This window comes from Gopherus flavomarginatus, chromosome 1, assembly GCF_025201925.1.
Source record: "Gopherus flavomarginatus isolate rGopFla2 chromosome 1, rGopFla2.mat.asm, whole genome shotgun sequence".
NCBI classification, from domain to species: domain Eukaryota; kingdom Metazoa; phylum Chordata; order Testudines; family Testudinidae; genus Gopherus; species Gopherus flavomarginatus.
In genome coordinates this window covers 269,612,338-269,684,426 of record NC_066617.1, presented here as the reverse complement: position 1 = coordinate 269,684,426, position 72,089 = coordinate 269,612,338, and the positions used below count along the sequence as shown (strand labels likewise).

At 43.6% G+C, this 72,089-nt stretch overlaps 1 long non-coding RNA gene across 1 annotated transcript; it reads left to right on the top strand.

Moving 5' to 3' along the window:
* The first annotated feature begins 13,845 nt into the window (after positions 1-13,845).
* Positions 13,846-41,709, top strand: LOC127050777 (uncharacterized). Its single transcript, XR_007774278.1, has 4 exons — positions 13,846-14,277; positions 16,626-18,327; positions 34,845-34,988; positions 41,573-41,709. It is a non-coding gene; the product is annotated as an uncharacterized LOC127050777 (long non-coding RNA).
* Positions 41,710-72,089: the final 30,380 nt, after the last annotated feature.

Sequence of the window (72,089 nt, the reverse complement as noted above, 5' to 3'; positions counted from 1 at the left end):
TCCCTTCACAAGGCTGACCCCAGGTAGGTTAGATGGAGGACAAATGAGTCTCTACCATATCCTGCAGCATTATCCCTGGCACGGGCATGACAGAACTGGCTCTGGACCTAATCCAGATGGTAAGGCAGGTGGAAGGCAGGACTTCAGGTACAGACTGATGGAAGTTCTGTCTTGTTCTTCCCTGAGTCGTCGGGGATGGATGTCTGAGGCAGGATCAAAACTGCAGATGATGGCTTGTTCTCACATGCAGGTAAGAAACCCTCCCTTCAGCCCTATGCATGATGCTAATGTCTACCCTCCAAGGCAAGCAGTAGCACGCTGCAGCACTCTGCCTCTCAGATGGGCTGCAGCAGCACACACTACCTCCAAGATGTGCAGCCCCATCTGATAGACGTGCTGCTGACCTTTTTATAATGTACAGTTGCTAGGCAGATTACAGGTCAGGTGACTTATCCATTTTTCCACCTTAGAGCAAAAAGGGCACCAAAAGTATAACAGAAGCTGAGGAAGAAGAGCAACCAATATGGATTCCCTCTTGTTGCTAAAGGGATGCAAGATGGTGTAAGGGAGATAACAGTAAAATAAAAATTTTCTCCCTAAGCTGTGCAGGTGGTGAGTCCCCAGCCACAGAGCTGCCCTGTGCTGCTGTCTTGGCGTGGCCAGGAGGGGAGGCTGAAACTGCTAGGTCCCTGCTCAAAGCTGGACAAGGGAAAGGTTTAGGTCCCTCTCTTTGCTGCACCTCTGTCCCTGCCTCTCCCATGGTCAGTGCCACAGGCAGGGAGAGCTCTTTACTGCTTCAGAAGTTGAGGGGTCCTGGCAGGAGTATAGTGACACCCCTACTCGTTTTGGTTGTCTGTGAGCAAGTTGACCCAGACAGGTGGCAGCAGGGGTCCAATGGAGAAGTGAATTCTGGCACTTCTACTTTTTAGGACTCAGGCACTATTCATCAGTGTCACTAAAGCTATTTTCATTCCTTGTCCTGGCCTGAATCTAGAGTGTGCTGGGTCTAGACTTTTAGCTTCAATCAGATGCACATGTAGTCAGCCTTTGGCTGACTTCTCTGAGCTCACTCAGGAACAGTTTGATATTGGAGCTATAGTGGGATAGAATCAATGTATCCAGGGTGGGTTCATTCAGTGTTGGTCAGACTATTGCATGTTTGAAGTAAGAAGGAAAGATTCCTTGCCTGAATGAGGCATGAACTATTTCAGTCATGAGTGGCACCAGTTGCTCATGAATCTTTCACCAGCCAGGAAGGGCACAGGTAGGATTCACAGTTCTTGGGTTGAAATTCCTTTAGGGTGTCCAGATCTACTCCATCAGTGAATGTATTGAACTCTGGGAATGCAGGCAGGCTGTTCGTTGGTGGATGTAGGCAGTGCAGATTCTCTTCTAGGGAAAAGTGATATGAGGAAAATATTTAAAGTATGATTACTTTCTTTTAATGTGATTTAGCACATTAACGAAAGGAAAGGGAGCCAGTTGGTAAATCACAGTAAAAGAAACTAAAAATAACCCCATTACATACTTTCCTCTGTATAACTTTTTTTGCTGTACTTGTCTAATGATGTAGGGTAACCAGATGTCCCGATGTTATAGGGACAATCCTGATATTTGGGGCTTAGTGTTATATAGGCACCTACTAACCCCCACACCCTGTCCCAATTTTTCATACTTGCTATCTGGTCACCCTAGATGGATGCTATTTGATCACCAGTGGAAAGAGAGGAAGGTGGTGTGTGCAAATATGAATGGGAGGGAAGGGCCCCATGGAATGTCTTTAGTAAGATGTGGACCACACTAAGGAAAAGATTGAAAACACCTGGCCTAGATTGTTCAAGCTCTTTCATGATCACAGAGGCCCTCGACAGTCCTTCTAGGACACTGTTTTGGGAGGGAGGCCAAAGCCTCTTCTCTACTCAAGACCTGTACCTATTCATTTCTCAGTCTCCCTTGATAGACCTGAGCAGTTTATTCCCTCTTCTGGGATGTCTGCTATTTCCCCAGTTAAGTTATGAGATGCAATTTAAATCCTCTTAAACAAAATAATATTTTTATTGGCAACTGCACAGAAATAGATAATCATTAAGTAAAAGAAAGGTAAAAATAATTATGGCAAGTCTTAGAAAGTATATCTAAGATGGTACTCAGTGGAGTCACCCAGTACTGAAATGTTATTTAAAAGCCCTTTCTTACTTCACAGTCTAAAAGCAGTCTGTCTGCCAGCTCTCTCTCACTGGTACCTATTCCAGTGAGGGGCATGTGTATCTCAGTGTAATAACTGGGTATGCGTCCCATTAGCTTTGGGAGTTCAAGTGTGAAGTCCCAGCAATTGGGATTAAATGATCTTCCAGTCCAGGCCTTGTGTGATGACCACTCATTAGAAGTAAAAAAGCATATTCCTTTTCAAGTACTAGATTCTGCTAAATAAGGGTTCCTACTGTCACCATATGTGCGCGCACACACACACACAGTCACCAGACATAAGTACTGGTTATTGTAATGATGGAATTGTCTCAACCAATCACAGCAGAAAAATGCTATACACTTACTGATCTATAACTCTACCCTTTTTTTCCTTGGTGTACATTTCTCTGAATTCTAGTTCAGAGTGTCTGATCTGCACAAACACGGTGCGGTTATTTCTCAATATGTAGGTATTCCCTGTATGTAAATCTCTGTACTGACTTGTGAATAATGGATTTGCAGAATAAAGGGATTTGGATTTGTATACTGAATAGTTACTGCATAATCACTGTACCATTATATCCCAACAAATGCTATGTGTGTCTATGCTTTCTCTGCTCTGCACTGGCCACTCTAATTCCTATGCTCTGAATGGCTCCTCTGCTTAGTTACTTTCAAGCTAGGTTGTAGTAAGAAAGAGGCCACCTCAGCTTCTCACTTCCTTCAGCTGAACCAGAAAAGTGCAAAATGCACAAAGACCCTATCCAATCCACTGCAATGGAAAAAGCTCTTAAAAATTAACCCTCTGTGTCCCATTCCTCTACTTTCAAACCAGCAAGACTCTTGTCCCAGAATAAATGTGATATATAGTTGTGGGGGAGGGAGAATCTGATCTCACTGAATTAAATGGCAAACCTTTGTAAACGTGGTAATTAGTTTGTTCATCCCAGAATAAGAATCCAGCTCCTGGTAAATACTAATGCTTATTGCACCTCACTTCAATCATGCACTTTTTAAGATAAATATACTGTACATACATATAGATTAAAATGATTAGAGAAAATTAAAGCTGGTCATATTGGTCTTATTTGTGACAGTGACAAGATTTTTAAAAACTATATTATTAATTATTAATTATTATTATTATTATTTATTAACAGTAAATGATGCAATAAGCAATGTGCTATTGAAAACCAGAGAAGAATTTCAAATTAGCAATTAGTGATCCCAAGCTTCCCTTTAAAAGAAGTAATATTTACAGTTCTGATTATCTTCCTTCCCTCTGTAAAATCCGCAGCTGAAGTTAACAAGATTTTTTAAACAAATAGTTTACAAAACAAATACCACTCAGATCCTTATATGATGCCATTAAAATCAATAGAAAGATTTCTACTGCCTTCAATGGGCTATCGAGCAGGTCCATAGGGACTGATCTTGCAAATCCCTGCTTATTGGTTTCATTTAGATTACTTGCACATGTAAAAGACCAATTGAGTAAAGATGGGCAGAACTGGGCCCATATCTATAGACATAAAGTTACGACAACTTTAGGTGCAACAAATAGAAAACATTCTTTTATCATGAATGATGTTAAACTGCTCCAAAAGGGAATAATATCAGTTCTTGAAGGTTGTATGCTGCTTGCAACGCTCACAATAAAAAAGTAATAGGTTTCAAACACTAACAACCAGATTTTTAAATATATTTAGGCACCTAGAGGGATTTTCAAAAAGCACATAGGGGCCAAGCACCCACTGAAATAAATGGGAGTTAGGTGGTGATGCTTACCAGACATGCCAAACTCGCAAAAAAGTCCACAGAAATTGGGCTTATTTTTGGCTTAATTGGCTTGTGAGTTGCCTGTTGGCTAGTTTTTGGTTTGTAGCTTGTTGCTTGTTTGGCTTGTGGCTTGTTGCTTCCTTTTTTTATTGGCTCCTGGCAAGCAGGGGTGTGGGGGAAAGGATCCCAGCAGGGGCAAGGGGGAGAGAGTCAGGGGTGCACAGCAGGCTCACCACAGTCCCAGACTGCACGCCGGGGGATCTAGTCATATAGAGTGTTGGGGTTCTTAGGGACTGGCTTGTTTTGGCCTTGTTTTGAAATGGGATTAGCTGGATTTTTGGCTCATTGTGAAAGTTGGGGTGCTTCTTTACTGCGTGAAAGTTGGCAACTGTGATGCTTTTGAAAACTCTGCTATGTGTCTGAATATCTTTAAAAATTTGGCTCTAAACCTTTTGTAAATCAATTAAACAGGTGTAACATAACAAAAATATAATTCTCATTATGACTAGGTTGTTTTTTAAAATCTACCACAACAGTTAAACTTCAGTGTCCCTAGTATGACAATATCAAAATTATTTGGCATTATAACTGTCAGACTGAATATTTTGAATGATTAAAACCAGCCTTCATTTTGTAGAGAAATACATTATGTCTGTCCCCATTTAAATACTGGTTTCAAAGCCACAGTATCTAAACAATAGCAGGGAAAACAACAACTCATTTCTTAACAAAGAAAGATTTTCAGGGTTCTGGCAGCAGCCATCTGTCATGGTTGACTGTTGATGATGATAATAATGAGAAAGTTACAATCACATTGTCCAGATGTTACATTTTTTATAGATACAGACTCCTGAGTGCTTGGTAGGAATGGAAATTTATCTGGCTTTCAAAGCAGTATATTTTTAAGAAACTAAATGTTCACATTTTCTGATATTTTACTGGGTAATGACGTTACATTATCTGTAGCACCAGCCTCTCCGACCATCTCGTTTATCTGAATTTTCTTAAAACGAGTGTTTTATCTCATTCCCCAGAGTATCTTTGTATGAGAGGAAATCCTGCTCCTACTGAAGCTAAATTCCTTAATAGGATCAGAATTTGACCCTTATAAAGTTTCTTTAACAAACAGCCCACCTGGAGATCTTAAGTGTTATAAACAATAGATCAGATCACACTTCCTGGTGTACAAGAATGCATACCTCTAATTATGGGCAAGATCCCGTCAAAAAGTGCCTCTTTGAGGCTGCTTGCAGAAGAATCCCCTATTCTAGACATTAGCCCTCTCAAAAGCATACTGAATCAGCAGGATCGTTAAATATAAGCAACCAATCTTCTGAGAAACAGGCTTCTAGCTTCTGCACCAGTCTCACTCTCCGGTCTTGTGTTTTGTCATCCTTTGACAAATTCGTAAAAGCTGAGCATGTTTTGTTTGCTACAAAACATAGCTCTGCAGTTGTTGCAGCTCTGAAGCAGGTATCAGGCACATATTTGCTTTAAGTAATTAGATTTTGAAAGTTCTTAAGACCCCAAACCTGCAAGCAGATCTGTATGAGCATTCTCTTCTGCCCATGCAGAGTCCCATTAAAGTTAATGGGACCCCACAGGTGCACAACAAAGGTCCACTCATGTGGATTCAATTGCAAGACCAGAGCAAGTTGAATACAGAATAGGGCTATTTGAATCCTGTGAGGTTCAGTGTGTAAAGGGGGTTCATGAATTGATCCCTGCAGCTTAATTTGCAAGGACAAGAAGTAAACCAAACTCTGTAGGTTCACTTGGAGATGTGACCACTCCCTATTTTTCAGACATCCTTCTTCCTCCACTCTAGAGCCCTCTCTATTATCCAGGACAGGGCTGGCTCCAGGCACCAGTGAAGGAAGCAGGTGGCTGCGGCAGCCAATAGAAATGCGCGGCACTCCATCCATTATTGGAGCAGCACGCCCAGGTCTTCGGCACTTCGGCGGCAGCTCAAGCACTCCGCATTAGTGTTCAGCTGCAATTCAATGGCTGGTCCTTCACTCCATTTCTTCCTCTTCGGCAGGGGCTCAATTGTGGTATTTTTGTTTTGTTTTGTTTTGTTTTGTTTTTTGGTTTTTTTCCTCTTCGCCGCGTGGGGCGGCAAAAAAGCTGGAGCCGGCCCTGGTCCAGGAAGCCCTGAGAGGGTTCCAGAGCTAGCTGATGGTGAGTGATGGAGCAGGCAAGATTGGTTGGGCCATATTACTGTCCAGGGTGCCTGTGTATGGCTTCATAAGCCAGGACATTAAAGAGTAGGCTGGGTTCCCAAAGATAACTATAGGCATTTCAACATCCCCAATAGTTATTATCTGTTCTGGGAAGTAAATCTCTTCCTGCAGCTGTTTAAACAAACCAGAGTTCCTGAAGATGTGAGCATCATGAACCCTTCCCGGCCATCCCACGTTGGTGTTGATGAAACGTCCCTTGCGATCCACCAGTGCTTGCAGCACCACTGAAAAGTACCCCTTGTCGTTTATGTACTGGCTGCCTTGGTGATCTGGTCCCAAGATAGGGATATGGGTTCCGTCTATCACCCCACCACAGTTAAGGAATCCCATTGCAGCAAAGCCATCTACTATGACCTGCACTACCGTTGATAGCAGCAGCTCAGTGATTGTGTTGGCTACTAGCATGACAGTAACCCTCACAGTAGATTTGCCCACTCCAAATTGATTCCTGACTGACCAGTAGCTGTCTGGCGATGCAAGCTTCCAGAGGGCTATCACCACTTGTTTGTGAACTGTGAGGGCTGCTCTCATCTTGGTATTCTTGTGCTTCAGGGCAGGGGAAAGCAAGTCACATGGTTCCATGAAAGTGCCCTTACGCGTGCAAAAGTTTCACAGCCACTGGGAATCCTCTCAGACCTCCAACACTATGTGATCCCACCAGTCTGTGCTTGTTTCCTGGGCCCAGAATCGGTGTTCCATGGCACGAACCTCCCCCATTAACACCATGATGTCCACATTGCCAGGGCCTGCACTTTGAGGGAGTTCTGTGTTCATGTTCTCATCACTCTTGTCACCGCACTACCGTCACCTCCTAGCCTGGTTTTTCAGCTTCTGGTTCTGCATAAACTGCACAGTAATGGATGAGGTGTTTACAATGCTCATAACTGCTGCGGTGAGCAGAAAACCTAGAGCCAGCCCTGGTTCTGGAAGCTATTTGTACCACAAAGTTGTCTCTCAACTTTAGCTTTCCTTGATGGACATAGCCTGACGTAGTAAAGCTTCTGGGGAGCTCAGCCTGTAACCATCAGTTTGCTTGCCATACAGATTATAGAAATAATAACTCTCAAATACAGAATTTAACTAGACACCTGCAGTCATTCAAATATTAAACATTCACCTAACCAGGATTTATTTGTATATGTTTACTGCGCAACTTTCTTAACTAAAGCTGTTAGTTGCCGCTAGCAGGGTTGGGGTTTTTGTTTGTTTGGTTTGTTTTAATGATTCAAGGTCACGTGAGTAATTAACAAAAAGAACAATTTCTGCACATGGTAATAATATACAAGCAAAGACCGAACCATTTGCTTAGCCGACATGTATAACAGGTAGATCAGAATTGTTAAACAGTGACCATTAACATGAACATGTGCTTTGCTGCTAACAAAGGGCTTGGGAAATTTACATTCAAAACTTCCCACATCTTGTTTTTCCTAATCATTTCCCTTGATTGGCACTTGTCTTTTCTGGCCAAAAACCTAGTCTTACAAGCCAGTCAGTCTGAACTCGTTTCTATTCTATACTGTGCTCATCACGGTAGAAGCTGAGCACCTTCCAGAAGTGCATTGAACAGCATAAGCTCCTATAGTGGTGTTTATTTTAATCAATTCGAGGGCACATAACCATTCAGAGTGCACACATGCACACAAGGATTTACTTTTTGTTGGTTGGAAACATGCAATGGCAACAGCTCCATTGAATGATCCTGCCTCATGCTGTGCCAGTCCTAAGTGCTTAGTACAATATCACTCTCTCAGGCTTGAATCCTGTTCTAGTGAGCCATTTCTTTGTTTTCTTTCTTGTACAGATGTTATTTTATGGGGCTTCCTTTGAAAGTTCAACATTGCTGTTTATTATAACTAGACTGTAATAGTTGCAATGTCTGCAAATTAGAGTTTATTTTGTACTGTGACTAGGAGTAGGACTTCAGAAAGTTCTAACATAGCTGAGGCAGATAATGATCACATTCTGTATGGAAGGCAGAGTTTCTTTTATGTATATTTAATAGCCTCATCAAATGAGGCATCGCATTTAAACAGTATTTTCTAGGACTAGGATTAATCCATTTTTTCTGTCCTTCTGCATACCAAATACTGGGTATTCTGCTCACAGGACACTAGCTATGTATACCAGATAATAACATGAGCAGTGGCTGTTGTATAAAACCAATTAAAAACTGATTAAAGCAATATTTATACAAATTACATCAAAAGAAAATCTATGTTAAAAGAGCATTATTAAGGTGGAAAAGTCAAGCACTCAGAAGTTAGTAAAGGCCAGAATTAAGGTTGCCCATCCAGCCTTAATTGGATCCCCTTGTGCATATGCATTGTGATAGCATGCAATTATGTAATTAAAGACTATTTTTTTCACAAGACCCTCTGCCTCATTCACCAGAAATATTCAATACTTCTTTCAATTCTCCTCACTCAATATGCAGCTCCACCCCTCATTAAATGCACTCCATTCAAATCCAGCACTGAATACAGAATTATTAATTTCCTCTAGGACATTTCTATAGTGCTCTCACCACAGTATCCGAGTGCTTCACAACTACAAATTAATTTACCTTCACAACACTTCTGTGAGATTAGGTAGGATTATCCCCATTTTACAGCTGAGGAAATAAGGAATAGCAAATAAGGCGAAACCTGGGAACTGATCTCGGGTGCCCAATGTGAGACACGTATGGTGGGATTTTTTCAGAGTACTTTATATTTTAATTGCACATATGTTTAAAGCACTGCTCCAATCGATGTTAGTTACAGTTGTGAGCGCTCAGCACTTCTGCTAATCTGGCTGCAGGTGTCTCATGAGGAAAATCCAATTAGTGGCCACAAATACGTATGAAAATTTTGGTTTAAGTGACTTGCCCAGCATTACAGAGGAACTCCATGGCTGAGGCAGAAAGAGAATCAACTTCCTTAATCAAGAGGTCATCCTTTTTCTTCCTACAGTCCCCTGCCTCATTCACTGCACACCTTTCAACTTCTGCAACAAATGAGGCATGGGTCTTACAGATAGGCTGCTTCACTATGCAGCCTGATTTATTCCCAGAACACTGTCCATTCTGCACACTAGAAACACCTTTTGGTAGTGGGTTTCACAACTATTTGCCAAATGCAAAGGAATGTAGGGTACATCTACATTGTACCTAGACACTCATGGCTGGCCTGTGCTGGCTGACTCAGGCTTGCAGGGCTCATGCTTGCTGTGTAAACATTTGGGTTCAGGCTGGAGCCCGGGCCGACTCTAGGTTTTTTGCCACTCCAAGCAAAAACATTTTTGGCTGCCCCCCACTCCAGCCCTGGGCTCCACACCAGCACTCCCCTGCTGCTCCAGCCCTGGGCTCCCCACACACCCTCACCCCCTGCCACTCCAGCGCTGAGCTCCCTCCTTTCCCTCCCACCAGTGCCCTCTCCCCACCCACACTCCCCTGCTGCCCCAGCCCTGGGCTTTCCCCCGCAACCTGCACCCTCCTGCTGTCCCAGCCCTGGGTCACTGGTAACTCACTCCCAGGGTGAGTCATTCAGCAGGAATTTTGCATGTGCACAGAACACAGACAGGATTGGTTTCCATATGGTTACAGAACTGAGGTAAAGTGGAACAATTTTCAGCTTGTGTGATTGGAGGATATCTGGATGCATATTATAAGACTGTCCTATGTAAATGAGGAAAATTTGAGATGCCTTTATTATTCTTTTGTTCCACTCTTGGTTTCTATGGGGAATTTGCCAATGCAATATCACTGTCTTCCTTTTAAACAACTAAAACTTTAAAAAAAAGGCAATAGCTGTTGAAAATAGCAATTCCAGTCCTAAAAACCACTGGGAAGCATTTCTTGCTCAATTTTATCCTACTTTTTCTACAGCAAGTTACAGTGGATCAGTATATTTGATTTGGGAAAAATGAAGTAACAGCTGCCCAAATTGAGCTTGAGCTCTCCTGAATTCTGAGGGTGTTCAAATCTGGAAGGCAGGTGCTAGATTCCCTTCCTGAATGTTAGCTAAATCTGGAAAGGAAAAGTCAATTTCTGCTTCCATGGCTCAGAAGTACAAATCATCCTACATGCCTGGTACTGTATCTAAAGCTGCCAAAGTCCCCTAGCACAGCCTCCCCTCCCTTACTTTTCATTTTAAATTCTAGTGGGATCCACGTACCTCCCTTGCTAGGCTTCAGATAGAGGGATACACTGTCCATGTAGTCTACCCAATTCCAGGGCCGCCCAGAGGATTCAGGGGGCCTGGGGCAAAGCAATTTCGGGGGCCCCTTCCATAAAAAAATTGCAATACTATACAATACTATATTCTCATGGGGGCCCCTGCAGGGCCCAGCGCAAATTGTCTGACTTACTCCCCTCCCACGGACAGCCCTGGGAAAAAGAAACCTTCTGCATCTCGGCACAAACCCAGTTTTGAGAAAACTTCTTTACAAGATATCACTGGTTCTCAGCATCAGCTAGTGCAAAAAGGCACTAAAGCTCATTAAAAGGCTTGGACAAATATTTTCTGTCAAAACGTTTTCTGGATCGAAAACTAGGGGGTTTTAAAAAGCAGAAAAAAATCACGGACAATGTCTGCTTTCCTTCAAAATTTGTTATGTGTTTTTTTAATTGGAAAGCTGAAATTAGTCTGCCAAAACCTGAATATGATTTGGGGTTTCAGAAGTGTGTGGCCAAATATTTGCTGCTTGCTGTGTTTGATTGTTTAAAGAAACAATAAAAAAATTCTGCTTAAAAAAAATCCAAAACTTTTGAACCACCTCAGCTTGTGACCAAACGCCTGAGCTCATCCAGTCAGAGATTTTTCCAGGTTTCTCATACTCTGCTGGCTTCCTTGACTCGTATCTGTCTCCATAACTTTGGGTTCATTCAGGTTAGAACATAAGAACAGCCATACTGGGTCAAACCAAAGGTCCATCCAGCCCAATTACCAGGTCTACCGACAATGGCCAATGCCAAGTGCTCCAGAGGGAGTAAACCTAACAGGTAATGATCAAGTGATCTCTCTTCTGCCATCCATCTCCACCCTTTGACAAACAGAAGTTAGGGACACCATTCTATACCCATCCTGGCTAATAGCCATTAATGGACTGAACCTCCATGAATTTATCTGTTTCCTAAAGACTGGCTCCACGAGGTCCCTCACAAACTGGAGACAGTTACTGTGAGTTTGTCTTTAGTATAGCTTATGTACATACTCCACGAACTGAGCATTTGAGCTTGTTCCAGAATCTGGGATGAGCCTCTGTTGTGAAAACTGAAATGCTCAAAATAGCACATGCACGTGAATGGACACAGGGTGCTAAAACTAAATTAACCCAGATGTTCTCAAACTGGTCACTGGTAAAACTGCCCAGGATCTTGAAAGAGAGGTCAGGGACATGCTGGCTTTGGGGGTGATCCAGCCGTCTTCCAGCCCTTGGGCCTCGCCAGTGGTGCTGGTCCCCAAGAAGGATGGGTCAATCCGGTTCTGTGTGGACTATCGAAAGCTCAATGCCATCACCGTATCTGATGCCTACCCCATGCCCAGGCCTGCCGAGCTCCTAGACAAGCTGGGAGGTGCTCGGTACCTCACCACTATGGATCTTACAAAGGGCTACTGGCAAGTGCCGCTGGACGCAGATGCCAGGCTGAAATCAGCCTTTATCACCCCTCTGGGGCTCTACGAGTTTCTGACCCTGCCCTTCGGCCTCAAGGGAGTGCCGGCCACCTTCCAGCGCCTGGTGGATCAGCTACTGAGGGGGATGGAGAGTTTTGCCGTGGCGTATATTGACGATATCTGTGTCTTCAGCCAGACCTGGGAGGACCACATGTTCCAGGTTAAGCAAGTCCTGGACCGACTCCGAAAGGCTGGGTTAACAGTAAAGGCTGAGAAGTGCAAGGTGGGGATGGCTGAAGTATCTTACCTGGTCCATCGGGTGGGGAGCGGCTGCCTGAAGCCGGAACCAGCCAAGGTGGAGGTGATCAGAAACTGGCCTGCTCCCCAAACCAAAAAGCAGGTCCAGGCCTTTATTGGGATGGCGGGGTACTATCGAAGGTTCGTGCCTCACTTTAGTGCCATAGCCGGACCCATCACTGAACTGTGCAAAAAGGAGAAGCCAGACCAGGTGATCTGGACTGAGCAGTGCCTGGAGGCTTTCCGGGCGCTGAAGGAGGCTCTGGTTAGTGGCCCAGTTCTGGCAAACCCAGATTTTGACAAACCCTTTATGGTGTTCACCGACGCCTCAGACATGGGACTGGGGGCGGTGTTAATGCAGGAGGATGAAAAAGGGGGAGAGACACCCCATCATGTACCTGAGTAAGAAGCTGCTACCCCGGGAACAAAGCTACGCGGCCATCGAGAAGGAATGCCTGGCTATGGTGTGGGCCCTTAAGAAGCTAGAGTCATATCTCTTTGGGTGACACTTCACCGTGTACACTGACCACTCTCCCCTGACCTGGCTGCACCAGATGAAAGGAGCCAACGCCAAGCTCCTGAGGTAGAGCCTGGTCCTGCAGGACTATGACATGGACGTGGTCCATGTGAAGGGAAGTGCCAACCTGATAGCGGACGCGTTGTCCCGGAGAGGGGGCCCTGAACTTCCCCAGGTCACAGAGTGACCCCGCTCAGTTCAGTCTCGGAGGGGGGAGAGATGTGATGGAGTAGGGGCTATCTGTGTGGGGAATGGGAGAGCAGGGGAGGACTTTAGGGGATGGACGATACCAGAGCCTGTAATCTGAGCTAGGTAAGGGAGGGGAAAGGTCAACACCTTTGCCCGGGAAGGGGAACAAAGGAAGGGAGTGGCAGGAGGGAAGCAGTTTGAGTTTGGGCTTGGGGCTGGATGGGCGGAATTCAGGGTATCCTACCTAGGATCCAAGCACCCTGAAAGCCCAGAAGGACTTGATGGAGGGGTCCTAACTGTGCCTGCAAGCTCTGCTGTAACCTGTGTTCCTGTTGTCCAATAAACCTTCTGTTTTACTGGCTGGCTAAGAGTCACTGTGGGTCCCAGGAAGAGGGGTGCAGGGCCGGACTCCCCCACACTCCGTGACAGGGGCTGCGAGCTCTAGGAGCTCAGCTCCCTCCTCTCAACCTAGAGTTCACAGCCCCACCCCCTTACCACGTGGCTCTGAGTCGGGCAGAGCTCAGGCCCCGTTGGAGCCACGTGGCTGCAGCACTGTCCAGGAAGTGCTGCGGCCCCATGGGGATGGAGGGGGCAAGCCTCAGCCATTCTCAGGGGGGCCCCTGTGGAGTCCAGGGCAAATTGCCCCACTTGCCCCACCCTTTGGGCAGCCCTGCCCAATTCCTTCTTTGTGGGCTGCAAGGTGAGGTCACACCAGTATCCCTAATCCAGTCTGGGGAAGTCTTCTGAAGGGGATACTTGGGGCAAAGCCTTCTACTCCTTGGGCACACTTGTTCGCCATTCACAGTGCTACCTCTTTCGACTCACAGCAAGCTGCAGTCCTGGCACAGCTACCTCACTCCTTACTCCTCCCTTTTCTGTTGATAGCGGCCAAGAGATTGCTGGGAAATGTAGTTCTTTCCCTATTCCAGGGCTGGCTCTGTAGGCAGGGAGCTAGGCAAGGAACTAAAGCTCCCAGGGTCCCATGGGTTCTCAGCTCCCATGCTGGGTTTCCAGCTGCTCCGTAGCTCCACTTCTTCAGGGTTGTGAGAGGGGAGGATGTGAGTTTAAAAAAAAAAAAAGGATGGCCAGAATGCCGCCCCCTGGAAATGTGCTGCCCCAAGCATCTGCTTGTTTTGCTGGTGCCTAGAGCAGGCCCTGCCCACAGGGGAGGAGGGGATTAGAGAGGGTCCCGGAGCTCAGGCTCCAGCCAAAGCCTGAATGTCTACACCGTAATTAAACAGCCCCTTAGCCTGAGCCCCATGAGCCTGAGTCAGCTGGCATGGGCCAACTGTGGGTGAGACATAGGCACAGAGACTTAGGACCAGAGCTGAGTGATTTTTTTTTTGACAAATAGTTTATTTGCAGCCCCGCCCCCTTACTATGCGGCTCTGAGTGGGGAGGATCTCAGGCCCCGCTGAAACCACGGTGCAGCTGTTCACAGACGGTCCTGGATGGGCTGAAGTTCCAGGTGAGGGGGGAGCCGGGGGTAAGGGTCCGGGGCCAGGGTCAGGGGGGTTGGCTAAGGGGCAGGAAGTCTCAGTTTTGGGTTGACTGAAACTGTTTGTGTATTCAGGTGAAATTCAGCAAATAGTTTCAGAAAAAGGAAGTGGGGGCATTCCAAACAAGTCAAATTATTTAACTGCAACATTTTCAAAACAAAATACTTTCTCTTTTTGATTCAAAATGGCATTTTGTTTAGAAATTTTAGCTAGATTTAACCGAAAAAAGGGGTAAGAAACACCCAAAAATATTTGGACGACCCCCCCACCCCAAGAGAAAACAACAACCCACAGAGCTGGTAAAAATATCGAAAAAAGAATCTAGACACTACTGGAATTATTTTGTCACAGCTTATTTAATAATAATGTCTGTAAATGGAAGATTCAGAATATAGCCAACAAGACCCTCATTGTCAGAAGGGGACTGGACTCGATGACCTCTTGAGGTCCCTTCCAGTCCTAGAATCTATGAATCTATGAATCTTAAGCGATGGAGGTAAGATATCACCTATCTTTTCTTTTGGGAGATACTGACAGTCAAATGAGCAGTGATCTCAGTGCTGCCCCACTGGTTTTCATCAGACAGAAGAGATATATACCTATCTCACAGGTTGTGGTTTCCACTGTCCCCAGCACCTCAAGACCCTCTGAGCATCAAGCCATAAAGAGTATGCTTGTCCCAAACGACCAATTCTGTGCTCAGAGAAACTGAACTAGCATGTGGTCCTCCCATCAAAATCAGTGGGATCCCCAAGTGTTCATCTTATGGCAGAATTTATCCATCACATTTATCATATCTTTTTATAAAGATTTTGGTTCATATTTAAGGATTTGATATGAAGGCAGACAGCCTTCCTAGAGATTTAGAGAGTATTATTGGATCTGGAAATAAATCTGTCCACATATTAGTAATAAAAGGGTCTAATAATTGCCGACTGGTAATGATAGCTATATTTTTCAGAGGATATTTAGTTTTAGAGTAATCCAAAGGGGCCACTCTGCATTATGAAGTCCTGTGAGATAGCACTAATGTGCAATTCTTCCTGCTGAAAGTCACTGTAAATGCCTCTTGGTTCTTTCAGTTAGTAAGATATGCCATGAGTAGTAGTCCCCTGGAATTCAGAAAGTTCCATTCATGCATTCTTAGACTGAGATTATTTGCATTTCATAGGTCGGGGCTAAGCATGTTTTATGATGCATGGATTAGTTGCATTTTAGAATAATTACAGTACATGAAAGCTGATTTCATATACCATATGTCAGCCATATCATTCACATATATAAGCTTATTTTTACCCCTGCCAAAACAGGAGGCTAATCAGGGGTGGCTCCAGGCACCTGCACACCAAGCGCGTGCCTGGGGCAGCAAGCCACGGGGGGCGCTCTGCCAGTCGCCGTGAGGGTGGCAGGCAGGTTGCCTTCGGCAGTATGCCTGTGGGAGGTCTCTGGTCCCATGGCTTTGGCGGACCTCCCGCAGGCGTGCCACCGAATCTGCAGGACCAGGGACCTCCCGCAGGCAAGCTGCGGAAGGCAGCCTGCCTGCCGTGCTTGGGGTGGCAAAATACCTAGAGCCACCCCTGAGGATAATATCAGGGCAGGAATTTGGCTTATATGTGAGTCAGTTCTGCCTCAGATACCCATCCCCTCGATTGGAGTAGGGAGTCTCTAATGCTGGGAGATAGCCCATAACTGGGGGAGATAGCCCATAACTGAGGGGGCATTGTACCCCTGTCCACATTTCTCCCGCCCCCCGTAGAAATTAAATTTGTTCCATTTCCTGCCCTCTGCCCCGCAACTTCTTATCTGAGTTTCCACAGATAAGTGATTGTAGGCCTAAAGCCATGGAGTAGTAGTCACAATTCCAGTAGCTAGCAGAGGTCTGGAGGTGGGACATTTTATCAACAGTCTTTCAGCAAAATTAAACTTGGGGATTGCATTGTAATCCTGGTAAGAAAGTACTCACATGCTTAAGGGTCTCTGTAAGGAGGCTTACAAAGTATACAAAGTAGCTAAATGAGGATACAGGGTTCTATGCGGGAGTTTCTGTGACTGGACCCTGCCTACCTGTTAGGAGGGAAAAGAAGGAAAGAGCTCCTCTCTCAAACAGAGAGAGAGGAGGAAGGTCCATTTGCAGCGCATGAGTGTGCATAGATGGGCTGACTTGAAATGGAATGCTCCTCTAGAGCCTAGAAGAAACATTAGATGGACTATCCAGGCTCCAGGGACTGTGACAGAGTCAAGGGGAATTCATTGACAGGCAACAGGTTGTGAATACCATCTCTGTCAAAGTTGATAAGGCCCTTTGTATTCCTTGTAGGATATATGCACACCCTGGCAATGTAGGTGGAATGGGAGTTGATACAATTTTTATCAAATCTGGATTTTTCAAATGGAAAAATGTACTTTCTCCAGACAAAAGTTTAATCAAATATGAAAACTGCTTCGTCTGCTTGAATAAAATAGCTGACTGGACTGCAGCAAAGAAAAGAGATGCTACAGATAATTTCTGTGACAATCAAGGTCCCGACACCCCAATGGAAGAACAGGAGGTCTGAACTCCAAACAATATACAATTTAATCAAATGGTTGTATACCATATTAGTGTGTATAACTATATGTCAAGGAAGATCTCTTACGAAAACTTGTGATGTTCTGAACCCAACGGTCGTTATGAAATATGTATACAAACAGTGCTTATGTATTTGTGTATATAAAACTGTGCTCGTAATTTCTCTGAAGCAATCGGGCAGGGAGGGCTCGCTTCCTCAAACAGACAGTGAGGCAAGCTCCAAGTACTTAGCATTGTACAAGTCAGGAAAAAGACAGTGCTGGACCATTAAAATTAATGGGAAAATATTGGAACTGCACTACGAACTTATATCAGTATAAATTCACCCTCCTGAATGACAGTTACATCAACCTAACCACCAGCGTAGACAGTGCTGTGTCAACAGCAGGACTTCTCCTGTCAACGTAGTTACCGACTCTTGGACAAGCTATGAGCAGTGTCTTCACTAAGCGCTGCAGCAGTGCAGTAACTGTAGACAAGCTATAGGAAAGAAGAAAAATTTCCCCACCCTGAATAACCATGAGTCACCATGCCAAGTGTAGGGGATGTGGGAGAAAGAAGCAGGCGAGAGAGAGAAACTGATTCTATGAAATAATCCTCAATAATTTGGAGGAGATTCACAGTATTCTGTCAGCCTTTGTGAATGGATATGGCGATCTGTTCATTGAAGACGAGGACTGTTGGAAGTTACAAAATCATCCAAATTCTTGTTCTCAACAGAGGTTATGAAAATTTTGAAAGTTTTGCTCCTGTGAACAATTACCTTCAAAAGGAACTAATGCACCTTGCTAACTGAGTTGAATTGATTATCGTTGCCTCTGAAGAACTTCAATAAAATAGACATTCTAAGGTTTTTTCTCAGAGATTTCATCCAGCAAAATGTTTTGAAAGATACGTGTGATGAAACATCAATATTAAGTTGTGCCACTAAAAGACCCAAGCTATTGCTCCCAGAATTTCAAGATTCCATGGTCACTGAGCACTTACCTGGATTTTGAAATGTAAATGAGCATCAGTGGTTCCAGATTTATCCTGAACTGATTGATTAAACCAATAGTGAATTGCAAATGAGATTTTCTGAGAAGAACCTCCAAATTATACAAAAGCTTGTGAGCAAACTATTTCACCAGTTCTCTGGAATTTGAAAAAGTCCTAGGTTCTGCTAAGGAATTAAACAGGGCTTTCCCGTATATTTTGAAAGGTTTATAGGTTTCTTTGTTGTTTGGGGCATCAGCTGCAGCTTGTGAGAATTCCTTTTCTTGTTTGAAAAGCATTTTATCAGAGAGCATGACTCATGAATAAAAGAGAAACTAATTCTCTTACCGTATGAAAATGCTTTGAGTTCAAAATGGACCCTGGATGTCTTTGAGAAAGAATTCAGATGTCATTATCCAAGAAGATTTCACCTTTAGTTTTCTGAATAGTCTTTATGTTACACAGCACTTTCATGGTAAGGACTATACTTTTATATTTTTGAATCTTTTTTGAATGCTTGAATATGTATTGTCAAGGATCAGAGGGGTAGCCGTGTTAGTCTGGATCTGTAAAAGCAGCAAAGAATCCTGTGGCACCTTATAGACTAACAGAGGTTTTGGAGCATGAGCTTTCGTGGGTGAATACCCACTTCTTCAGATGTATTGTATTATGGATCTTATTTCTTTTAATTTCCTAAAAACAAAGTTTTAAAAAGGTTTCTGACTGAGACTTCGTTTTTCACTAAGTACATGAACTTCTGAAGGCAAGCATCTTCTTGCCGGGCAGTCTTCCACCGTGTGAATGTCCTAGCTACAGAGCTGCTGGGAGACAATGAAGTGCTGGTCATGTAGGAGGCAAGTTGTGGAGGTTAGGAGTTTTTAAGATTTGCATGCATCCAACACCTGCAGCTGTAATATATATATGTATCTAACAAATGGAAGAAAGGGAAGTTAATAACAATGAATATAAATCAGAAGACAGGAATTGTAGAAAATTGATAAGGGAAGCCAAGGAACACAAGGCAAACTCTATAGCCAACAGAGTGAGTGTAATTATCCATTGTTCCAGAGGGTTGTGATGGATTCTATATCACTGATAATTTTAAAATCAAGATTGGATATTTTTCTGAGAGATATGCTCTAGGAATTATTACGGGGAAGTTCTATGTCCTGTGCTATACAGGAGGTCAGAGTAGATGATCACAATAGGGTCCCTTCTGGCCTTAGAATCCTGCAAAAATTAGCAATTAGTAATTACCTAAGTATTTGCAGAATTGAGCCCATAGTGATTTTCTTCCTTATGGTAGTCTGATCATTCAGAAATATGGATAGTGTGATACTTCCCTGGGGTACCCAGGCTGTGAGGCACCTTGCTACCACCTTCCCTTAGTGTGATAAAACCTTCTCTGTGCCAGCCACAGGTCCTTTCCCTGACTCCACCCACCACAGACGCTCCTCTCACCCTCCGCAGGTAACCAATTGGCACTCTCCAACCCCCAAGTCCTCTGAGTGCCTCTGTGGAGTGCCCAGGCCCTGTTCCACTGGACTCTCCCAGAAGTCACAGGTTCACTGCTCCCAAAGAACAGTACACAGTAAACAGTATCAGTTTAATGGTTTCACCCCAGGATCACTGCTCTGCTCAATGAACAGCACTTAAATAAATGTAGTACCAATGAATCTAACAAAGAATAAAAATTTAAATAATAGCAAGTAGATGGAAGTACTGGAAACAATTGTTTACATCTAAAACAAAATTGTTATATGCCTTCTAAAGCATAGACTAAGAAGCCATTCTCCTCTCTCAAAGGATAGCTCACTCTCTTTCTAAGCATTCAACTGCCAGTCCCAGCGTTCCCTCTGTTTGTAAGATAAGCACTCTGGCTGCTTGTCCCTTAGGTGAAGGGTACCAAGCCAATCCTTTGATATTAGTTATAAATAGGATGCCCTCCTGATGGGCATTCCTTCCTCTAGATTTTGTGATCCCTTGTCAACTTCACAGTCTTGATTAGCCGGTTGTTCCATATGCAAATAGACTTAAATTGTGAGAGGAGATAAGTGTCTACAACCCCCTACCTGAACGGAACCTGTTTATCACCTTCTGGTGACTGGTTTTAACTTACATAACTTAAGAATACAGTTTTAGATACATTCATACCTTTTAAAATAGTATCCTTACAAATATTTTGCAATGACTATGATGACCAGCAGGCTACAGGCTCTCAGAAACCTTACATGCTATCCTTTGTATAAATATTATGTAAACATCAGACCCAAGTGATCCTGTAAATCCCTGTGCAGCCCTTATGCCCTCTGCCAGTTGGCATTAAGGAGTCCCTAGGTCACATATGGTAACGTTGCATGTTATAAAACAATCTTTTTTATTAAGTTTTTATATCTGAACAATGATTCTGTGCTGTAATATAATTTAGAGACCTCTACCCATCTTGGGGTGAAATCCTAGTCACACTGATGTCAATGGCAAAATTCCCATGGACTTCAATGGGATCATATTTCACCCTTAGAGTTTTACTTCAGCATGCAGTAACCTAGAGTTAAAATAGCCATTTAGTTATGATTATTAACTTATCAAATGTCAGGCAGCTTTAATTGTCCAAGGGCTAACTCAAAAGGCAAAAACTTATCTTACATTTTAATTTTGGCATTTACATTATTATATTTTTTGTCTAGAAAAAGAAATCAGAGTGAGCTTTTTTTTCTTAAAATTGTATTTTAGATTAAATCTCTAATGTCCATTGAGAACCCACAGTAGTAGTTTTCATTTATTGCCAATTGGCACCAAGTGGTAAGAACACACTTAAAGGCTGACTGAGCAGGCTTTTTTACAGCTGACCTTAGCCAAGATGTAAATTGCATCATTCCACTGAATGTTTTTGCTTTTAAGACAAATGGGAACATTATGGACTATTTTCTTAGTCTGCTGAGGAGCACAATCAAGCCTTATCAGGCTTTTGGAAACTTGCCTCTTAACCAAGTTTTCTATGAAGCTTTCATACTGTGATTGTGCCTTTATTATGTATATTATTTATCTAGATTATATTTCGGGCCCTATGAAATTCAGTCCATTTTGGTCAATTTCATTGTCACAGAATTTTAAAAATAGTCAGTTTCATGGTGTCAGATGTTTATACCTGAAATTTCATGGTGTTGTAACCATGGGGGTCCTGACCCAAAAGATGGATCCTGGGGCAGTTGTAGGATTGCCACCCTCACGTCTGTGCTGCCTTGGGCGCTCAAGGCAGCAGCTGTGAAGCTTCCTGAAACCAGAGGAAGATCTGATCTCCCCTGTGCTGCTGGGAGTGCCCCAGCAGGGGGCTCCTAGCTGCTAGTCCCAGCTGGGCTGGGAGTTCCTCTTCCCCTGCATGGCTGCTTTCTAGGGGAGATCAGACCCTCCTCCAGAAACCTTCTCCAGCTGCAGGGCCATGAAGGCAGTGCAGAAGTGAGGGATTCTGAAGGCAGCACAGCTATGGAGCTTCCTGCAGCTGTGGGAGGTCCCGCAGGTCAGTCTGATCTCCCCCTGAGAGTAGGGTTGCCAATTGTCTAATCACACATACGCAAACACCCTTGCCCTGCCCTGCCAGCCCCCTGAGGCCCCACCCCCACTCACTCCATCCCCCCTCCCTCCATTGATCACTCTCCCCACCCTCACTCACTGGCTCATTTTCACCAGGCTGGGGAAGGGGGTTGGGGTGTAGGCTCTGGGAGGGAGTTTAGGGCTGGGGGTTACAGTCTTTAGCCAGGCGGTTCTTAGAATCATAGAATATCAAGGTTGGAAGGGACCTCAGGAGGTCATCTAGTCCAACCTCCTACTCCAAGCAGGACCAATCCCCAGACAGATTTTTGCCCCACATCCCCAAATGGCCCCCTCAAGGATTGAACTCACAACCCTGGGTTTAGCAGGCCAATGCTCAAACCACTGAGCTATCCCTCCTCCTACCTTAGGCAGCTCCCGGAAGTGGCAGGCATGTCTGGCTCCTAGGCTCAGAGGTGGTCAGGTGGCTCTGCACACTGCCTCTACCTGCAGGTACCACCCCCGCAGCCCCCATTAGCCATGGTTCCTAGTCAATGGGAGCTGTGGAGTTGGCACTCAGGGTAGGGGCAGCATGCGGAGACCCCCTGGCCGCCCCTGCGCCAGTTGCTTCTGTGAGCCGCGCAGAGCCATAGCAGGTAGGGAGCCTGCCTTAGCCCCACTGCCTGCCAACCAGACTTTTAGGTGGCCTATTAAAATCTCCCAAACTGGTTTCTGGAGCAACTAGGGGAGATTAATTCTGATTCTGGGAGACTCCTGGCCAATCCAGGAGGGTTGGTAACCCTACCCGAGAGTGGCCAGTCCCATCCCTCCCTAGCCCCGTCGGGATAAGCAGCTGGAGCCCACTGCCCTGTCCCTCCCTGTCCCATCCAATAGCAAGATTTCATGGGGAAGTTGTGATTTCACGGTCTGTGACGTGTTTTTCACAGACGTTAATTTGGTAGGATGCTAATAATATTGATTCTGTTTAACACCAGCCTTTAAAAATGAGACAACACAATACATATGGTTTACCTATTGAAATAATCTGTATGTAGGTTTCTTTAAATATAATGTACAGAAAACATTCCTGGAATGTTAACTGTCTCATTACACAGCAATAAATATATAATATGAAGACAAAAATAATTAACCTTCATGAACAGTAAGTGTTAGTTATCCAGTAAGTTAAGTTAGTATTTCTCATTGAGAATGATGTAAAACACATCTGTCTCTTTTCTGAGCCTATAGCTAATAAACCCTAAAGGTCAATTTCAGTGCCCTTGTCATAAATATAAAAGGAAGGGTAGCAACCTTTACGTATGCCTGGGGTCGGCAACCTCTGGCATGCTGCTCGCCAGGGTAAGCACCACGTCAGCAGGTTCGGCCAATGGCGGCTCCTGCTGGCTGTGGTTCACTGTCCCAGGCCAATGGGGGCTGCAGGAAGTGATGTGGGCGAGGGATGTGCTGGCTGCGGCTTTCCGCTGCCTCCATTGGCCTGAGACGGTGAACCACAGCTAGTGGGAGCTGCGATTGGCCGAACCTGCTGACGTGGCAGGTAAACAAACTGGCCCAGCCCGCCAGGGTGCCTACCCTGGTGAGCCACGTGCCAGAGGTTGCCTACCCCTGATGTATGCAGTAACATAAAATCCCTCCTGGCCAGAGGTACAGAATAACTTGCCTGTAAGGGGTTAATCAGTTTTATTAACTTAGTTGGCATCTGACCAGAAGGACCAATGGGGAAAGAAGACACTTTCAAATCTGGGGAGGGAAGGTTTTGTTTGTGCTCTCTTTGTTGTTCCCGCTCCGGACAAGAGAGAGACCAAGCAGGTAAACCAGCACCTAAAAAGATACCTGAAATGATACATATAAAATTACAGAAATTGTAAGTAAAGGCAAGAAAATGTGTTAGAGTATCTTTTGTTTTAGCTTGTGAATTTTCCTGTACTAAGAGAGAGTTTTATTTCTGTTTTTTGTAACTGAAGTTGAGTCCAGAGGGGAGTTTTCTGTGGTCTAAATCTTTTATTATCTTATAGACTCATAGACTCATAGACTCTAGGACTGGAAGGGACCTCGAGAGGTCATCGAGTCCAGTCCCCTGCCCTCATGGTAGGATCAAATACTGTCAAGACCATCCCTAATAGACATTTATCTAACCTACTCTTAAATATCTCCAGAGATGGAGATTCCACAACTTCCCTAGGCAATCTATTCCAGTGTTTAACTACCCTGACAGTTAGGAACTTTTTCCTAATGTCCAACCTAAATCTTAAAAGTTACCTTCCATCCTCATTTTGCAGTTGTGATTCTTTTACTTTTTTCTTTATAATAAAGTTCTTCTTTTAAGAACTTGATTGATTTTTAGTGTCCTAAAAACCAAAGAATTTGGTCTGTGCTCACTTTGTTAACCTATTGGTAGGTATATTATTCTCAAGCCTCCCCAGGAAAGGGAGTGAAGGAGTTTTGGGGGATATTCTGGAAAAATAGGGACTCCAAGTGGTCCTTTTCCTGAATCTTTGTCCAAATCACTTGGTGGTGGCAGCAATACCGTCCAAGGACAAGGACAAGGAAAGGATTTGTGCTTTGGGGAAGATTTTAACTTAAGCTGGTACTTATAAGCTTAGGGAGTCTTTCCTGTTGGTACCCAAGAGTTCAGAGTGTGGAGGGAACTCTGACAGCCCTTTTACACCAAGCCTGAGTAAATAAGCTTTACGTAGGAATCTATGCAAGGGTTGCAGATCTAACTCCCTGCTCACAAATGATGTGTGAGGCAGTTGTTATGAATTCTTCAGTCCCTCATTTGGAACAGTAGCCTCAAAGCCTTTGCAACCCTATTAGTGACTTTTGGCAATTGGATCTACAACAGATGTGAACCACAGGCTGCTCTTCCTCTCCTGTCCCGTCCTCAAACCTTCCTCTATCGTAGTTTATACATAGTTGATTTAGGGCCTAATCTTATCCTGATGTCAACTGGAGTATTCATGAATAAAGTTACTTACATGCTTATGACTTTGCAGGATCAGCCAAACTTCATGGTAGAATGGGCTATAGGCTCCCCCTCTGTGTCAGCTCCACAGCTGTACACCCCATGTATAGCAGAACGTACAATTTCACTACAATGGGGGCATTCTACAGCCCATATGGCCATAGTTGAATTTAACTTGGAAGGAATACACCTAGTTAATTCCTATTCAATATATTATGTTATATTATATATTAGAACCCTGTAGCTTATCCAGATGCAGGTATTCTAGACATGCTAGATGAATAGGGCAGCTTGCAAGGCAGAATGGATATCAGCACTGAACCGCCATCAGAAGCAGAAATAGAAAGAGGAGCGAATCTGTTAAAAAATAGGAAAGCTACAAGCTGGTGGACAAATGCAAGAAAAACATTAGGAAAAATAAATAAGGTATGGGAGCCTTAGACAAAGTACTGGTTGATTTATAAGCTTATTATCAGTGCTGGGAAATATCATGATTAAAGTAACTGTCAACAGATTAAGACTAGTTTTAGAAGAAGTAGTAAATCAGAAACAGTGTGGCTTCAGACCAGGTTGAAGTTGCATTGATCAGATATTCATGCTTTGACAGCTGATGGGGAGGGGAAAAAAACCAGAAAGAGAATTAAAGATGTTTACTGTTTTCATCAACTTCACAAAGGTATTTGATTTGATTTGGAGGGAAGCATTATGGAAAGTAGTAAAATCATATTTAGTTTGCCACGCCGTTTGGAGTAGTTCACAGCCAGAGTGCCAACCTCAGAGCAGACTGTCAAAAAGCAGGACAGACACCCCAAACTGGTGGTATGTTCTATAATTAGATTTCAGCAACCCAGTAACAAATGTGAACTCCTGAAGTGCTATAACAGTCTTACATGGAGTCACTGACAGTCTCTTTGGACATTCTAGTCTATCTTACCACCCAGGCAAGCTGGACTATGTGATAGCTGGTTGCTATACATCAAAGGTCACAGAAGATCCTGATTGCTTCCAGTCCCAGGAGACCTGTCACTTACTCCAAGTCAATTTGTACATCAGATTTCACACCAAACACAATGCTTGTAGCCAATCCTATAGTAAACTAACTCGAGAGTTATTAACTAGGAAAAAGAAATGATAGAGTTATTTACAGGTTATAGCAGGCAAATATATATACACAAATGAGTTACAGCCTATGACTCCAAAAGGTCACAGAGTTGTAGCAGTCTGTCAGCATTGAATGTCTTTCAGGGCTAATCCTGGGGATCTCTTCTTCTGTTTCGTAGCTCTGGCCCTGTGAGAGCACAAACAGCAAAGGAGATTAAAAGTTCTTGTCAGCTATCTTTATTTCCTTCTTACAGAATTCAAGCTGATGTAAGGAGCCCTCTTGCACATAGCCTCATCCTGGGTGTGCCAGAGCAATTAGCAAAGTCTGTATTGTGAAGTCCCACAGTGGCCCATTTGGTTTTGATAGTCCTTTTCTGATGAGCAAATAGCAATATCTTTCATAGGCATTTAGCATTTTGCACTGGGTATAGTTTTTGCTTGTTTGGTGAGTTATGTAGTTCAGAACAGATATATAGTAAGCATTTAAGTATTATTTTATAGCACGGGATACATACATTAAAAGTAGTATTAAAACATGTAACCAGGGCTAGCTCCAGGGTTTTTGCCACCCCAAGCGGCAGGAAAAAAAAAAGAAAAAAAAAAAAGAAGCCGTGTTCGTGATCAGCGGCAGCTCAGCCACACCGCTTTTTTCTTCGGCAGTTTGGCGGCAGGTCCTTCCCACCCCTTCCCCTTGGCTGCCTCAAGCGCCTGCTTGCAGAGCTGGTGCCTGGAGCTGGCCCTGCATGTAGCAACCTACAAGCATTTCATAAAATCTAAACACTAAATACTTGTTATAAATTCAATATCCATTTCAACCATACTAACACAAAGGTGATTTGGACTGATTTCCAGCAATGAAATTATCAGTGCTTGGCTAAGGCCTAAAGCTTTGGCAAGAGCTGACACCTGGTTTGCCAGCATCATGAAGTTCCAGATAAGACAATTGCAATGATAAAAGTTAGGTATGAAGACTCCTGTAGTGCTGTAAGAATTGGTGGAAAATTAGATAACTGATTCAAGTCAAAGTTTGATGCAAGACAAGGTACTGACCTCTGAGGGTCAGTACCTTGTGGTGAAGGGGTTTGCGTGTTTTGACAAACCCCAGGGAGAGGCTATGTTCCTGTTAGGATCACCCTAGGTAAATAGGCCTGGGGGGAGGTTCCAGACTAAAAATGAGCCACCTCAAGACCCTCATGAAAACCCCAAAATGACCAAGGGAACCTTGCCTGGCCTAGGGATACCAGGACCTACCCCCTGCAGGTGGTGTCAGGAGAGCATCTGGTGGTTGAGCTAGCCTGAAAAGGTGATGTGGACCTGTCGTGTGGGCACATCACCCAAGAGGCAAAGAGTGAGAGTCGAGTGTGATGCCAAAATAGCAGTAGGAGGGATGGACTACGATGACTGGCCCTCTGCAATGGAACGGGCTCTAGAGACATGGAATGTCATTTCACTCGTGGGAAGGAGCCAGAAGAGGAATAGGTGGAAAGGTACTGACGAGATATATTTATCCTCGCCTCCACACATAGCATTGGCTCTGAAAACAAACATCTCGATAGAGGGTGGTCTCTTTCCTACTCAGGAGTGGCCCCACATGAGAGGCCTTGGGCAGGTGTGGGGATACTCACAAGTCCCTGGCTGGGTGTTGTGCAGTTGGAGTTTGTCTTGGTTGATGAGAGGGTCACCTCGATGACACTTCAGATATCAGAGAGGAAAACCCTGACTGTTGTTTGTGTTTATGCACCTAATGACAATTCAGAGTACTCAGCATTTCTGGAGACAGTGGGATTGGTGCTCAATAGAGTGCCACCTACTGATGTTGTAGTTCTACTAGGGGACTTCAATGCTCACGTGAGTAATGATGGAGATACCTGGAGGGGAGTGATTGGGAGGAATGGCTTCCCTGGTCTGGACCTGAGAGGCTAGTTGTTCTTGGACTTCTGTGCTAGTCATGTCCATAAGAAATACCATATTCGAGTACAAGGTTGCTCATACATGTACTTGATACCAAAGCACCTTGGGCCGAACATCAATGATAAACTTCATAGTTGTCTCATCAGATCTAAGGCTGTATGTTCTGGACACTCAGGTGAAAAGAGGGGTAGAACTGGAAAATGATCACCACTTGGTGGTGAGTTGGATCCGATGCAAGGGCCACCTGCCAGATAGACACAGGAGGCCCAAATGATCAGTGCAAGTCGCCTGGGAACATCTGGTGGAAGACCCTGTGCAGAAAGACTTTAATTCCCATCTCCAGAAGAACTTCTTCTGCATTCCAGGTGATGTCTTGGACCTTGAATCTGAATGGACCATGTTCAGAGCCTCAATCGTTAAGGCAGCCATGAAAAGCTGTGGCTTGAAGGTGGTTGGTGCCTGTCATGGTGGCAACCCTAGGACCCGCTGGTGGACTCCAGTAGTGAAGGAATCTGTCAAGTCAAAGAAGGAGGCCTTCTGAGCAATGCTCAAACTGGACTCCTGATATGGCTGAGAGGTACTGGCTGACTAAGAGGGCTGCGGCTGTGGCGGTCACTGAAGTGAAAGCCCAGGCATTGGAGAGTTTGGAGAGACCATGGATAATGACTACCGTATGGCCTTAAAGGTGTTCTGGCAAACCATTCATTGCCTTAGGAGGGCTCAGCGGGACATTGCCCAGGCTGTACGTAGTAAGGGTTGTGAAATGCTGACCTTGACTGAGGAGATCGTTGAGAGGTGGAAGGAGCACTTTGAGGAATTCCTCAACCCAATGGACATGTCTCCTTCCAGGAGGCAGGTGAGATTGGATCTATTTCTGATATTGAGGGTGATACGGTGGTAAAGTGCCTTCATAGTGGTAAGGCAGTAAGGGTGGATGAGATTTGCCCAGAGACGTTGAAATCACTGGATGATGTTGTGGTGTCATGGTTAATGTGCCTCTTCAATGTTGCATGGCAGGTGGGTGCAGTTCCTCTGGTCTGGCAAACTGGAGTGGTGGTCCCAATCGTTAAGAAAGGAGACCAGAGGATGTGTTCCAGCTATAGGGGGAAATCACACTCCTCAGCCTCCCTGGCAAAGTCTATACCAGGGAGCTGGAGAGGAGGTGTCATGGTATAATTCCCCACTCTGAACCTCAGCGTCCAAAAGATGGGGTACCAGCATGAATTTCTCTAAACTCAATTACCAGCTTAGGACCTGTAGCGCTGCCACCAACCAGGAATTCCAGTGCCTGGTACAATCTGGTCCCCCCAAAACCTTGCCCGGGGAACCCCAAGACCCAGACCCTCTGGATCTTAACACAAGGAAAGAAAACCCTTTCCCCCACCGTTGCCTCTCCCAGGCTTCCTCTCCCTGGGTTACCCTGGAAGATCACTGTGATTCAAACTCCTTGAATCTTTAAACAGAGAGGAAAATTCACCTTTCCCCCTCCTTCTCTCTCTCCCTCCCAGACTCTTCCTGAGAGAGAAAGTAATCCTAACACAGAGAGAAATTAACCTCTCTCTCCCCCTTCCCTCCTTTCTCCCCACCAAGTCCCTGGTGAATCCAGACCCAGTCCCCTGGGGTCTCACCAGAATAAAAAAACAATCAGGTTCTTAAACAAGAAAAGATTTTAATTAAAGAAAGAAGAAACAGTAAAAATTATCTTTGTAAATTTAAGATGGAATATGTTACAGGGTCTTTCAGCTGTAGATACTGGGAATACCCTTCCAGCCTAAGTATACAGGTACAAATTAAAATCCTTTCAGCCAGATACACATTTGAACTCCTTCCAGCTAAATACACATTAGAACTCCTTCCAGCCAAATACACATTTGCAAATAAAGAAAGCAAACATAAGCCTAACTCGCCTTATCTACCTAGTACTCACTATTCTGAACTTATAAGAGCCTGTATCGGAGAGATTGAAGAGAAACCTTGTTGCACGTCTGGTCCCTCTGAGCCCCCAGAGTGAACAACAACCAAAAACTAACAGCACACACACAAACTTCCCTCCCTCAAGATTTGAAAGTATCCTGTCCCCGATTGGTCCTCTGGTCAGGTGACAGCCAGGCTCAGTGATCTTGTTAACCCTTTACAGGCAAAAGAGATATGAAGTACTTCTGTTCTATTAACTCTTACTTATCTGTTTATGACAGGAGGTTATACCCATTAGTTGAACTTCAGAATCAGGAGGAATAATGTGGATTCCCTCCCATCTGTGGAACAACGGATCAGCTCTTTGTTCTCTCACAGATACTCGAGGGGTTGTAGGAGTATGATAATCCAGTTTACCATTGTTTTGTAGACCTGGAGAAGGAATATGACCATGTTCCCCAAAATGTTTTGTGGGATATGCTGCATAAGTATGAGGTGCTGGTGCTGCTTTTGTGTGCTATCTGGTCTCTCTATTCTCAGAGAGAGAGTTGTGTTCATATTCTTGGCATTAAGTCCAGTTCAGTCAAGGTGAGTGTCTGACTCTGCCAAGGGTGTGTCTGGTCCCTATTCCTGTTTGTGATTTTTTCATGGACAGGATATCTAGGTGAAGCCAAGCTGTGGAGTGTATCCAATGTGGGGACTCGGAGGTGGCATCTCTGCTGTTTGTAGAAGCTGTTGTCCTCCTTGCTTCTTCAGACTATGATCTCAAATGCTCATTCAAATGTTTCGCTGCTGAGTGTGAAGCGACTGGGATGAGAATCAGCACCTCCAAATCAGAGGTCATGGTCCTCTCCCAGAAGAAAGTGGGCTGCTCTCTCCAGGTGACGAGGGAGCAGTTACCCCTAGTGGATGAGTTCAAGTATCTAGGGGTCTTGGTCAAGAGTAATGGAAAGCGGGAGCATGAGATCAACCAGCGGATTGGTACAACGTCTGTACTGATCTGTGGTGGTGAAGTGGGAGCTGAATTCTAGGGGGAAGTTCTCTGTTTCCAGGTCACTCTATGTCCCCTCCTCACCTATGGTCATAAAATTTAGGTAATGACTAGGGCCCTACCAAATTCAGAGCCATGAAAAATGCGTCATAGACTGTAAAATCTGGTCTTCCCCTGTGAAATCTGGTCTTGTGTGCTTTTACCCTATACTATACAGATTTCACGGGGGAGACCAAATTGGGGGCCCTGACCCAAAAGGGAGTTGAGGAAGGGTCACAAGGGTATTTTGGGGGGGTTGAAGTATTGCCACCCTTACTTCTGCACTGCTGCCTTCAGAGCTGGGCAGCCAGAGAGTGGTAGCTGCTGACTGAAGGCCCAGTCAGCAGCTGCCTACAATAACCCCCCTAAAATAACTTTGTGACCTCCTCCAACTCTTTTGGGTCAGAACCCCTACAATTACAACACTGTGACATTTCAGTTTTAAATAGCTGAAATCATGAAATTTACAATTTTAAAAATCCCACGGTCATGAAATTGAGCAAAATGGACCGTGAATTTGGTAGGGCCCTAGTAATGACCAAAAGGATGAGATCATGGGTAAAAGCAGTGTAAATGAGGTTTGTCTGCAGGGTGTTTGGGCTTACTCTTTCAGATAGGGTGAGGAGCTTGGCTATATGGGAGGGCCGTGGAGTAGAGCCACTACTCCTCCGGATCGAGAGGAGCCAGTTGAGGTGGTTCGGGCATCTGATAAGGATGCCTCCCCGGGAGGCTTCCATTGGAACTATATCAGGCATGTCCCATGGGGTGGATGCCCCAAGGCTGGTCCAGGATATGCTGGAGGGATTACATCTCCCGACTGGCCTGGGAATGCTGGGGAATTGCCCAGGAGGAGCTGAAACCTGTTGAGGAGGAAAAGGTCTGGTCCTCCCTACTTTCCATGCTGTCGTCATGACCCTCACCAGAAAAAGCATCATAAAGGAAGAAGAAGAAGAAGGGAGAATAGAATAATCATTACCTTTTTCTCATATTCTTAAATTGGACAGTAAGAATGTAGGTGAGGTGGAGGGCATGATATTGGGTGATCTAAACTTAAACTTTCATTTATGGTGCAGATGACACTGTACAGCTGACACCAATGTTTGAATTAATGATGATGCTCTTCATTACCTTGGAAAACTGGTGTAGTTGACTTGGATATACAACTACTCTGTCTTCTTGGCATTTATTATATCTTGGAAAAGTGGCAATAGATAGAAGTGTTGAAATGCAGCAGCAGTGAAGTTGCAGAGCAAGGAAAATCTTATATGTATCTTGGAGGCTTGATCAGTGCCAGTGGTTCCAGCATGGATGAGTTTAAAAGGAGATGCATTTTACCTAGAAGTGCTGCACAGAAGTTGATGAATTTATGGACTGAAAATAACATTATACTTGGTACCAAAGTGAAAAGTTATCAAACTAATCTACTAAAAGTTTTGCTCTGCCGTCTGGAAGCAGCTGCATTAAATTAAACGGACATCAGAAGGCTAGAGGCAGTAGAGATAGGAGTTCTCCAGAAGATGGCAGGTGTATAGTGGAATGTTTTTAAGATAAATGAAGGTGTTAGAAGGAGAGTAGGATATGAAATCAGTGCATGGGATTGGCTGCAATTAAAAAGAATACAGTAGAGGGCACATTGCACGAGGCAAACAGATGATGGGATGCCAAAGAAAATAAAGCAAATTCAGCCATGTTCAGTCAGCCCTAGAGGCTGATTACTGACTCAATGGTGGAACATCTATGCAGGAACATGACCGGTTTGGGCTTAATGGAGGAACAAGCCATGGACAGGAATGAATGGTGATGCTGTACTCTTTCCCATAATTGTAAAGATTGTTTGGGATGAGACTACATTATATGCTTGGGGTGGTCCAGCACAGAATCAGGGGCCATAATTGACTTTCATTGTCATCTCCCCTCTACCCCAAACACATGTGCACATGCACACACAGCTGAGCAGAACTCACAATGATTAATGCCCTGTTCCTGCACCACAGAAGACAATGAAAATTTTGCTATTGGCTTCAAAGGAGCAAGACTGAGTATTAAATTAACTGCTCAAAGTCACATAGGAAGTCTGTGGCATGGCCAGGAATTGATCCACAACCTCCTGAATCCTAATCTATTGTCTCACCAACAAGGCCATCCTTTCTTCCCTATTTTTCTCCAATCAATTAGTTCTAAATTATTTTTTAACCAAGATTCATAATTCTCCTGCAACTGCAAATGTGAACCAGGACTTTCCCCTACAATATATCAATCATTTTACATTTAATACACATTTTTATCTAGAGGAAAAAATGGTATGCAACTTCTTAGGTCCTAACTGCATTCTCTATTGAAAATTTAATAGATCAATTTTATATTTTGCATTAATTTAGACCTTCCAGATCTGTTTGCAAATTGAAATCCAGTCTTCCTGAGAAGAATCCAAATCTGAAGTCTCATTCCATTTTTAAGATAACCCTGAATGCTTTAATATTAAATTGGACAATGGTTTTCATCAGGGTCCCAGAAATGTGGTGAATCAGGCTGATGCAACCCCCTGGATGGTTCCTCAGTGGATCAGTCCATGTGGTCTGAGGCAAATGCCCCAAGAGGCATGGGACAAAACATGAATGAGATGGTGAACATTTGCTTATTTTACAGCAGAGATTTGAGATGACGTTGTGTATAACAATTATGTGAAAATATGCCTTTGCATTTTTAAATATACTTTTAAAAAGGAGTTACTTATCTTGGAATCCCTTTGCCATTATTGTTATTTTTTTTATATGTTGAGCATCATCAGAGATGTAGCTATTCAGAAAGGTGAAGGTCTTTTAAAGAAGAGTAATGTTACTTACTACTGGCATATTCCTATGTTGCCAAGGAGACCAGATGCTATGGTAAAAGAAAAACACCTCAATAACAGAAAAACACTTACACCATTTATGATGTTCATCTCTAAACATTCTTGGACGGCATGTTATGAACCCATTTGCAGAAATGAGTCAATACTAGATAGGGGTGTTAGATGGGAAAACATCGTAAGCTGTTATTTACTGTGCTCTGACCTCAGAAATTATATGAGATTTACTCTTGCTCTCTGTCGAATGAGTCACCCACAGTCCCTGACACAGGATTTATTCCAATACTTGTGTTTCGTTCCTAAGGATAACTGTGGAATTATTTCTGTTTGTTGACAGGCAAAAATGTGCCTATATCCTCAGACAAATAGAGAAAGTACAGTAGAAAGACATTTTAATTAAGAGAAGGACAAAAGGGAATATGAGCTTCGATGCGTAATAGTGCTTGCTAATTACCTAAAAGAAAGGTTTATGATATTTGAATTGATACTGTGTGGAAGTATAGCACAAGACTTGGATCACAGGCAGAGGCATTCCTATTTGAGGATGCTCAAGGAGCTGTATAAGTTAAAGCAGCCCTAGATAGTACTTCAATTTTTGACAGCCTGGCCTGGCTGCATATGCAGGCCAGGACAGTTGTAGTGTAAAGTGCTGAGGCTGCTGCTGTGCTTGCTCTGACATGTTCCCTCCTGCCATGGCCATGCATCCTACATGCCTCACACACTGGGCTGTGCAGGAGGGCAGCATACAGCTGCCTACATTGCCCCTATGTTGCCCCTGCATTCCCCAGAGGGCTGATTTGCCCAGTTTAGGCCTTTTTATGCTATTAGAGTGGTGCAAAGTGGGCATACCTGTCTCTATATGTCCAATACAGAGGAAAGTATATTCTGTGCATTGCTTATTTGTTGTCTTCCATACAGCAAGTTAGTTTAATGTGATCCTGGTACATTCTAATATTTTGCTATAATAAGCTGTTACCCAATGTGACACTGTCACATTCACCTTTTTTTACGATGTGTAATTTAGATGGATTACCTGCTATGAATTCAAAATAAGGACCAGGATCTGCATTTTCAAGCTAAAGAGGTTGGGCAGATAGATGGCAGAGGTGGGGGTGGAAATGGGAGAAAGGGTAACCAAAAACCCACCCATAAAACAGGACAGTGAAAATGTTAGTAAGTTAGATAAAAAGAGAATCACAGCTACGTGGTTTCATTCTGCTTGATCTCTTTGACTTCATCAAGTCTATAGTTTACAAGGTTAGAACTAAGGAAAGGTCAAACTATATCTTTTCGTGTCTGAGATTTACTTACAAATGGGAATTGGTCATGAGGTTTCCCTGACTCCTTTAACAGTGTGTGAATGTGTAAAATCTCTGTAGAGATCACAGCTCCCCAACATGTGTGAAGTTACTCATGTTGGGGGGAAGAGATTTGGTTTAATTCCTCTGCAAAATATAATATAGATGTAAAGAACCAAAAGTCACAATTTTGAAAGACCAGTGTTGAAGATAGAAGCCAATTTTTTAGATTCCTACTTCCTTTAATGAGTATATATACATATATTTAGTATTCTTGAAGAAACAATATGTGCCTCTCAATTAGTATTAACAGCTAATCTGAACCCATCAAAGCAGCAATACTGTCATCTAACAGCAGGCAACTTGTTTTATTTTTTAGATGCAGTTTGGAGATTATTTGAAAATTCTACTTCAGAGACCAATGTAGAGGAACCATCCAGCCGCAGGAAGGATTTCAGCTGATACAAACGACAATATTAATGATGGATGTAGGAGCACACATTTTAGACTAGAGTTTAATTAGGTAAGTGATGCAGCTGGTTTTGGTTGAGATAACTTGATGGGATATAAAGCTATTATGTGGTTTCACATCAACAGGGTATCTTTTGAGCTGAAGCAGGAGTGAGATAGCAGGAAATGCAATCATGACATTTTTTTGAAGATGAGTCACTGGAAATATCTTTTAATAAGAAAGGGCATGACACTTTTTTATTAGTTTTATGGATGGATTGAGTGCTCATGAAAGCGAGGCACTAATAGCCCAGATTTGTGCCAGAAGGAATGCGGGCAAGTGCTGTACAAGCTTCCCTTAGCACAATTCTGGCAATGCACCTTAGTCAAAGCCAGCAAAACTCCTCTTATTCCAGTCCTGACTCTCGCCCTGAGCGGCAGCTGCCAATAGAACCAAATTCTATAGTAGTTTTTGCTGTGGACAAAGCATCCAGAAAGGACTGACATGAAGAGACCACACACATTTCCACATATGACCAAAGCAGAATTTGAATGTTATACACACTTTAAATTGTTTATTCATAATATGCCAGGTCCCAGCTAAAAGGAGTTTATGATCTAAGACCACAGTCCTTCATTGTGTAAACTGTTCATGGGCAGACTGAGATAGTGTTTTTCCAATAAATTGCACAGATACAACTTAAGGTGTGAATTTTAACCTGTTAAAAATAGCTAAACCAGTGCAAAAAGCTTTGTGGACACTATTATTTCAGTAAGAGTGGCTTATTTTTGGTTTAACTTAATTTGATCAGTTACAGGTTTAACAGAAACTGAAATAGGCCTCTCTTACCCCAAAATAAGAGTGTCTGTGCAGGCCTTTTGCACAGGTTTAATTATATCAGTTTAAAAGCCAATTCAAGAAATACTGGTGCAACCTTTTCATCTAGTAGAGAGGGCAAATGGCATCAGAAATGGTGATGGGGAAGGATATCAGAAGAATAAGGTTTCCACAATAAAAACACACATGATTATTTATTAATGTATGAATCCAAAGGAATTATGAAGTACACTAGACTACTCAATAGGTCTGCAGCACCAATGGGGGTTAGAGGACGGTCCTCAAAAGAAAGTAAGTCCATTCTGATGTCACATACCTCAGCCCGTGCTGCTTCCTGCTGCTCTCATTGGCCTGGAGCGGTGAACTGCAGCCAGTGGGAGCTGTGATCGGCTGAACCTGTGGACGTGGCAGGTAAACAAACTGGCCCGGCCCGCCAGGGGCTTTCCCTGAACAAGCAGTGGACCGGCTTTGAGAACCACTGGTCTAGATCACACTTGAAATGCTTCTAAAGACAGTGTATTTTTCAAATCTGTTCTCTGAACAGGGGAGCAGGAGTTAACACTATGAAAAGGTGGGAAATCCTCCCCTGATAAAGGTGGAAATAAGAGTTCAGTTCTCTTATTTTGGCCAAAACATACAAACTTGGATACCTAAAGTTAGGCACCTAAATCCAAATTTAGACACTGTGATGGGGTGTACAAACCCCACACTGGGCAACAAGAGATTAAGGGATTATTTTGGGCTCAGCCAACCCTGCCTTGCCACACCTGCAGGAAATGTTCCATGTGCTGGAGGAATTAAAAGGCAGGAAATTAGCTCATTTGGGTGGCAGAGCTGAAAGTGAACTAGCTTGTGAACAGGAGTTGCTAACAGGGGAGTTTTGCGAGGGAGCTCTCTGAGGGGAGCTTGAGGAGGGGGGCTAGATAAACTTACGTTCTTTAAACTTAAAGCCCCAAACATCCCCTGATAAAAACAAAACAGCAACAAAGGAACGAGCTTCAGGAGTAAAAAGATAATGCAGGCAGAAGTCCAGCAACAGATTGGAGTCTATCCAGTTTATTTTACCCAGTGCAGGATGTATGATTTCCTACCTTATGGGCAAGTGGCATATGTGTGCATTTGGTGCAAGGAGCTCCTGGCCCTCAGAGACTATGTACGGGCTTGGGAGACCAGCATGGTTGAGCTGGAAGAGCTAAGGGAGACAGAGAGGTGCATAGATTAGACTTTCCAGGACACAGTAGAACAGTCTCACCCCTGGTCTAACAGCCTATGTGCTTTTGAGGAGGATGAAAGTCTCAGAGAAGGATAACATCCAACTGGAACAGAGGGAAATGATCCCATAGTTGGGACCCTCCTTCCAGATGATGTTGTGTTATCCTCTTGCACTGAGGATACCTCTCCAGGGGAGGGAACTCCAGTTATTAGGAAGAGACAGGTATTAGTAATGGGCGATTCAATGATTAGAAACATAGATAGTTGGGTTTGCAATGACCGGGAGAACCGCATGGTGACTTGCCTGCCTGGTGCGAAGGTTGTGGCTCTCTTGAGACATCTAGATAGACTTATGTGTAGTGCTAGGGAGAAGCCGGTGGTTGTGGTACATGTAGGTACCAATGACATAGGGAAGGATAGGAGAGAGGTCCCTGGAGGCCAAATTTAGGCTGCTGGGTAAGAGAGTGAAGTCCAGGACCTCCATGGTAGCATTCTCTGAGATGCTTCCAGTTCCACGCACAGTGCCAGATAGACAGGCAGAACTGTAGGTTCTCAATGCATGGGTGAAACGATGGTGTAGGTAGGAGGTGTTTAGATTTATTAGGAACTTGGGAAACTTTGGAGAAAGGGGGACCCTATACAGGAAGGATGGGCTCCACCTAAACCAAAGTGCCAAGATTGCTGGCACTTAAAATTAAAAAGGTCATAGAGCAGCTTTTAAACTAAAGGCTAGGGGGAAGCCTACAGGTGTGGAGGAGCACATGGTTTGGACAGAGACATCCCTTAGGAGTGGATTTATTAATGGAGATTCTCTATGTCCTAATAAGGAGGAGAGGATGGAAGATGATAAAACACAGGTAGGATCTGATGAGAAACAGTCAAATGAAAAAAAGTCACACTCAATTACATTATGTAATGGCAGACAGCTAAACAGTGACAAGTTTTTAAAGTGCTTATATACCAATGCTAGAAGTCTAAATAATAAGATGGGTGAACTAGAGTGTCATCTTAAATTAGGATATTGGTATAATAAGTACCACAGAAACTTGGTGGAATGAGAATAATCAATGGGACGTAGTAATACCAGGGTAGAAAATGTATCAGAAGGACAGAACAGGTTGAGCTGGTGGGGGAGTGGCACTATATGTGAAAGAAAACGTAGAATCAAATGAAGTTAAAATCTTAAATGAACCAAACAGTATCATAGAATCTCTCTGGATAGTAATTCCATGCTCGAATAATAAGAATATAGCAGTAGGGATATATTACCGACCACCTGACCAGGATGGTGATAGTGACTATGAAGTGCTCTGGGAGATTAGAGAGGCTATTAAAATGAAAAACTCAGTAATAATGGATTTCAGTTGTCCCCGTATTGACTAGGTACATGTCACCTCAAGACAGGATGCCAAGATAAAGTTTCTTGACACGTTAAATGACTGCTTCTTGGAACCCAAAAGAGGAGAGGAAATTCTTGATTTACTCCTAAGTGGAGCACAGGATCTGGTCCAAGAGATGAATATAGCTAGACTGCTTGGTAATAGTGACCATAGTATAATTAAATTTAATATCTCTGTGGCGGGGAAAACACCACAGCAGCCCAACACTGTAGCATTTAATCTCAGAAAGGGGAACTACACAAAAAAGAGGAAGTTAGTGAAACAGAAATCAAAAGGTACAGTACAAAAAGTGAAATCACTGCAAGCTTCATGGAAAATTTAAAGACACCATAACTGAGGCTCAATTTAAATGTATACACCAAATTAAAAAACACAGTGAGAGAACCAAAAAAGTGCCACCATAGCTAATCAACAAAGTAAAAGAAGCAGTGGGGTGCAAAAAAGTGTCCTTTAAAAAGTGGAAGTTAAATCCTAGTGAGGAAAGGAGAAAGGAGCATAAGCTCTGGCAAGTGAAGTGCAAAAATATAATTAGGAAGGCCAAAAAAAAATCTGAAGAACAGCTAGCCAAACACTCAAAAAATAACATCAATATTTTTTTAAGTATATCAGAAGCGGAAGCCTGCTAAACAACCCAATGGGGCCACTGGATGATCAAGATGCTAAAGGAGCACTCAAGAAAGATAAGGCCATTGCGTAGAAACTAAATAAATTCTTTGCATCGATCTTTATGGCTGAGGATGTGAGGGAGATTCCCAAACCACAGCCATTCTTTTTAGGTGACAAATCTGAGGAACTGTGCCAAATTCAGGTGTTATTAGAGGAGGTTTTGGAACAAATTGAGAAACTAAACATTAATAAGTTACCAGGACCAGATGGTATTCACCCAAGAGTTCTGAAGGAACTCAAACGTGAAATTGCAGAACTACTAACTGTAGCCTGTAACCTGTCATTTAAAGCAGCTTCTATACCAAATGATTGGAGGATAGCTAATGCAATGCCAATTTTTAAAAAGGGCTCCAGAGGTGATACCAGCAATTAGAGGCCAGTAAACCTGACTTTAGTACCGGGCAAACTGGTTGAAACTATAGTAAAGAACAAAACTGTCAGACACATAGATGCACATAATTTATTGGGGAAGAGTCAAATGGTTTTTGCAAAGGGAAGTCATGTCTCACCAATCCACTAGAATTCTTTGAGGGGGACAACAAGCACGTGGACAAAGGGGATCCAATTGATATAGTGTACTTAGATTTTCAGAAGGCCTTTGACAAGGTCCCTCACCAAAGGCCCTTAAGCAAACCAAGCTGTCATGGGATAAGAGGGAAGGTTGTTTCATGGATTGGTAACTGGTTAAAAGATAGGAAACAAAGGGTAGGAATAAATGGTCAGTTTTCAGAATGGAGAGAGGTAAATAGTGGTGTCCCACAGGGGGCTGTACTGGGACCAGTCCTATTAACATATTCATAAATGATCTGGAAAAAAGGGGAAAAAGGGAGATGGCAAAATTTGCAGATGATACAAAACTACTCAAGATAGTTAAGTCCGCGGCAGCCTGCAAAGAGCTGCAAAAGGATCTCTCATGACTGGGCAACAAAATGGCAGATGAAATACAATGTTGATAAATGCAAAGTAATGCAGGTTGAAAAATATAATCCCAACTATACATATAAAATGATGCAGTCTAAATTAGCTGTTACCACTCTAGAAGGAGATCTTGGAGTCATTGTGGATAGTTCTTTGAAAACAGCCACTCAATGTGCAGCTGCAGTCAAAAAAGTGAACAGAATGTTGGGCATCATTAAGAAAGGGATAGATAATAAGACAGAAAATATCATATTGCCTATATATAGATCCATGGTACTTGAATACTGCATGAAGATGTGATCACTCCATCTCAAAGAAGATATATTGGAATTGGAAAAGGTTCAGAAACGAGCAACAAAAATAATTAGGGGTAAGGAATGGCTTCTGTATGAGGAGAGATTAATAAGACTGGGACTTTTCAGCTTGGAAAAGAGACGATTAAGAGGGATATTATAGAGATCAATGAAATCATGACTGGTGTGGAGAAAATAAATAAGATTGTGTTATTTATTCCTTCTCATAACACAAGAACTATAGGTCATCAAATGAAATTAATAGGCAGCAGGTTTAAAAACAAACAAAAGGAAATATTTCTTCATACAAAGCATAGTCAACCTATGGAATTTTTTGCCAGAGGATGTTGTGAAGGCCAAGACTATAACAGTGTTCAAAAAAGAACCAGGTAAATTCATGGAGGATAGGTCAATCAATGGCTATTAGCCAGGATGGGCAGGGATGGTGTCCCTGGCCTCTGTTTGCCAGAAGCTGGGAATGAGCAACAGGGGATGGATGGATCACTTGATGATTACCTGTTCTGTTCATTAACTCTGAGGCACCTGGCATTTGCCACTGTCAGAAGACAGGATATTGGACTAGATGGACCTTTGGTCTCACCCAGTTTGACCGTTCTTATGTTCTTAAGTGAGCAAACCTGCAGCCCACAGCACCAGCAGAGCAGAGGAAGCCTAAAGGCTCTGACACAGCTGCCCAAAGGGGCCTTCCCTCAGGAAAGGAAGGACCAACCCCCTAGAGGGAAGTATCCTGGGGACCTTGGACATTAGTAACTGCCTCTTACTTATTCTGGTTGGATTTTCCCACCAGGGGAAAGCCTTGGACTAAGCTGACCCTGCGGGGAAGGGGGTGACAAGAGGAAGAGGCCCAATGAGGACATCCTTAAGAAGTCTTGGTTGCCAGACTACGGGTAGCCCAAAAGACCCTGCATCAGAGCTCAGTGGAGTGGGAGGGCCTGGGCTCCCCTCCCCACAACCCCCTTGGCAGTCACGGGTTGCGGCCATGACCACTAGGCCATGCTCCAGAACCAGACCCTGAATGAAGACAATTACGGGAACCTATATAAATAATCCTTTAATCAGAAGCATCTGCTTCTCAGTGACTAACTTTAGGCATCCATGTTTGAAAGAGTTTGTCCCACTTTCACTCTGGGTCCCATAAATTATAAACAGATGTGCCTTCTCTCCTGCAGAATTTGAGGGAGTTATACCGGGTGGGGGAGTGGGGGAGGAGGAGGGTTTAGAAACATGTTGTCTCACACTTTTCTTATCTACATGATTAAAATTTCAAAGGAGGTATTGCAGACAATACTACATTTGTTTCTTATTGCAGAGGGAGAAACCTGAAGAGAAAAAGAGAGAGTGTGGCAGTATTGCAGTCAGACAGACCTGGCCTTTTGTCGCTGCCTTATCTTGAGAGAGTGATATGGGATTAGGACTAGAGGCACTTGCTGATGGAATGAGAATGCTGCTGGAACATTTGACAGTGACTTTAAAGTAAAATTAGTTGGAAAATACTGGATGAAAATAAATATTCATGTTCTGTTGGCTGTGGTGATGTAAGGAATTAGACAGTTCAGTGACTGACATTCTTTTCTCACTGAGCACCCAATACACCTTCAACTGGCTGCCATGTTATAGTGCTTAAAATTTATAGTTGCTGCCTATACTGGTGGAAAAATTGCACACTAGCTATACTTGAATTTGAGGTGCCATGTGTTGCAAAAGCATTTGATCTATCATTATCATTTTATTTATGCAGAGAGATGCAGCACAGAATTTTGCCTCAGCTGTTTTCTGTACCCGATAAGGTCAAGGAAGAGTTAGCAGATGTTACATTCTTTTTGTGAATTAAGCTAAGTGTAAATGTAGGGCAGGTGTAAGTAGCTCTTATTCAGTACAATGCAAAGGCAGAGTACATGTATGTGTGTTATGGGCATATGGGCGCATCATTCAAAGATAGCATAGGACAGGGATCTAGGAAACCTGGTTGCTATTCCCAATTCTGACACTGACTTAGTGTGTGACCTTGGTCAAATCACTCTGCCTCAGTTTGTGAATCTGAAAAGCAGAGCTAAGGATGCCTGTCACCTTTTGTGAAGCTCTTTTGAGATCTACAAACAAAAATGATATGTTTTAATGAGGTATTACCTACATGCAGTTTAGAAATTTAATGCTACTGAATATGAGTAATGGAAATATTGTTCTGAAAAGTCTCTGGGCTAAGAAGAAATTAAAGTGGCCATTTCACTTGCCTCATTAATTTCATGCTAGGGGCATCGCAGGGTATGGTAGTTCCCAAAGCATTGATTCTACTGTGAAATGAAATTATTATTGACTAGTCATTTTATGAAACTACTGACACATTTTAAGAAGACCACTGGGGATAGTAGAATTTGCAGTCGTTTCTACATTCGCTGGCCTCATAGGTATGAACCTGTCTGTAGTCCTGTTATAATAGAAATCAGATGTGTGTTTAATTAATGTTAGGTCTCTATGCTATTCATTGTAATTTACCATGTCATTATGGCTTGCTATGGACACTTGATTAGCAAGGGGATGACAAATTTGTGGCTAGAAGAGATGGCATTTTTTAATTTGGGGGCGATTTAAAAAGAAAGCCTAGGCAGAATTTTTTTATCAGATTTGCATATAGCTCCTCTGAGGCAGAATCTGACTTTAATTCACAATAGGTTTGTGCAGTTCTGCACTGAAAACTCATTTGCACCATGTTGAAAGGGCATATAAAACAACTCAGCTTGGCTTTAACTGCTAGTGTTATGTAGGTTCAGGCTAATTACTTTTTGGCACAGAGAGACCTAAAATCTTAGTTGCTTGTTTTGAGATGTCATTTGTAAATTAACTGTCAAAACCCACCAAACTTGTGTGAGCTAAATGGCTCATTACATCAACTGAAGGAAACATAAGGGCATTAAATCATTTTATACAACCTAGAATTTTCACCACTAGAATTTCTGGTGAGAACATAACTTTTGAGAACTCAAGTTAACTTTACCCACTTCATAGTCTTTAAGATTTAGATGTTTAGCTGCTTAAATATTTCTAAAGCTACTAGTAAAGGTCCCATAAGTATCTATCTATCACAACAAGTGAAACTTGGGATGAAGAAATCGTATTATGGATACAATTGTTCCACCATTCAGGGATACGTTTTCACAATTCTGGGAAGGCTTGTAATGCTAATCCACAAATAAGGCTGGTCTATACTTAAAAAATTTACTAGTATCAATATTTTGGTTATGGATGTGATTTTTAGCTAAAGTAGTTATTTTGGTAAAGCCCTACTATGGACACAGTTATATCAGCATAGAAATGTTTATATCAGTATATCTTATTCCCCTTCTCATACGGGAATGAGCTATACCGATATAAGTACTTTTCTACCCATATGACTGCATGCCTGTGTAGTTAGAGTGGTACATCTTCTTATGTGTAGACAAGCATTAATGGTCTTGTCCAAAGCCCACTGTAGTCAATGGGAGACTTTAGGGGCTAGAGTGGGCTTTGGATCAGGCCCTACATGTGTAGTAGCACACTGCCTGAAGACTTTAACTTCACCTACTCATCTTGTATTTTCTATTTCGGAACCGTATTATGTGTCTTACTTAGGCTCTGACAGAACAAGACGCTGAAGGCATGTCTACACAAGAAGTTAAGATGAATTAACTAACAGTGTAAAATTAGCAGCAAAGAGTCCTGTGGCACCTTATAGACTAACAGATGTATTGGAGCATGAGCTTTCGTGGGTGAATACCCACTTCGTCGAATGCTTGTGAAATTAATACACATAAATTAAAGTGCATCAAAACCACACGTGGATGCTCTCATGCAGAAATAAAGTGGCTTTTGTTTGCTGAAGTTTAAACCCACTGCAAAATGCTGAGAGCCCTTAAAGCCCACTGCAGTCAATGGGAGTTGAATATGCTCAATGCTTCAAAGGATGGAGCATTTCCTAGAGGAAATGAAGGGGACAGGGAAGGAGGGAATGAATTTATTTTTGTATTGACTCTTTATTCTTATCCTAATTTTCTTCTTTTCTTTTCATTTAACAAAGCACTACAGTTGCCACAGAGTAGTTTTGAGAGGGCTATTGGAAAGTTTGGGGTGAGGTGGTCTATAAGATACTCCTGGGGGAATTCTGTGCTCCTGCGCAATGCAGAATTTCGCAGAAATTAATGTTGTGCATGCAGAATTTCCTTTTTTCCCCACAGAAGTGGGCTGCAGAGATATTGGCCACCACTAGCGGCCACTGGACCTATCAGAGCCCAGCTCACAAATAGAAGACAAGGCCAGGGGATTTGGCTCATAAAATTATACCTTTCTTAGTAATTATTTCTTGAGGGATCCCCACCCAGGAAAACACTTTTATGAGCTCCAGGGTAGGGGCCATCACTTTTGTGGAGCCAAGAAGGAAGGAGGTGGCGGTGCACAGGAAATTCCATGCAAGCCCAGCATCAGTTGCGGTTGGTCCTGCTTTGAGCAGGGGTTGGACTAGATGACCTCCTGAGGTCTCTTCTAACCCTAATCTTCTATGATAGCATGATCAGACTGTTTCTCCCTCTAGCTCCCTGGGTTCTAGGAGGGTAAGGTCTGCAAGTGTCTGGGCTGGGAGGGGAGGGGGAAGCTCAGCTGGTCTCTTGGGGGGTAGGAAGTGTGAGTGTCTGGGCTTGGTGGGGCCCATGCCTGGGCTCTGGGGGTAGGGAGTGTGAATGCTTAGGCTAGAGTGTGTGTGGCTGGGCTCTGGGGGTAGGGGGTGTGAATGTCTGAGCCTAATGGGGAAGGGGGCGTGGTGTAGCTGGCCTCTAGTATAGCAGGGCTACAGAAATACCCACTGCTGAGAGCTCCTTGAGAAAGAGAGCAAATAAAGTGGTGCCGCTGGTGACACACATTGCTAGAGACATAGGACATAGACTCATAGACTTTAAGGTCAGAAGGGACCATTATGATCATCTAGTCTGACCTCCAGCACAATGCAGGCCACAGAATCTCACCCACCCACTCCTGTAACAAACCCCTAACCTATGTCTGAGTTACTGAAGTTCTCAAATTGTGGTTTGAAGACCTCAAGCTTCAGAGAATCTTCCAGCAAGTGACCTGTGCCCCACGCTGCAGAGGAAGACGAAAAACCTCCAGGGCCTCTGCCAATCTGCCCTGGAGGAAAATTCCTTCCTGACCCCAAATATGGCAATCAGTTAAACCCTGAGCATGTGGGCAAGATTCACCAGCCAGCACCCAGGAAAGAATTCTCTGTAGTAACTCAGATCCCATCCCATCTAACATCCCATCACAGACCACTGGGCATACTTACCTGCTGATAATCAAAGATCAATTGCCAAATTAATTGCCAAAATTAGGCTATCCCATCATACCATCTCCTCCATAAACTTATCAAGCTTAGTCTTGAAGCCAGATATGTCTTTTGCCCCCCTGCTCCCCTTGGAAGGCTGTTCCAGAACTTCACTCCTCTAATGGTTAGAAACCTTCATCTAATTTCAAGTCTAAACTTCCTAGTGTCCAGTTTATATCCATTTATTTTTGTGTTCACATTGGTACTAAGATTAAATAATTCCTCTCCACATGAGTTAGAGGAGGACAGAGCATCGGTTCCCCTCCTAGTTGGTATAGTGAAACTGACGGAGATAGACTAACCTGCGGGGCCAGTTACTGGAAGTAGGATGGGAGAGTTAGCTCAGGCTGACATGGTACCTTCAGGAGCAGAGTCTTGAGTTTCAAGAGCCGCAGGAAGAGTCAGAAGAGGAGGTTAGCAGTGAAGCAGCTACATGTAGTCTGCAAACAGAAAATGGAAGCCCCAGAGTGACACAGCAGGAGGTGGAGTCAAGTGTCATCTTAGAGGAGGGGACTGATGATGCAGAGGAGACTAGTGGAGCCAGGGGTGGCTCTAGGGATTTATCCGCCCCAAGCACGGCAGGCAGGCTGCCTCCAGTGGTTTGCCTGCGGAGGGTCCGCTGGTCCCGTGGCTTCGGCGGACCTGCCGCAGGCGTTCCCCCTGCGGCTTGCTGCCCCAAGCACGCGCTTGGCATGCTGGGGCCTGGAGCCGCCCCTGAGTGAAGCAAAGGAGGAGAAGATATCCTCTTCTCTATTAGCATCTGCCCCTGATAGAGAACAGGGAATGCCTTTGGAAACTGTGATTATACAGGAACTAGACATCCCTGTGTCACAAGTGTCACAAATAGTTAATGTCTGTGAGACAGTAATCTCTAGGTTATATGAGAGAGAGAGAGAGCAGCCTAAGGTCACATTATGGTTTAGTATTGAGGAACCTGTTGCAACACTCCCACTATAGGAACTCTTCTATATTTACACCGCATACCCTTCCAGTGGTTACGTGGCATGAAGGATCACACCCCCTGGATTGTGTACCTCTCACTACAGCTCTATCAGTCTGATGTGCTGCACCAAATGGGAAAAGATCACAAGTGTGTGGACTTCTTCTCATGGGATGGAGAAATTTCTCAACACAGATCAACCCCATTAAGCCAGGCCTGAGTTGGGGTGTGTGTGTGTGTATGAAACTAAGAAAGTGAAGGAACAGTACCGCACCTGAGGGCCCCACTCCTCAGCACCTGCAGATCATGCTCCAAATGGAGGATCTGCTCAAAAGGGGACTCTGACAGTCAAGCAGAGGGGAGAATAAAGGATAGGCTGTCTAAAGGAGGAAGCCAGTTTGCAGTTTCTCTGGACGAAGCAATCCACAGACGAGGGTCTGGACTATGGGTAAGATCCAACTAAGAGGGTAGGGGTCTGCTGGGGAATGTTCAGTTGACTGACTGAGCTACTGGGAGTGCCTGGGAACTCCTGCGGGTGGGGATGGGAAGTGAGCTGCAATCATACCCCAAACTAAAGAGAGAGCAGAGAGGTGGAAGCAACCCCAGGGAGCCTGGTGCACCTGAGCAGCAAGGGGTGGTGCTATCCAGTGTAACCACACCTCTGCCCCTTGTGTCCTGGGTTGGGACCTGGTGGAGAGGGAAGGCCCAGAGGCCCGTACCTCCTGTCACTCCCATTTGTCCGAGAGAACTCTGGAGCACCAGAGAATTGATGGGCCATGGTCTGTTCACCTCTGGCCTCTGAGTGAAACCCACTACAGTGCTGATGATACACACAAAACTTAACAGAAGTAAATAAAGGGGCACTCTAGGATCCACTCATTCCTGTCAGGCAGATCCCAGAAACTCATGATGGAAACTTTTGCCTCCTCACACATCGAATCCTGTAAGGTTTAGTACTTTACCCTTTCCACTTAAAAATACATACGAGCCCCCATTATCAAAATATTGTGCAGTTTTGGGGACTGTACTGGACTCCCCATTGCTCCTGGATTTCAGCCGTGATTAGGAAAGCCTTCTTTCCTCTTTGGTTGACTAAGAGACTGCAATTTTTCCTTTCTAATTAGGGTCTTGCTACAGTAAGTTGTGTTTGTCATCTTCCAACTATATTCCTACAACTCACTTTACCTTGCTCTACCTTAGAAGGTGAATGGTGCATGGAAGAAACATCTTATTTAACTTTCAGCAATCCACCTAATAAACAAAAAAGGACAGTGCACCATATCACTCCAATATTCTTATAAACTCCACTGGCTGGCTCCCTGTTTGTTTTCACATTGAATTCTAAATTCTAGTATTAGTGTACAAAAAGTTCTTAAAGGGCTATGACCTGGCTATCTCAGATGCCACCTCACTATAACAATCAACACAACATCTGCACTTGGAGATATCCAAAATATGACTCTCAGGTATCAAGGGAAGATCACTCTTGGCTGTAGGACTCCTTACCAAAGCACATAAGATTGGACTCATTCCTGAGCTTGTTCATATCAAAATGAAAAACCCAAACTTGTGCCCAGAAATACAATCATTCTCATCATAGGTTGTTGATGGAGAAGATTATAGATAAGAAGGAAAAAAGAAAAGAAGATGGAGAAGAGGAAAGAAGAATTAAAATTGACATATAAGAGGTAGAAGTCTGGAGTCACAGGGTGGTTTTGGTTTGGAAAACCCTGTCAATTGGTTTTTGATTTTGCGAAACCAAGCCCAAACCAAGGTAATGTTCATATTAAGGTCCTATTTCATCTGGATGTCAAAGTACATGGACTTAGAATTGTGACATACCAGGGTATAGTCCAGACCAGCATGGGGTTGTTACCCCTGCTCTACAACTTTGGGATCCGTACAGTGCCTTGCTGAAGTAGCTCCCATGTGGGCCTCTGACAAACAGCCTTCCAGCATGCAAGCCACGCCCTGAGTATCTGACAGAAGTTAAACTGTGGCTTCCGCCAGCCTTGGTCGTACAGCGAGGTGATCCCAACATACTTCCAGCCCCAGATTTCCCCCAGAATGTATCTCTTGTGTACTGCCCAGCCCTCTCCTAGATAGTACAACCATTTAAAACCCATTATTCCTTTAAGGGAATAATGTGTCAGCTTATTATCTCAAATAGTTATTCAGACACTTTAATTTAAACACACTAAAACAGTAAATCAAGTTTATTAACTATAAAGAGAGAGATTTTGAATGAGTACAAATAATGAGGCATAAAAGTCAGAAATGGCTACAAAAAATAAAGACAAAACACTTATTAATGCCTAACTTAGCAAACCATGTAAGATCCAAGCAAGGTTTCTCACCACATGCTTTCCACAGTATTACTGATCAAACGCTGTGCGCCAAGACCTCCCGTAGAGTCCAAAAAATGCTTCCTTTGTCTCTTTGGGTCCAGTGAATGTGATGGGCAGAAGAAGAGAGAGGGGATCCTTAGAGTGTTTGTCCCACCCTTTTATAGTTTCAATCCCCTCTTAAATAAACATTTACAGCTGGGCACTAGGGGACAAAGAGTTTATGTGGAAGGATGTGCCCTCCTGGCTTTGTCTCACTGTATAAACTCTGTTTTCCTTCCTACTTGATGACTCTCTGCTGCTTAAATGCAAATTAAGGCAAACACACATTCCTTTGTTTGCCAACTTCTGTTTGGGCAGGGTTGTAGGGTTTGGAACATATGGTAATAAGACTATACAGAGGAAACTTATAATTTCACATACAATGTTGTCACACCTATTTTATCAGGACATTACAGACCAGCAAATTATGAGTTTTCAAACAATACATTACAAGACATACTTTGTACAAAGATTATTACAATAGCATGTAGGTAGTGAATACAGAGGTATATTCTGTCACAAGAATAAATAGTTCCAGTCCATCTCCATTACAAAAATAAGATTAAATGTAAAATCTGGATCCCATTTAATCTGAATCCTCATAAGATAATATGTTATATGTATGTATATAGTTATATGTATGCTTCATTTTTACATACCATAAATTACCTTTATGTTATTTTGCAGTCAAATGTCTGTTGTATTTTTTCAGAGTAGCAGCTGTGTTAGTCTGAATCCACAAAAAGAACAGGCGTACTTGTGGCACCTTAGAGACTAACAAATTTATTTGAGCATAAGCCTTTGTGGGCTACAGCCCACTTCATCAGATGCATAGAATGGAACATATAGGACATATAGAATGGAACCAGCAACCACACACCACACAACAAAAACACTAACCCAGGAACCCTTGCAACAAAGCCCGATGCCAATTCTGTCCACATATCTATTCAAGTGACACCATCATAGGACCTAATCACATCAGCCACGCCATCAAGAGCCAGGGCCGCCCAGAGGATTCAGGGGGCCGGGGGCAAAGCAATTTTGGGGGCCCCTTCCATAAAAAAATTGCAATACTATATTCTCGTGGGGGCCCCTGCAGAACCTAGGCAAATTGCCCCACTTGCTCCCTGCCAGGGGCAGCCCTGGGAAAAATAAACCTTCCGCATCTCAGCACAAATCCAGCTTTGAGAAAACTTTACAAGATATCACTGGTTCTCTGCATCAACTAGTGCTAAAAGGCACTAAAGCTCATTAAAAGGGCTGGACAAATATTTTCCGTCAAAACTTTTTTTGGATCGAAAACTAGAGGTTTTTAAAAAGCAGAAAAAAATCACGGACAATGTCTTCTTTCCTTCAAAATTTGTTGTGTTTTTTTTTAATTAAAAAGCTGAAATTAGTCTGCCAAAACCTGAATATGGTTTGGGGTTTCAGAAGTGTGCGGCCAAATGTTTGCTGCTTGCTGTGTTTGATTTTTTAAAGAAACACTAAAAAATTCTGCTTAAAAAAATCCAAAACTTTTGAACCACCTCAGCTTGTGACCAAACGCCTGAGCCCATCCAGTCAGAGATTTTTCCAGGTTTCTCATACTCTGCTGGCTTCCTTGACTCATATCTGAACTTTGGGTTCATTTAGGTTAGAACATACGAACAGCCATACTGGGTCAAACCAAAGGTTTATCCAGCCCAGTATCCTGTCCACCAACAATGGCCAATGCCAAGTGCCCCAGAGGAAGTGAACCTACAGGTAATGATCAAGTGATCTCTCCCCTGCCATCCATCCCCACCCTCTGACAAACAGAGGCTAGGGACACCATTCGTTACTCATCCTGGCTAATAGCCATTAATGGACTTAACCTCCATGAATTTATCTATTTCCTAGAGACTGGCTCCATGGGGACCCTCACAAACTGGAGATGGTTACTGTGGGTTTGTCTTTAGTATAGCTTATGTACAAACTCCAAGAACTGAGCATTTGAGCTTGTTCCAGAATCTGGGATGAGCCTATGTTGTGAAAACTGACATGCTCAAAATAGCACATGCATGTGAATGGACACAGGGTGCTAAAATTAAATTAACCCAGTGTCAAACAGATAGCTAAGGGTTAATGTTCTTTTACCTGGAAAGGAGTAACCTGAAACACCTGACCAGAGGACCAATCAGGAAACAAGACTTTTTCAAATCTGGGTGGAGGGAAGTTTGTGTGTGAGTCCTTTGTCCTTTGTCTTCTGCCTGTACTCTCTCGGCTATGAGAGGATTTTTCTGCTTCCTGCTTTTCTAATCTTCTGTTTCCAAGTTGTAAGTACAAAGATAGGAAGACCATAGGTTTGTTTTTTTGTATTTACATGTGTGTAGTTGCTGGAATGTGTTAAATTGTATTCTTTGTGGATAAGGCTGTTTATTCATATTTCTTTTAAGCAATTGACCCTGTATTTGTCACCTTAATACAGAGAGACCATTTTTATGTATTTTTCTTTCTTTTTACATAAAGCTTTCTTTTTAAGACCTGTTGGAGTTTTTCTTTAGTGGGGAACTCCAGGGAATTGAGTCTGTAGCTCACCAGGGAATTGGTGGGAGGAAGAAGTCAGGGGGAAATCTGTGTGTGTTAGATTTACTAGCCTGACTTTGCATTCCCTCTGGGTGAGGGAGGGGAGCTTGGCTCTCTCTCGGTACTTCTATTTTCCAGGACTGGAAATAGGGAGGGTGGAATCCCTCTGTTTAGATTCACGGAGCTTGCTTCTGTGTATCTCTCCAGGAACCCAGGGAGGGAACACCTGGAGGGGGGAAGGGAAATGGTTTATTCCCCTTTATTGTGAGACTCAAGGAATTTGCGTCTTGGGGTCCCCAGGGAAGGTTTTTGGGGGCACCAGAGTGCCCCAAAACACTCTAATTTTTTGGGTGGTGGCAGCTTTACCAGGTCCAAGCTGGTAACTAAGCTTGGAGGTTTTCATGCTAACCCCCATATTTTGGACGCTAAGGTCCAAATCTGGGAATAGGTTATGACATGGTGGGCAACGTTGTGGGAAAGATAGAATCCAGAAGCCGGTAGAAATATTATTTTCTTTTTCTCTGCTAGGGCTTTTAAGCAGAGAGAAACAGTTTGGTTTTAAAAGGAACCAGAGAGAATTTTTTTTTCTCTGCTCTCTCTGGCAGTTGTGGCTTGCATATTAAGCAAGGAACCATTAAGAAACTATTAAGGGTCTTTTGTGACAATAGCACTCCCATTGAGAGTCATTACCAGCACAATACACATGCAAATAAAGTGGTTTTTCTGGTTTACTTTACATTGAAAAGATTAGCTAGAGGAAGAAAGGGAAAAAGGCACTGTTGCTAGGCAGACCCCAGGAGACAACAGAGAACCTGCAGTTCAGAAGATAAACACCGGAGGGCACCCCAACACAAGAAAGCAGGAACCATGCCTTCCAATACAAAAATGGAGGCCGAAGGACAAATCAAAGAAGCTGAACACAGGCGACAACTGGAAAAAAGACAAAAAGAGGTGGAGCTGAAAGAAAAGGAAGAAAGCATCAAACTGACAGCCTACAAAAGAGAACAAGCAGCCAAAGAGGCAGCCCACAAAAGAAAACTAGAAGAAGAAGAGGTGGCCCACCGAAGGAAACAAGAAGAAGAAGAGGCGGCCCACCGCCGAGACATGGAAAAACAACAAAAAGAAAGTGAAGAGAAGGTAAAACAGAGAAAACATGAACTGGACTTAGCGCAGGCTGGGCAGCATGCACCAGCCAATCCTAACAACCCTTCGCCAATTATGGTTCCACATCACAGGAAATTTCCCACCTACAAGGCAGGTGATGACACTGAGGCCTTCTTGGAAAATTTTGAAAAAGCCTGTCTTGGGTACAGCATCCCTGAAGACCAGTACATGGTAGAATTGAGGCCACAGCTCAGTGGACCTTTAGCAGAGGTGGCAGCTGAAATGCCTAAGGAGAACATGAACGACTATAAACTTTTTCAAACCAAGGCCAGATACAGAATGGAGATAACCCCGGATCACGCCCGTCGGCGTTTCAGAACCCAAAAGTGGAAACCAGATGTGTCATTTCCCAAACACGCCTACTACGTTGGGAAAAATTATGAGGTCTGGATATCAGGACACAATGTTAAATCCTTGGAAGAACTGCACCTCCTCATACAAATGGAGCAGTTCTTGGATGGTGTTCCTGAGGACATAACACGGTACATACAAGATGGAAAACCCAAAAATCTCACCGAGGCGGGGGAGATTGGAGCCAGATGGATGGAAGTGGCAGAAAGCAAAAAAGCTACTGTCCAGGGGAATGAATACCCCAGGGGGCACACCGACCATAAACCCTACAACCGAGGACAGCCAAAAACCCCACATACAACCCAAGTAAAGCCACAGACGCCCTATTCTTCCACCTCACCAGTCTCCAGTAACTCACCTCGACCCAGTGACCAGTCAGCTGGAAGATGCTTTAAGTGTAATGAACTGGGACATATCAAGGCCAACTGCCCAAAGACCGCCAACCGAGTGCAGTTCATTACACCACCATCACACCAAAGATCCCCAGGCCCAGATGCCTCTCAAATACCCTTGGAGCAAAGGGAAAATTTGAGAGTGGGCGGAAAGAAGGTTACTGTGTGGAGAGACACAGGGGCACAAGTGTCAGAAATCCACCAATCCTTCGTAGACCCCAAATTCATCAACCCAAAGGCCCAAGTGACAATTTACCCCTTCATGTCACAAGCTGTAGACTTGCCTACAGCTGAACTGCCTGTCCAGTACAAAGACTGGTCAGAAATGTGGACTTTTGCAGTCTATGACAATTATCCTATCCCCATGCTACTGGGGGAAGACTTGGCCAACCAGGTGAAGCGGGCCAAGAGAGTGGGAATGGTTACACGCAGCCAAACCAGGCAAGCTTCCAGACCCATTCCTGTTCCTGAGCCGTCCACAGACGCCCCGTCTGTGTTACCAGAGACCTAGACAGAGGTAGTGGACCCGGATTCCATGCCAACCACTGAAACACCCACAGCACCTCCAGTCTCAGGCCCGGAACTGGAACAGCAACCAGCACCAGCAATTGCAACCACATCTTCAAACTCAACGCCAGAGAGCGCCAGTGAGCCAGAACTGGCAGAAGCAACAGACAGCCATACCCAAAAGGCTCAGCTGGAGCCTGAAATACCCTCAGGTGTACCAGCGGAGAGCGGTTCACCAGCAACGGAAACAACTACATCACCAACATCGCTTCCAGAGGGACCAAGCCCAAGTCCACAGTCTGAGGAAGAACTGGTGACCCCAACCTCAAGGGAACAGTTCCAGACTGAGCAGGAAGCAGATGACAGCCTTCAGAAAGCATAGGCAGCGGCACGGAGCACCCCACCGCCTCTCAGCTCTTCTAATCGATCCCGGTTTATTATAGACCAAGGACTTTTATACAAGGAGATTCTTTTTGGTGGACACCGGGAAGAATGGCAGCTGCAAAAACAGTTGGTGGTTCCAGCTAAGTACCGGGGGAAGCTCTTAAGCTTAGCCCATGATCATCCCAGTGGCCATGCTGGGGTGAACAGAACCAAGGACCGGTTGGGGAAGTCCTTCCACTGGGAGGGGATGGGCAAGGATGTTGCCAAGTATGTCCGGTCTTGTGAGGTATGCCAAAGAGTGGGAAAACCCCAAGACCAGGTCAAGGCCCCTCTCCAGCCACTCCCCATAATTGTGGTCCCATTTCAGCGAGTAGCTGTAGATATTCTGGGTCCTTTCCCAAAAAAGACGCCCAGAGGAAAGCAGTACGTACTGACTTTCATGGACTTTGCTACCCGATGGCCGGAAGCTGTAGCTCTAGGCAACACCAGGGCTAACACTGTGTGCCTGGCCCTAACAGACATTTTTGCCAGGGTAGGTTGGCCCTCCGACATCCTTACAGATTCAGGATCTAATTTCCTGGCAGGGACCATGCAAAAACTGTGGGAAACTCATGGGGTGAACCACTTGGTTGCCACCCCGTACCACCATCAAACCAATGGCCTGGTGGAAAGGTTTAATGGAACTTTGGGGGCCATGATACATAAATTCATCAACGAACACTCCAATAATTGGGACCTAGTGTTGCAGCAGTTGCTGTTTGCCTACAGGGCTGTACCACATCCCAGTTTAGGGTTTTCACCGTTTGAACTTGTGTATGGTCACGAGGTTAAGGGGCCATTACAGTTGGTGAAGCAGCAATGGGAAGGGTTTACACCATCTCCAGGAACTAACATTCTGGACTTTGTAAGCAACCTACAAAACACCCTCCGACACTCTTTAGCCCTTGCTAAAGAGAACCTAAAGGATGCTCAGGAAGAGCAAAAGGCCTGGTATGACAAACATACCAGAGAACGTTCCTTCAAGGTAGGAGACCAGGGTATGGTCTTGAAGGCGCAACAGGCCCATAAGGTGGAAGCATCACGGGAAGGGCCATTCACAATCCAAGAGCGCCTGGGAACTGTGAACTACCTCATAGCATTTCCCAATTCCTCCCTAAAGCCCAGAGTGTACCATGTTAATTCTCTCAAGCCTTTCTATTCCAGAGACTTACAGGTTTGTCAGCAGGGAGATGATGCTGAGTGGCCTGACGGTGTCTACTACGAAGAGAAAAAAGACGGTGGCGTGGAAGAGGTGAACCTCTCAACCACCCTGGAATGTCTGCAGCGGCGACAAATCAAGGAGCTGTGCACTAGCTTCGCCCCATTGTTCTCAGCCACCCCAGGATGGACTGAATGGGCATACCACTCCATTGACACAGGTAATGCTCACTCCATTAGAACCCCACCCTACCGGGTGTCTCCTCATGCCCAAGCTGCTATAGAACGGGAGATCCAGAACATGCTACAGATGGGTATAATCCGCTCATCTACCAGTGCATGGGCATCTCCAGTGGTTCTGGTACCCAAACCAGATGGGGAAATACGCTTTTGCGTGGACTACCGTAAGCTAAATGCGGTAACTCGTCCGGACAACTATCCAATGCCTCACACCGATGAGCTATTGGAGAAGTTGGGACGTGCCCAGTTCATCTCTACAATAGACTTAACCAAGGGGTACTGGCAAGTACCGCTAGATGAACCTGCCAAGGAAAGGTCAGCATTCGTCACCCATGCGGGGGTGTATGAATTTAATGTCCTTCCTTTCGGGCTGCGAAATGCACCCGCCACCTTTCAGAGGCTGGTAGATGGTCTACTAGCAGGACTGGGAGAATTTGCAGTTGCCTACCTCGATGATGTGGCCATTTTTTCAGACTCCTGGCCCGAACACCTACTACACCTGGAAAAGGTCTTTGAGCACATCAGGCAGGCCGGACTAACTATTAAGGCCAAAAAGTGTCAAATAGGCCAAAACAGAGTAACTTACCTGGGACACCAGGTGGGTCGACGCACCATAAACCCCCTACAGGCCAAGGTGGATGCTATCCAAAAGTGGCCTGTCCCAAAGTCAAAGAAACAGGTCCAATCCTTCTTAGCCTTGGCCGGATACTACAGGCGATTTGTACCCCACTACAGCCAAATCGCTGCCCCACTGACCGACCTAACCAAAAAGACCCAGCCAAATGCAGGTAAGTGGACTGATCAGTGTCAAAAGGCCTTTACCCAACTTAAGGCAACGCTCATGTCTGACCCTGTGCTCAGGGCCCCGGACTTTGACAAGCCATTCCTAGTAACCACGGAGGCATCTGAGCGTGGTATAGGAGCAGTTCTCATGCAGGAAGCAACGGATCACAACTTCCATCCTGTCGAGTTTCTCAGCAAGAAACTGTCTGAAAGGGAAACTCACTGGTCAGTCAGTGAAAAGGAATGCTATGCCATTGTGTACGCCCTGGAAAAGCTACGCCCATATGTTTGGGGACGGCGGTTCCAGCTACAAACTGACCATGCTGCACTAAAGTGGCTTCATCCTGCCAAGGGGAACAACAAGAAACTTCTTCGTTGGAGTCTAGCTCTCCAAGATTTTGATTTTCAAATTCAGCACATTTCAGGAGCTTCTAACAAAGTAGCTGATGCTCTCTCCCGTGAGAGTTTCCCAGAATCCAGTAGTTAAAAAGTGTTCTTAAAATGTAAAAGTCTGTTAGTTATATACTTAGTGGTATATGTAAAGGTGCATGTGTTGTATTAATCTGTTTATTTTAAAGTTCTAGGAGGAAATCGCCGCCAGTGAGGTTCCCCACTGTCTGCAATTTGGGGGGCGTTTCATAAACAGATAGCTAAGGGTTAATGTTCTTTTACCTGGAAAGGAGTAACCTGAAACACCTGACCAGAGGACCACTCTGGAAACAAGACTTTTTCAAATCTGGGTGGAGGGAAGTTTGTGTGTGAGTCCTTTGTCCTTTGTCTTCTGCCTGTACTCTCTCGGCTATGAGAGGATTTTTCTGCTTCCTGCTTTTCTAATCTTCTGTTTCCAAGTTGTAAGTACAAAGATAGGAAGACCATAGGTTTGTTTTTTTGTATTTACATGTGTGTAGTTGCTGGAATGTGTTAAATTGTATTCTTTGTGGATAAGGCTGTTTATTCATATTTCTTTTAAGCAATTGACCCTGTATTTGTCACCTTAATACAGAGAGACCATTTTTATGTATTTTTCTTTCTTTTTACCTAAAGCTTTCTTTTTAAGACCTGTTGGAGTTTTTCTTTAGTGGGGAACTCCAGGGAATTGAGTCTGTAGCTCACCAGGGAATTGGTGGGAGGAAAAAGTCAGGGGGAAATCTGTGTGTGTTAGATTTACTAGCCTGACTTTGCATTCCCTCTAGGTGAAGGAGGGGGGTGGGGGGGGCTTGGCTCTCTCTCGGTACTTCTATTTTCCAGGACTGGAAATAGGGAGGGTGGAATCCCTCTGTTTAGATTCACGGAGCTTGCTTCTGTGTGTCTCTCCAGGAACCCAGGGAGGGAACACCTGGAGGGGGGAAGGGAAATGGTTTATTCCCCTTTGTTGTGAGACTCAAGGAATTTGCGTCTTGGGGTCCCCAGGGAAGGTTTTTGAGGGGACCAGAGTGCCCCAAAACACTCTAATTTTTTGGGTGGTGGCAGCTTTACCAGGTCCAAGCTGGTAACTAAGCTTGGAGGTTTTCATGCTAACACCCATATTTTGGATGCTAAGGTCCAAATCTGGGAATTATGTTATGACATCCAGGGATTCTCAAACTGGGGGTCGGGACCCCTCAGGGGTCACAAGGTTATTACTGGGGGTTGCAAGCTGTCAACCTCCACCTCAAACCCCGCTTTGCCTCCAGCATTTATAATAGTGTTAAATATATAAAAAAGTGTTTTCAATGTATGGAGGGGGGGTTGCACTCAGACGTTTGCTATGTGAATGGGGTCACCAGGACAAAAAAGTTTGAAAACCACTGAATTAAATGCTCTGAAGCCTCAGGGAATGCCGGGGGGGGTGGGGAGGGGAGAGGGAAGTGTCTCCCTTGGTAGGGTCGGGAAGGAGGTAGGTGGTGCAGGATATTGCTCTTCTCATGTGATCCCTCCCCCAGTGGCTAATTTTAAATGAAGCTACTCTCCCCTGACATGAATATCCCTATAGCACTGAAATTAAATATAGACTATAATTTGGCATTTGAGAAGTAAAACAGATGGTAGCGCTGATGGAAAAGCTAACAGCTTGGCTCTTCTGCAAGCCTCAAACTGCTGAATGAGCTTTAGGGTAGGGAAGGCTGTGCCTCCCCAAACCGCCTGGCTCTGCCCTCTGTCTGACCCCCCTACTTCCTGTCCCCCAACTGCGCACCTCCCTCAGAATCCCCAACCTATCGTGTTCCTTGCCCCCTCACCATCGCCCAGAGACCCACCACCACCACCCTGGGACCACACCCCTGCTCCCTGTCCCCTGACTGCCCCGACCCCTATCCACCCCCCCACTGAGTCCTGACAAACCCTCGGAATGCCCACAATCGAACCCCCCCATTCCCTGTCCCCTGACTGCCCCCCCACCTCTGCACCCTCCCTGTGTCCTGACTGTCCCCAGGACTTCCTGCCCCTTAGCCAACCCCCCCCGGCTCCGGCCCCTTACCCCTGAGCTCCGCCTCGCTCAGAACCACATGTTAAGGGGGCGGTGCTGGGAGCTCAGGAGCCCCACCGGAGCCACAATGCACTGCTGTTCAGGGACGCTGCTGGATCCGTTGAGGCTCTGGGTGAGGGGCAGAGGCGGGGTTGGGCTAGGGCGGGAGCCTCACCTGTTCTCTTGGGGGCCCCTGCGGAGCCCGGGGCCTGGGGCAAATTGCCCCACTTGCCTCCGCCCCCCCCGGGCGGCCCTGTCAAGGGCTCGTTTACCTGCACGTTTACCAATGTGATATATGCCATTATGTGCCAGCAGTGCCCCTCTGCCATGTACATTTGCCAAACCGGATAGTCTCTACACAAAAGAATAAATGGACACAAATTTGACATCAGGAATCATAATATTCAAAAATCAGTAGGAGAACAATTCAATCTCTTTGGTCACTTAGTAACAGACCTAAAGGTGGCAATTTTGCAACAGAAAAGCTTAAAAAATAGACTTCAACGAGAAACTGCTGAACTGGAATTAATTTGCAAACTAGATACCATTAACTTCGGCTTGAATAGAGACTGGGAGTGGCTGGGTCATTACACAAATTGAATCTATTTCCCCATGTTAAGTATCCTTACACCTTCTTGTCAACTGTCCGAAATGGGCTATCTTGATTATCACTACAAAAGTTTTTTTTCTCCTGCTGACAATAGCTCATCTTAATTCATTAACCTCTTGGAGTTGGTATGGCAACTTCCACCTTTTCATGTTCTCTGTATGTATAAATATCTTCTTATTGTATGTTCCATTCTGTGCATCTGATGAAGTGGGCTGTAGCCCATGAAATCTTATGCGCAAATAAATTCGTTAGTCTCTCAGGTCCCACAAGTACTCCTGTTCTTTTTGTAGTATTATTGACTTAGGACAATATTTTCAACTAAAGTTGAATAAAATTAGGCTTCTAGATCCATATGTAGAGACCTACAGAGAAGTGCATAGATTTTCAGAAGTGCTGAGCACTCAGCTGCTCCCATTGACTTTAGCCTCACATTAGTCACCTAAATTTAAAAATATTGCTCTTAGTTTCCAAAGCATGTAATAGCTTTCTAGTTTAATGTCTCTTTGAACCTATCCATGCTATATTTCAAAACAGTGTATCAACTATAGAGTACAAAAGGTCTTTCTTAACCATAACTTTCCTTGCATATGTTACTTTTCAACTTTTTTAAATAAACATTTTCTCATCCTCAAATGGTTAAATGGAAAGAAAAATGGTAGTAATTTAGAACCGCAGGTCCTTTGATGCTCATTAAAGAGAATTTTAATGGGAGTAAATATGAAGGGAAAATGTAGATCTTAGAAGACTCTTTGAGCAATTTCTTTTGGTCAGTAACTAGGAAAGCATTAATATATAATACTTTCTAACTGTCCCAGAACTCATTATGGTGTGGAATGACGCCAAGTGAATTATTAGTGGCAGTTGCTCATTTAATGACTAATGGCTCAACCTTTGGAAACAGTGGGAGACAGACATTTATCAGTAATGTTATAAAATGCATTTCACAGAGGTGTCTGTGAAATTAATGTATTATTCTAACTCCATGAAGGAAAGGGTTCACTGTTTTAATTCACCTTCCATTTTAGATTTGCCTTAGCTTTCCTTTTTAAACGTCAAGAAGAAAAGTGCTAGCAGTTTCTTAACCTTGTTTATATGTGTTTTTCTGGTTATGTTCTTCCACATCTTGATCAGGTGCCAGCATCTGTATTAAGGGTGGGTGAACTTGTCTGAGTAAAGTATTAATCAATGTCAACCTTTGGAACAGAACCTTTAAAAAAAAAGTTTTAAAAAGTTTGGTTAACATTTTCCTCTTTATTTTCCAGTCTCTTCTGCTTTCCAGCTGACACCAAACACAAATACTATGAGAAAGGCTGACTGTGCAAGATTTCCAGCTCAACAGCTCGATCTTACTACTCACAAAACTCCAACGGAAATTTATGGGAGTTTTAGGAACCTCAGAATGTGGGATATATTCCAGTTTTAAGGATGCAAGAGTTTTGGATAGTGTGGGTAAGGATCAAATAAGCATCAACATTATCCCAACCAAACCTCTTCAACTGTGAAGTTTGAGTATCACTATTCTATGCTCCTGTTGACTCACCATAACATAATCACACTGACCAATCAATCAATGGCTTTTTTGGGAAGCTATGAGTCAGTCTAAGGATGATGGGTTGAGGAGGATAATATGAGCAGAGTCTGTATCTGAATCCTGAATTTTCTCACACTAACCAGACATGTTTTGTTCCTTCAGTCTCACTTACACTAGTGTAAATAGAAAGTAATGCAAATTAAGTTAGTGCAGATGTAAAATGGGTGTGAAATCAGAATCAGGTTCAAACCTTTGAGTGTAGTGCTCCTCTCCAGCTGTCACTTATTGTTCTCACTGAAATACCTTCAAAAAACAACAATGAGGAGTCCTTGTGGCACTAACAAATTTATTTGGGCATAAGCTTTTGTGGGCTAAATAAATGCCCAAATACATTTGTTAGTCTCTAAGTTGCCACAAGGACTCCTCATTGTTTTTGCTGATACAGAATAACACGGCTACCCCTCTGAAACCTTCAGGCACTGAGGCATGAACTATCAGTGATCTAGGTTTATCTAGAATAGTCATTTACCAAATAATATCAGCAACAATAACCGAACTCCAGTACACAGATGATTATGCTGTAGTTGCACACACAAAGGAGCCTCTACAAATAGCCCTTAATTGCTTCTCTGGAGTTTATAAAAGCCTAGGGCTAACTCTGAACATCAGAAAAACAAAAGTTCTCCACCAACCAGTCTCCAGTCAATCACCAGACCCAGCAAGGAAGATCTACATTGAAAAAGAAGAACCAGAAAATGTAGAATACTTTGCCTATCCTGGCAGCCATCTTTCACAGAGGGCAGACATAGACGTCGAAATTCAGCACAGAATTCACTGTGCCAGCCTTGCCTTTGGCAGATTGTCTCGGTAGGCGTTCAACAATCACAACACGAGAACACATACTAGACTTTTAGTTTATAAAGCGGTGGTAATCCCAATTCTTCTCTATGGCTGTGAGACTTGAGTGACCTACAGAAAACACCTGAAAAACTTGGAACGCCAGCACTAGCATTTTCTCTGGAAGATCCTCGACATAAAGTGGGAGGATCATCACACTAATGTTAGTGTCCTCACAGAGGCCAACATCTTCAGTGTTGAGACCCCAATTATTCAGCACCAGCTGAGGTGGAGCGGGCACTGTGTGCACACGCCTGATGTATGCTTACCAAAACAACTGCTGTATGCCCAACTCACCAAAGGAGAAAGGAATTGGGGAAGCCAAAAGAAACACTTTAAAAACACCCTCAAGATAAACCTCAAGAAATATGGCATTGATATCACACATTGGGAGATAGTAGCTCAGGATAGGGATAACTGACAAAGACTTGTCGGAGAGGGAATGTCCACGTCTGAGGAAAATCGCCTTGCCCTGGTCACAGAAGAATGCCAGAAAAAAAAAAGGAAAGACAACTGTCACACTGCAATTGTGGCCCGACTCTGTCTTCCAGCACCACCTGCAATGTCTACCAACAAGCCTGTGGCTCAAAAATCAGACTCTTCAGTCACCAAGAACCCATGAAAAATAAAATCTGTGAAAGAGATCATTCTGACCTTGAGTGCATACAACCTTCAAGCACTGAGGTATGAATTATCCGTGATCTAAATCTATCTAGAATAGTCATTTACCTCTTCTGCAACTTCACATTTCTAATATTTCTTTCTACAACTATATTGATTTCCTATCTTTACCACTTTTGCTATGTGATACCTAAACCATGGCCAACGGTAATGCCGACATCTAGAAATATGTTAGGAATGACATTGTATCAGACCACAATAATTAAATGTGATTACATTCCTGGTACTTCTGCTTTCCAGAAGAAATGTTTCTAGGAAAAAAGGAAAAGACGTTGACCTTCACAGTTCAGAGCAATAACAGGTATTATCACTACTTCACTCTCCTCTATGTTTAATCAGTACAGATGCCAGAATCAAAATGAAAATTTGATGTGTGCCAATACAGTGACAATCAGAATCCTCATAAGAAGGGTCTATGACAGTCTAAAGAGAATCTATTCTGCAAAAAACATAATTTCATACAAATTCACAGAAAAATTACTCTTTTCTTGTTACGAATAGAGCTTTCACAAATCTGGCTACACTTTGTAAAGGAGTTGTGATATCTTTAAAATAACTAAGCATTATTATTAGGCCAATACTAATAATTCGCCTAATTCCTTACTCAGGCACATTTCCAATTCACTTCTATGAGAGGAGTCAAATCTACTGGAACCCACCAGAAGCACGCAGAAGGGGGGAGTGTTAGCTGTATGGTGTGCACCCTTCTGATCTAATAGACTCCCGTCTACTGGCACAACTCTACTTCAGGCACTCCTTGGATTTTGGATCAGGCATAGGTGCCAACTCCGTGGGTGATCCTGGAGCCCTGGAACACCCACAGAGAAAAATTAGCAGGTGCAAGCACCCACTGGCAACCAAACTCCCCCTTCTGCACCCCATGCTTCTCCCCTGCCAGCAGCCATGCTGATCACTCCTCTCCCTCCCTCCCAGTGCCTCCCACCCATTGTTAACGACTGTTCCACGGCATGGTGGTTGGCTCCAGGAGGGTGGGGGAGGAGTGGGGACAGGGCGTGTTCAGGGAAGGGAGTGGAAAGAGGGGGGGAAGAGGCTGGGTGGGGGAAGAGGCTTGTCGGAAGGGGTGGAGTGGGGGAGGTTCTGGGGTGAAGTGGGTCGACCCCCCCCCCGGGTAGAAGGGAAGTCGGTGCCTATGGGGTCAGGAAAAAGAAGAGGTTGTGCTAGAGAATAACTATCATAAACCTGATCTCCTACAGGAGCCATGGTTACATGCCCTGTTAACTAATGGGAGTTAATTATGATCCAAGCAGTAAACTCTTTCTGGATTCCCCTCTATGCATGCTACAGTGAAACTCCTTGGCAAGCCACTTTAGCAACCTTACTGCTGGGAGAGAGGAAACCAGCTTGGCAGCTATATGAAAGTACCAGGCTTTCCAAGACAGCTATTAGTTTAGGAGGGCAACCTCTGTAGAAAGGGGAGCTTCCCATCTATTTATGGAATATGAGGAGAAAACTCTGAGTTTAAACTTTTATGGTATCTCCCCACTGTGTAGATTTTTCCTGGGTCCAAAAGAATATGTCCCTACAGAAGCACTGCAGGATTTGGCCCATTATTTATACTGGGAAAACCTAAAGATATAGAAATTGTGATCTGGGTTCCAGGGGAGGCACACTGAGGTTACTTAATTAGGGCAAACTGCAAAGAATGGGGCAGACAATCCTCAAAACTGGTGGTCATTCCAGTATTTAGATCCACCAAACTAGCCTGAAAACAGCTTCTATAATACCTTTACTGGTTACCCAGAAGCCAAAACAAAGTTCCCTTATAGCAACCCAGCCTTAGGCCTTCATCCAGACACCCAAGTCAAATATGATGAGGATTACTGAAAATCTTATTCATCATATAAGAAAGTTCTACCAATCCCAAAGGATCGGACACATTACCTCCCAGGTTAATGAATACATCAGATCTTACACAAATAGACACTTACAGCCAATTCTTATTAACTAAACTAAAATTTATTACAAAAGAAAAAAGAAAGAGTATTGGTTAAAAGATCAGATACACACAGACATGAGTACCATTCTGAGATCAGTTTTATAGTAGAGATGGTGAGCTTTGTAGCTGCAAAGAGTTCTTTCAGAATTAGTCCATAGGTTATAGTCCAATGTTCATATTCAGGGTGATGCAGGTGGGACTGGAGATCTCAGACTTATGACTCAAGCTTCCTCTGCATAAAGCATCAAGCAGATCTGAGATAAAAAGGATCAGGACTGAAGACACCTTTATACAGTTCCAGGCCTTCTCTTGACAGCTAGTAGTCCTTAGGTGAGCAATAGGCAATCATGGAGACTTTGAAGTAGACCTATTTCCTAAGCATCAGTGGTACTTAGCTACAGGGATTAATATAAGGCAATTGCCTGTTGCAGGTGATTTGTTATACATTTCTAAGAGAGACAAATACAGTGATATCACTATATTTACAATTCATTTAAATGTTAAGATCTCTGAATTAACAGACTACAGCATAGACAGGAACTGTTTGATTACATTGTTAACTTCTAACAATATATATGTAAATACACAAAAACATAAATATTATCTACCAATATGTCTCTAGAGGTTGAATTTGGGTCATTTATCTTGCAGGATGCTTAACCCTTTCTGTCATGTGTCATAGAAACATAGAAATGTAGAGCTGGAAGGGACCTTGAGAGTCATCAAGTCCATCCCCCTCCAGTGAGGCAGGACCAAATATACCTTTGCCATCCCTGACAGGTGTTTGTCCAATCTGTTCTTAAATATCTCCAATGACAATGATTCCACTATCTCCCTTAGAAACTTTTTCCAGGGCTTAACTATCCTTATTGTTATATTTCCTAATATCTAACAATCTCCCTTGCTGCAGATTAAGCTGATTATTTCTTGTCCTACCTTCAGTGGACATGAAGAACAATTAATCACCATCCTCTTCAACATATTTCAAGACTGTTATCAGGTCCCCTCTCCATCTTCTTTTCTCCAGACTAAACATGCCCAGTTTTTTAACCTTTCCTCATATGTCCAAACCCTTCCATCATTTTTGTTGCTCTCCTCTGGACTCTCTCCAATTTGTCCACAGCTTTATTAAAGTGTTGTACCCCAAACTGGACACAATACTCCAGCTGAGGCTTCACCATTTTAAGGTAGAGTGGGGCAATAACCTCCCATGTCTTACTCCTGTTAATATACTTGTGACAGAGTGCTGAGGCCTAACAGATAGGCAAGCACTTTGACCACTGTGGCCTTAATTACTTTCTCCGGTGATGGTTGTTTTGCTAATTCCTCCCTATTTCCTCAATCATATGGAGAGACTGAGTGAGTTAAGGAACTAATTGGCTCATTAGTTGACTAGCATAGTAAAAGGCAGGAAGGAAGTGTTAGGGGAGGACAGGGCTAGCTGTTCCCAGACTAAAGGAGATCTTAAGGAAGGGAGATACCTTTTCCTTCCAGGGCCCTGATGAACAAGGGTTGAAGGCAATAGGTTTACAGGTATTAGAATGGCTGTATTGCACTGTACAGGTGCTGGTGAATGGGACATCAAAAGAGTGATTTCTGTAGTGACTCAGGATAGGAGGACAGGGAAAAACATAAACCCTTGTTATAGCACCCCAGAATATTAGCCTAGTTTTCAACTGCATCACATTATTGTCTCAGCTTCAATTTGTAATCCTCTATAAACCCCAGATCCTTTTCGGCAGTACTACCACCTAGCCAGGTAGTCCTCATTTTGTGTTTGTGCATTTGATTTTTCCTTCCTAAGCATAGTACTTAGTGTTTGTTTGTTTTGAATTTCATTTTGCTGATTTCAAACCAATTCTCTAATTTGTTATGGTCATTCTGAATTCTAATCCTGTCCTTCCAAGTGTATGTAACTCCCTCTTGGTGTCATCCATACATTTTATATGCATATTCTTCCTTGCATTAATAGGTCATTGATGAAAACATTAAATAGTACAAGACCCAGGATAGCCCCTTGGGGATCCCTACAAGATGCATCCTCCCAGTTTGACAGCGAATTATAGATAACTACTCTCTGAATGTTTTTTTAACCAACTGTGCACCCATTTTATAATAATTTTATCTGGACGATATCTCCCTAGTTTGCTTATGAGAACATCAAGTGAGACTGTGTCCAAAGCCTTACTAAAATCAAGATATATCAGATATATCACACATACTGCTTCCTTCCATCCACAGGCCAGTAACCCTACCACAGAAGGAAATTAGATTTGTCATGACTTGTTCTTGACAAATCCATGTTGTCTATTTCTTATCACTCTATTATCTTCTAGGTATTTACAAATTGATTTTTTAAAATAATTTGTTCCAGTATCTTTCCAGATATTGAAGTTAGACTGGTCTATGATCCCAGGTCCTCTTTGTTGCTCTTTTTAAAGATAGATACCATGTTTCTCCTTTTCCAGTCTTCTGGGACCTCACCCACCCTTCATTAGGTCTTGAGAATAATCGTTAAAGGTTCTGAGGTTGCTTCAGTTAGATCCTTAAGTACACAAGGGAAAGTTTCAACAGGCTCCACGTTTATTGCCAAAAGTCACTCCAACCACAAGACTTAGTCAGCAAGCTTTGTTTGCAAGAGCTAGAGTTGGCTTTACTTAAAACTATCCAATCTAACCTGAGATCCTATCAGCTGAACTTTGCCCTCACTTACATCTATACTATCCCATTTGGTACCACATCTCTGCCTAAAGTAGAACAGATGATAAAATCATTATGCTATATATTGTTGGCTTTCTATAGAATGCAAGTGTCAAGATTTTCTGGAACTTATAATAAGAAATATAAATGAGTGGATCACTATTCATTCCTTAACGTTACTACAAGGGAAGACTTGAAAAGCCAAAGGAAATGTAAGGAAAAATGTATACACCTTTTTGGCCAAACATAAAAAAGGGGTAAGTATTTCAGATCATTCTCTCCATAGATATTAATCTAATCATTTAAAAAAAAAATAAATGTTGTACCATCAAAACAAAGTTGTAAATATTATGCGGGGAGAATATAATTCTTACTATAACTTTGCTATTGATGTCAATCAGTTGTCCCAAATGTATTGTGTGAATGTAAGTCCTGATCTTGCATTGGTCTTGCTCTTGACTTTGGTGGGGCACTCTGGGTTTTGGGCAGGGCCTCAGGCAGAAGTGGAGGGCTAGGCCAGGAGCTAGCCTCCCCGAGCCTGGGGTTCACCCGCCGCCCATGCACATAATGAAAAGTCTAGTCAAATAAAGTCATCTTGAGGCAAGACTCCTGCATGCTCAGCCAGGTGCAAAAGGGCTGAGGCAGGATTCCTGCTAGCTTTGCAAGCTAAATCCTGGTGGGTCTATACTTTCTGTTGATATATCAGATACTGGCCTCTGCCAAAGACACCAGGCGAAGTATTCAACTTGGCATTCAGCATGCTAATTCCTATGTTCTATGAACAAAAATTTTAACTGAAACTGAAAGGAAGCTATGTGAACCCCTGTAACCTGAACTCCTCAAGTTTCTAACTGCTATGAACTTCTTTATCTGGTCAATAAAGAAAATACAAACCAAGTGTGATCCACATATTTTTAATGAGATTAAGCTGTGAATGCTGCAGCATGTGCTTTGTTGAAAATAGTAGGTGGCCAAAATTTCAATTGATTGTTATGCAAATAAATACAAATCAACTTTTGCGTGTGTGTGTGTCAGAGTCACCTCTGCAACTTCAGGGGTGCCATTTGTATACACCCTGGCCTGCCCCAGAGGAGTCAGTATTGCTGCTGCCCTCCTTCAGGGGTCCCATGTGGGGAAGGAATCTTTAAAATATGATGAGAGCTCTTATGGAGTGTGGCCAGGAAAGACTACCTACAAACTCAATGAATCAGGAGATCTCTTTTTGGCCAGGTCCTACTCAGCAAGCTCTGCCTACTTCTTGGGCTGGTTTCACCCAGATCTGGCCAATTTGCACCACTGAACCTTCCCATCAGGCAGACATCCCATTGCTGCAGACTTGAATTTGTTGGTATTCCCAGTAGTGAACTGGAAGCTGGCCTGGTGAGAAAAGAGGATGCTTCCCTTGTAGTGTCTCGAGAAAGGCCAGTCCATTTAGGAAGCTGCTTGTTAAAAAAAATAATAATAAAAGTTGAAGAATTAGCCATTTGAGTCTCCATTTAAAATTGGCAAAGCAGGCAAGGTACAGTGTCATATTTCCTCCTCCCTGGGACTCATTTCAGTAGTTTGATTCCCAAAGAGCTGTCAGCCTGCCTTGCTCTTTAGCAGAGATGCTGAAGGGTTTGCTTGGGAAAGGAGGTAGGAGGCATTTTAATCAGTGTTGTAGTCTGCCAAGATCAAAGCAGAAGTTGCACATTTTAAAAAGTGTAATGTGGCAGAACCTCTAGTCGCTGTAGTGTGACGGCACAGCCACTGTTGTTAATAGTGCAACACATGAGTGGCCTGTGTCTGTGACATGGTCTGCTGCAGCAGCAGGAGATGCTTCTTGCCGAAGGGGAGGAGTGTGTGAAAGCCAGAGAAAGCCTGTTGGAGGAGTGGAGTAAGAAAATTAGATTGAAGCTAAGTGGGGGAAAGCAACCTGAGAATGGAGGGAGAATGAGAGAAAGACAGATCAAATTCAGTTTAAGAATCTGGAGAAAGAACAAACTTCAGAGATTTCTAGCTTTTAGTAGTGCGATTAATTTTTAAAAGAAGCATCCATGAAGCTCCCAGCAGACTAGCAGTAAAAGGATGCCTGCAGAAGGTACCTACACCTAGCTCAATCATTACAAAACCCTGGAAGCATTTGGAGACTTGATGGGTTAGCACTGACAGGGGCATAAGAACTTGTGCTCCAGAGGAAACCTGGTCCATGCATTTCAAAATATCAGACTGATTGACATCCCTGGCCAGTCTCCTCTGTTCAAGTAACCAGTTCAGCTGCAAGGGTGAGCCATAAAGATATACACACATTCATGAGAGCACACAAAACACATGTATGTGTGTAAAAGACAGAAAATGCCAGTCTGAACACTTTCAGGCAGTCATAAATTGACGCAAACGATTGAATTGCTGCAGATACAATGAAGAGAGCACAGTAGATGGGCAACTGAGTCAGAAGCTACTAACAACCAAGTCCATTTATTGATGTGTAACAGGCATTTTACATGGGCTCTGAGTACTGGCTACTGACAGTGACAATGATTCAATGAACAGTAGTTGGGGCTAGACATTCTACTGTAGACATAAGTGAATAGTTAAAAAAAAATGGGGGCTTGCCAAGGGGTCCATTTGACAGCCCTGGAGACTGAAGAACATAAGAATGGCCATACTGTGTCAGACCAAAGGTCCATCAAGCCCAGTATCCTGTCTTATGACAGTGGCCAATGGGAGGTGCCTCAAAGGGAATGAACAGACAGGCTATCATCAAGTGATCCATGCCCCATCACCCAATCTCAGCTTCTGACAAACAGAGACTAGGACACCATTCCTGCTCATCCTGACTAATAGCCATTGATGGACCTATCTTCCATGAATCTATGTAGCTCCCTTTTGAATCCCGTTACAGTATTGGCCTTCACAATACCCTCTGGCAAGGAGTTCCAGAGGTTAACAGTGTGTTGTGTGGAAAAAATACTTTCTTGTGTTTGTTTTAAACTTTAAACCTATTAATTTCATTTGGTGGCCCCTTGTTCATGTATTATGAGAAGGAGTAAATAACACTTCCTTATTTACTTTCTCTATACCACTCATGATTTTATAGACCTCTATCATATCCCCCCTTAGTCGCCTCTTTTCCAAGCTGAAAAGTCCCAGTTTTATTAATCTCTCCTCACACGGAAGCCGTTCTATACCCCTAATAATTTTTGTTAACCTTTTCTGAACCTTTTCCAATTCCAATATATCTTTTTTGAAATGGGGCGACCACATTTGCACGCAGTATTCAAGGTGTGAGCGTACCATGGATTGATATAGAGGCAATATATTTTCTGTCTTTCTTTTCATCTATAGAACAGGTAGAGCATGTGAAGCAGCAGTGCAAGCTTCTCAGCATAGGCTAGTCTACACGAGAAACTTACATTGGGATAGCTGTGTCTCTCAGGGTGTGAAAAGTGCATACCTGTGAGAGATGTAGCTGTACCAACCTAACTCCCCATGCAGACAGTGCTAGGTCAATGGAAGAATCCTCCCTTTGAGTTAGCTACCGCCTCTCAGAGACGTGGTTATGTATGTAAATGAGAGAGCCCCTCCTGTTGGCATAAGTAGTGTCTACACTGAAGCACTACAGTGGTGCAGCTGTGCTCCTGTTGCGTTTTAAGTGTTGTCATACCCTGTGCGCCTCGGTACTGATCTGACGAGCCTGCCACGAGTGCTGCCATGCAAATTTAGTTGGTCTCCTCAAGGACTCTGTAAGCTAGTGTCATTGTGATGGTATACATAACTCAGTGAATAGATGTCAGATGGTAATATCTTTCCACTAACACCAGCCAGAACCAAGTTTAAACCAGTACCCTAAAGATGAAAGACTAAGCCCCAGATTCACCACTTCAGTTTTATGTAGGTGTAATCCCAGTGAATCAACCCCTCTGTGTCCCATTACTATTTTCTTGATTCAACATCTTTACTGTTCCTATTTTATATTTTGGCTGGGATGATTAGCCAACATTCAGGACCTTGTGGGTTGTTTGCATTCAGAAGAAAAATTGATGATGGAGTCAGGCATACTCTTTTAAATAACCCAACTTATTTACAAAGAATGTACATAAAATCCTGTTTCCCTGAACACAATAGGATCAACCAGCAGGAGGCAGAGTTTTAGTGTATGTATTTAGTCTATGAACTTATCCTTGATAAATTTAGGAGAAATATCCAACCTCCTCTGGAAGCAGACACTTAGTTTTTAGTAGTAAAGAATTTTTCACTCCAACTATAACTACACGGCTTTCTTATTTGGGCAATCATAGAAAGGCATTTCAAAAACATAAAAAGCCTTCAGTGATTGTGCTTAAAATGTGATGTGATGTAATTATGTTAAAAAGTTATTCAGCCAAGAGGAGATCATTGTAAGAACATAAGAATGGCTATACTGAGTCAGTCCATCTAGCCAGGATCCTGTCTTCCAACACTGGCCAGTGCCAGATGCTTCAGAGGAAATGAACAGAACAGGGCAATTATTGAGTGATGCACCCGCTGTCATCGAGTCCTGGTTTCTAACAGGTTTAGGGACACTCAGAGCATAGGGATGCATCCCTGATCATCTTGGCTAATAGCCATCGATGGATGTAACCTTCATGAACTTATTTAATTCTCTTTTGAACCCAGTTATATTATTGGCCTTCACAACATGCCCTGGCAATGAGTTCCATGGGTTGACTGTGCATTGTGTGAAGAAATACTTCTTTACGTTTGTTTTAAACCTGCTGCCTATTCATTTCATTGGGTGACCCCTGATTCT